General features: G+C 36.4%; 3 protein-coding genes across 3 annotated transcripts; 2 read left to right on the top strand and 1 right to left on the bottom strand.

Moving 5' to 3' along the window:
* Positions 1-30,058: 30,058 nt before the first annotated feature.
* LOC104210219 (phosphoethanolamine N-methyltransferase 1-like) lies at positions 30,059-38,385 on the top strand. The gene is made up of 12 exons (XM_009759061.2): positions 30,059-30,453; positions 30,525-30,640; positions 33,624-33,761; positions 33,973-34,110; positions 34,773-34,916; positions 35,461-35,571; positions 35,661-35,802; positions 36,337-36,617; positions 37,467-37,628; positions 37,721-37,774; positions 37,861-37,935; positions 38,049-38,385. The coding sequence occupies exons 1-12, from the start codon at positions 30,438-30,440 to the stop codon at positions 38,145-38,147; spliced, it is 1,476 nt and encodes a 491-aa protein (XP_009757363.1). The 5' UTR covers positions 30,059-30,437; the 3' UTR covers positions 38,148-38,385.
* Positions 38,386-39,519: 1,134 nt separating this feature from the next.
* On the bottom strand, positions 39,520-42,129 carry LOC104210220 (tubulin beta-5 chain-like). The gene is made up of 3 exons (XM_009759062.2): positions 41,683-42,129; positions 40,617-40,886; positions 39,520-40,269 (listed from the first exon to the last, which is right to left on the bottom strand). The coding sequence occupies exons 1-3, from the start codon at positions 42,074-42,076 to the stop codon at positions 39,602-39,604; spliced, it is 1,332 nt and encodes a 443-aa protein (XP_009757364.1). The 5' UTR covers positions 42,077-42,129; the 3' UTR covers positions 39,520-39,601.
* A 12,314-nt stretch (positions 42,130-54,443) lies between these two features.
* STF1 (WUSCHEL-related homeobox 1) lies at positions 54,444-57,884 on the top strand. The gene is made up of 4 exons (XM_009805862.2): positions 54,444-55,258; positions 55,467-55,817; positions 56,410-56,486; positions 57,157-57,884. The coding sequence occupies exons 1-4, from the start codon at positions 55,075-55,077 to the stop codon at positions 57,742-57,744; spliced, it is 1,200 nt and encodes a 399-aa protein (XP_009804164.1). The 5' UTR covers positions 54,444-55,074; the 3' UTR covers positions 57,745-57,884.
* Positions 57,885-72,089: the final 14,205 nt, after the last annotated feature.

Genomic DNA, 72,089 nt, shown 5'->3' with positions numbered 1-72,089 from the left:
AGTCTGCACACCCGCAGTGAGCGCGAGTACCCATTGTTCTAAGTGATTGATGCTATGCCCGAGGGGCTGATATGAGTGATTGTGAGGTAGCCTGAGGGGCTGATACTATTCTGAGAGTGAGCCCGATGGGCTGATACTGTTCTGAGTGATTGATATTGAGCCCGAGGGGCTGATACTGTACTGAGAGTGAGCCCGAGGGGCTGATACTATGCTGAGCGATTGATACTGTGCCCGAGGGGTGGATTTCTACTTGTTATTTACCGATTAAATTACCGGTTTTAATTTTTTTAAAAGGAATATCATTTTATTTCTTTACTGATTTACTGATTTACTGCTTTAAGTGATTTTACTACTTGATATGGAATTGCTTTGTGCCTTTACGTGTTTTCATACTTTCAGCCATTATTTATAATTATTACTCACTGAGTCGGAGTACTCACATTACTCCCTGCACCTTATGTGCAGATTCAGGTATGTTTTGGCTGATCGGAGGCAGAGTTATCAGAGTTTAGCAAGGTAGCTGCCGACATTTGCAGCACTGCTTTTCTCTCTCCTCATTTAATTAGTATGTATTTGTACTTCAGTTGTATTTATACCCTAGTAGATGCTCGTGACTTGTGACACCCTGATTAGGGCTGTATCGGGATGGTTCTTGCGGTTATTATTGTTAAATTCCTTAATTTATGAGTACTATATATGTTATTACTATTTATGATGATTAACTGTTTAAAGAAGGTGTTCCGTTTGGTCTGGCTGACCTTGTCTTCACGAGAGGTGCCGTCACGACCGGGTTCGGGGATTGGGTCGTGACAAGTTGGTATCAGAGCCTAGGTTACATAGGTCTCACGAGTCATGAGTAGGTTTAGTAGAGTCTCGTGGATTGGTATAGAGACGTCTGTATTTATCCTCGAGAGGCTGCAGAACCTTTAGGAAAACTTCATATTCTTGAATTTTTATCGTGCGTCCTTGATTCAGCTTGAAAAATAACTCTTGAAATTCCTTCCATGCATTCGTATGCGCGCATGAGCGCTTAGTATCAGATGTGCATCAATGGCTTGTGATTCCTTGATCGAGGGGCAAGGTATGATCTCTCTGAGTTTGATGTTGGGCCAGTCTAGAGGACTTGAGGCCGGATCTTTGCCTATGGCTTGAGCACTGAGGTGATGATTGTGTGAGCAAGTGTTTTGAACTTATATGTGCGGTATTGACCCTATTAGTCGAAGTGTGGCTGACAACTATGTGATGAGTATGTTGGTACTGCGAGAGGTATCTATATGACTTGGAAGTGACGAGGAAGGTCTGATGGTATATAGATGAACTATTAAGTATTTGATTTCCATTGTGGTTGGATGTGTAGCCTCGAGTTATGGGCGCATGAAGAATCTTTTCATGTCTCCTAATTGGAGTGAAGTAAATTTCATGTTGCAGTATGAGTTCAGACTCAGGAAAATTAAGTGACTGTGTAATGTGTATGACGGTGGAAGGTATACAGAAATGTTATATTGAGGCGAAGCAGGCGGGTTGTCTCCTACAGTGTTTTGAAATTGTGTGATCCTTATGCTGTCTGTTAGAAGATCTCATTCACAAGTGAAACATATGTGTTGAAATTTAAATTTGGGTCACTTGATAGAGTGGGCTTAACTGTTACGAGAGTGAATGCGAGATTTACATAGAGTTAAAGTACCCGATGGTCGGTGTTTCAAGAGCTTATGAAGGACTGAGTCTAATCTCACTATGGTATTATGAAAGCAATAAAGTATATGCGTTATAAGTTATGGTGTGTGTTTTGATCTATGGCTTTGAGCCAAGTGGGGGAGTCCGCTATTGAATAGTTGATTGCACGGTTATATGCTCTAATGGTTCCAGTTTGAGGCGTATTTGTGAATCAGTTATGGCTCGAGTAAAGGAAATTTCAATAAAGGTTATGTTATGCCTTATGGGTGTACGAGAATCGGGGAATGACTTGAGTTGTGGTTGGTAAGGAATGCTCGGTGCATAGGTCAGGAAGTTGCTTGGATATATCGAAATGAGGTCACATTCTGCAGTGTTGGAGCGCAAATGAAGCACAGGTTGTTCGGTTTGTTTAATCAATCTAACTACGGTTTAAGTAGAGTGGATGCCTCTAGATAATAGTCCTATTGTGTTCAAAATTTTGCATGTAACAATTGGATATTTTCAAGTTGTATGTGTGGTTAGGAACTGAGTTTTCCTTGGAAGACGTCAAGACTTGTGGTGTTTTCTATATTAATTGTGGGATTCTATGTACTAATATTAGGAGGTAACGGATTTAGATCCGCAGGAAGTTCTTCAGAGCGAAGTATTTTGAATGTAGTGCTTTTGAGAATATTTAAGAGAGAATATCAAGTTGAAAATGAATCAGAAGGAAATTTAGATAGATGGGGTAGCTTGATAGTAGGCTGGATCAGTATGGCAAGGATATGATTAGTTCCTTGGGTGTGTACGGGGTAATGAGTTCCTACAGGTATTTCGCGGCAATGCTCTCAGGTTTTGATGGCTTGCGTAGCTTGGTCGAGTTAGAAGATTTAGTCCTAACAGGTCTGGTTTGTGCAAGGGGAACTCGGAGAGTCCTTGATGGTTTCTACCTTGGTTGGAGATGTATATTTTCTATGGGCATGAGGAGCATGGAATGTATAGTGGTTCTTTGCTAGATGGGATCAATGGAAAGTTCTTGGCTATTGGAATGCATAGTGGCTTGCGGTTCGGAAGGGATATGAAGTTCTCATGGGTATCCTAGAATGGTATGGGTTATGCAGTATGTTATAAATGATTGGGAAGTGTGTGCGTGAGGTTGCGGTTCAGTTTTGAACGGAAAGTCATATAATTCTTAGGCAGCACGGGCAGTTTCAGATAATTAGAGGAATGAGTTTCAGATAATTAGAGGAACGAGCTTCAGATAATTAGAGGAAGGGTTTTCGGATGATTAAGGAAATGGTATTGCTAATTTGGGGTGATTTGACGAGGGCATATTTTTCAGAAAGGGCAATATGATTAAGTTGGTGATACATCGGTAGTATTGCGGCATTTTCTGGTTAGAACGACTGCTGATACACGTGTTTTCTTGGTGGCACAGGGGAATTCTAGATAATCTCTCGTGGAATGATTGAGTATTCGAGGTGTGGTATGCATTCAGACGGCGGAATTGGAACCAGATATATGGATTCATGGGCCATATGGAGTTAGAGACGGGAAGTTCTCATATTCAGGCTATGTGTAGGTTGTGAGTCGTGTGTATCGGCACTGTTTAGTGACTATCGGGATTTGGAGACCGAGCGGATCTTTTGTTGCTTGGTATGTTAGATTTTGGATGTGATATTGGGTTCAGACTGGTTGTCTCCGTATTGTGTCATTCTGGACTATTGCACTAAGGCGACATTGTTGGCTATGCCGGAAATTCCACGGATTGAGTGGCGAGGTCCGTAGGATTATGCCCTAGTGGAGTGGTTTTATATTTCGACGGCCCAGCAGATGGCTGGGAAAGATTGTCTTCCTTATTTGGGCTTTCATGACGGATGTTAGTGTAGAGTCTCCTACCATTGATTTAGTTCCAGTGGTGAGGGACTTTTCGGATATGTTTCTTGTGGCCGGGAATGTCGTCGGGCAAGGTTGTTGATTTCGGTATTGATTTGATGTCGGGCACTATATCGTATGGCACCGGCAGAGTTAAAGGAGTTGAAGAGCAACTCCAGGATTTTTGTGATAAGGATCTCGTTGCAGGTCAATGTGGGTGCGGGTTTTAATTTGAGTCGGCTTGGTTGGCTCTGAATTGTACTATTGAGGGGTGTATTGATTCGATTGTTATTGAGCTTATTAGTAATCTGGGGAGATCCATGAGTTACCTTTCTGTGTTGTGAGATGTTATGATTTGTTGGTTATAGGTATATGTGGTGCGGTTCTATTGGGGTCTCGTAGTGAAAGTTGAGCAGGAAGAGTAATTGGGTGTTGCTCGGTGAATGGCGTATCGGTTATGTCCTTTCGGGTTTGCATGGTGTATGTTATTTACTTCACCATGAGTATGATGAATTGTTTTGGTTCCAGATATCAAATTGTGCGTGGTTGTCGATTTCGAGCTAGTGACTTAAGGTGGTTCATGTGGGGCAGTATTGGATAGGATCGCACATTGTAGCAAAGTTATGTGGAGGTATGACCTTGCGGGTTAGACTCGTGTGTTTTGTTCCTATGATGTGAGACGGGTTCTCAGCCTTGTGTTGTGGTGCTACCGGCGAGCTTGAGATACAACTCTTTCATTTGAGTCATTTTCATGATTTGAGTATGTTCGGACTGTTGCGTATTGATGCGTGTCTTGTGCAAGTTGTGGCTTAGGCCTGTATGGATGTGTCATGTCACCAGAGAATGTGTTGGATTAGAGGAGATCGTTGGGGATCATTAATAAATACGCACGGATGTGATTTCAGCAGGTTGGAAGGATAGTATCGAGCTTCGGTTCGGAAATTTGTTGTGGTATTTGCCAAGGAAGAAGTGGCTTCATGAATGGTTGATCTGGAAAATGGTTATGGCTTACCGCGTGTCTTAGTGATCATTGGCAGTATATGAAAGTGTTGGGATGAGACTCTAGTTGATAAGAATTTTTCTATCGGTATGCAGATGTTTTGTGCAGCTGCTGTGGTTAGAAGTTATCACTACAAGTGTTGAGTTATGTGGTATATCATGTGATTGCACTGGAGATAGCATATATGGTTTGTTACCGCTTGTTCGGACTTATTCAAAGTATAAATGTGAAATTCTGATCGTGTCGATAATTTTAGAAGAGGAAATGTGGTTCCATAGTTCATGGACTAGGATGGATTGTGAAATTTCCGTTATATTATGTTATCGAACCTATGCGAGATAGGGTGACATGGGATCACCCCCGGGCATGTGCATGGTGAAGTTATTCAGCAATTGGTTGGCTTTTGGAACAGCTCTTGGCACATTCACGGATGGACGCATGTTTAAGTGGGGGAGGATGTAACGACCCGACCGGTCGCTTTGAGCTATTGCATTTTGCCCGCCAGTTCTCGGGTATGACTTGCCCCGTGTGGTGTATTATGACTTATGTAAATCGTTGGTGTTGGGTTTCAGGTTAATCAGAATGAATTTGGAAGAATAGACCCAGTTGAAAGCTTAAAATTTGAAAGGTTTGACCAAAATTTGACTTATGTGTATTTAATCTCGGATGAGAATTTTTATGATTTGGTTTGCTCCGTTAGGTGATTTGGGACTTAGGAGCATGATCGGAACGCATTTTGGAAATCCGTGGAAGGTTTAGGCTTGGATTGGCGAAATTGAGATTTCGGCGCTTTCCGGTCGATAGGTGATATTTTGATATAGGGGTTAGAATGGAATTCCGAGAGTGCCAGTAGTTTCGTTGTGTCATTTGGGATGTGCGTGAAAAATTCCAGGTCATTCGGACGAGATTTGATAGACTTTTTGATCGAAAGCATAATTTAAGAGTTCTTGGAGATCTTAGGCTTGAATCCGAAGTTGATTTTGTGTTTTGATGTTGTTCAGAGTGATTCAAAAACTCGACTAGGTGTTAATGATGTTATGGGAGGTGTTTATGTGTTTGGGTTAAGATCTGATGGCTCCGAGTGTGTTTCGGGTGAGTTTTGAGCGAGTACGGACATTTCGGAACTTAGAAAATGGATGGGGGCAGAATTTTTAGTGCTGGCCGCGGTAGAATTAGCGCTGGGCGCGCTGGCTTAGTGCTGGGCGCGTAAAAGTGACCGCGGCCGCGGTCATGAAGATCTGCAGATCGTCGGTCCGACTTAGGAAGCTCATATCGTTTAATCTACAAGGAATTTTGAGATGCTTCAAAAACGAAAGTTGTAGCCCTTCGTGTCTAGTTTCCAGAAAGGTAAATATATCGCAATTTGGACATCTGTAGCAAACGTTATGGCCAAAAACTAAAGCCTGTCACTGCAGAGGAAGGCCTGTGCGGCTGCGGTTGTGTTTGCGCGGACCGCACTGGCTTGCGCGGACAGCGGTTGATTTGGTGCGGCCCCCGGAGGCTGAAACCTGAGGGGTACCCTATAAATACGAGGTTTTGGATTTTATTTAATATTTTGACCTAGAGAGCTCGGATTTTGGCGATTTTTCGAAGGTTTTTCAAGAAATTCATCGGGGTAAGTGATTTTAACTCAGATTTGGCTAGAATACATGAATCTATCACTGAATTCATCATTTAATTCGTGATTTGAGATGGAATTTGGGAAGAAAATTGTGAAACCTTTCAAAAATATAAAATGATGATTTGAAGGACCAAATGGTATCAGAATTGGATAATTTTGGTATGGTTAGACTTGTGGGGGTATGAGGATTCTGAAAATGTAAATTTTACCCGATTCCGAGATGTGGGCCTAGGGCTCGGGATTTGCTAATTTCGGGATTTTTGATATTTTCGAATGTTTTTGCTTGGGCTTTGTTCCCTTAGCATATTGTGACATATTTGTTCTGATTTTGGATAGATTCGACACGCGTGGAGGCTAATTCGAGGGTTAAAGGCGTCGCGAGCTAAAGAATTAGCCAGTTCAAGGTGAGTAATGGTTGTAAATGATGTCCTGAGGATTTGAAACCCCGGATTGCACATCGTAGTGTTATATTGAGGCAAGATACGAGCTGGATGATGAGCGTGGGGTCTTTCACTACTGGGGATTGTGACTTGGTCCATCCCGATTGATGATTTTACCGAATATTTAACTAAAATTCATTTGTTATCATCATGATTGGGCTGATTGCTATATTTGGGCTTCGTGTCAACTATTTGAACCTTTCGGGGATTTTTATCACTGTTTGCTCACTACTTGACTTATTATTTGAACTCAGTCCTGTTGATATCTACTGTTTTACAAGCTCAGCCACTTTTACTCAGATTTGAAACTAAAATGATATTTCTACATCATGTTTTGGGCTAAGAACTACTATTTTACTAATGCCCAAGGGGCTTATGATGATTTCCGGACTGAGTGAGGCCGAGGGCCATAGGTGAGGATATGCTGAGTGATATGAGGCAGAGGGCCTGAGTTACTATTTATGCCACGCGATGGTTTGAGTGATGTGAGGCTGAGTGATATGAAGCCGAAGGGCTGAGATACTTTGTATGCCACGCGGTGGCTTGAGTGATGTGAGGATATGCGGAGTGATGATGCCACGAGGTGGCTTGATATAGCGCTTGGGCCGTAAGGGCCCCTCCGGAGTCTGCACACCCGCAGTGAGCGCGAGTACCCATTGTTCTAAGTGATTGATGCTATGTCCGAGGGGCTGATATGAGTGATTGTGAGGTAGCCCGAGGGGCTGATACTATTCTGAGAGTGAGCCCGAGGGGCTGATACTGTTCTGAGTGATTGATACTGAGCCTGAGGGGCTGATACTGTACTGAGAGTGAGCCCGAGGGGCTGATACTATGCTGAGCGATTGACACTGTGCCCGAGGGGCGGATTTCTACTTGTTATTTACCTATTAAATTACCTGTTTTAATTGTTTTAAAAGGAATATCATTTGATTTCTTCACTGATTTACTGTTTTAAGTGATTTTATTGCTTGATATGGAATTGCTTTGTGCATTTACGTGTTTTCATACTTTCAGCCATTATTTATAATTATTACTCACTGAATCGGAGTACTCACATTACTCCCTGCACCTTGTGTGCAGATTCAGGTATGTTTTGGCTGATCGGAGGCAGAGTCATCAGAGTTTAGCAAGGTAGCTGACGGCGTTCGCAGCACTGCTTTTCTCTCTCCTCATTTAATTAGTCTGTATTTGTACACTCCAGGCTTTCAGTTGTATTTATATCCTAGTAGATGCTCGTGACTTGTGACACCCCAGTTAGGGTTGTGTCGGGATGGTTCTTGCGATTATTATCGTTAAATTCCGCAATTTATGAGTATTATATTATATGTTATTACTGTTTATGATGATTAACTGTTTAAAGAAGGTGTTCCGTTTTGGTCTGGCTGGCCTTGTCTTCACGAGAGGTGTCGTCACGACCGGGTTCGGAGATTGGGTCGTGACATCGGGCTCGTGGGTGAATGGGTTATCGAGTTTTCGTCTGAACCTCATGTTTTGACCAAGTGGGCCCGGGTCCATTTTTTGGATTTTTGGGAATAATGATTGGAAAGTTATAATTAGGCATTGGAATTAGATTGTTTAGCATTTATTGATGTTATGAAGTCGAATATGTCTAGATACCGTTGATTTGGGGCCGAATTTAAAAGGAAAGGCGGTGTTTGAGGCTTGAGTTGGTCGTGGAAGTTCGAGGTAAGTGTTTGGTCTAACCTTAGCTTGAGGGGTTAGGATTTGTGTCCTATTTGCTAATTACTTCTTGTTGAGTACGATGTATAGGCATGGTGACGAGTATCTATACGTTAGAGTCGAACATGACCGTGAGTCTTAAATTGATATTTGTTATGTTCTTAAATGATTCTACGGACGTTTTGATTGGTGATTCTCGATGATTAGCAAGGCTGTAATTTATTTATGTGGAAATTAATTAAGGTTGAGTATTGGTGTTGGCTGAGACGAGTAGGGATTGAGTTGAGATCGGTTATAGCTGATTCTCCCTTGCCGGGACGTATATACTTTACTGTTGAATTCCCTTGCTGGGATAGTGTAGTTTATTATTGATCCCTTGCCGAAACCCGTGGTACGATTGAGTTTAAGGTATATAAATATATTGGATCGAGTTGCATGCCGCAACAATGTTATATATATTGGATCGGGTTGCACGCCTCAACAATGTTATATATATTGGATTGGGTTGCACGCCGCAACAATGTTATATATATTGGATCGGGTTGCACGCCGCAATAATGTTATATATATTGGATCGGCTTGCACGCCGCAACTATGTTAGATATATATTGTATCGGGTTGCGCGCCGCAATAGTGTTATTATTACTTATTGTAGATTTTGAGTTGTTTCTCTCATATTTCTTGTTATTTCTGCTGGATTTGATATGTTCCCGGAAGCATGTACCCCCTCCCATTTAAACTGCTTATTCCTGTTTATTTTCCGTCGTATATTATGTAATTGCACAGGTTTATCTAGAGTCTAGTCCTAGCCTCGTCACTACCTCGCCGGGGTTAGGCCAGGCACTTACCAACACATGGGGTCGGTTGTGCTGATACTACACTCTGCACTCTATGAAAATACCGGAGAAGCACTGGGACAGTAGCACTTGAGGAGCCAGCCTTCAGTCCACAGAGACCCCGAGGTAGTCCTGCAGGCGTCCGCAGGCCCGGCGCCTCTTCTATCTACTTATATGTTCTGTTTTCATTTATATCCGAGACAGACTGTATTTCTTTTCTTCAGACATCTGTATGTAGTATTAATAGACAATCCGTGAATATTGTGACACTGGTTTCTGGGTAGAGACGTATGTTGGTATTTTCGTACTGATTCTGGTATTATATTAGTCTAAGTCTTCCGCATATTTTCGTCTTCCGCTATTACTTAAATGTTGATCATATGTTATTACAAATTGTTAAAAAGGACTAAAATGAAGGATTTAAGATTTCTAAATTTCGTGGCTTGCCTAGCTTGTACGAGTAGGCACCATTACGACTCCCGAGGGTGGAAAATTCGGGTCGTGACAAGTTGGTATCAGAGTTTTAGGTTACATAGGTCTCACAATTCACGGACAAGCTTAGTAGATTCTGAGGGATAGGTAGGGAGACGTCTGTATTTATCCTCTAGAGGATACAGAGTTAGGAAAAACTTCACATTTGTTCTTTCTCGTTGTGCGGTTCTGTTTCTCAATGCTAATTGAATTTCTACTCTGTTCTTTAGTAGATGGCGAGAACACATGCTTCCTCATCCACTGCTCAGCAGCCCGAGCCCCTAGCAGTAGCTCCTACGAGGGGCAGAAGGCGAGGTCGAGGCTGTGCTAGAGGCCGAGGTAGGGGTAGAGCTCAGCCCCGAGTAGAAGCACCAGTGGCGGAGCCTCAGGTTGAATTTGATGATGAGGTTCCAGCCCCAGCAGTTCCGGTGGGCCCAGCTCAGGTCCCATTGGGGTTTATTGCCACCCCAGTTCTTCAGGATGTTCTGGTCCGACTAGTGGGCCTTATGGAGAGTGTCACCTGGGCACACTTGCTTCCTGCATCACCAGCCGTCTCTCAAGCTAGAGGAGGAACCCAGACTCCTACTACTCACACTCCGGAGCAGGTAGCTCCCCAGATTCAAACTCCAACGGTTCAGCCATTTAGAGTAGTTCAGTCGGGTGTGGTGTCTCAGACCGGTGATGGAGAAGCTATGTCTGTCGATGCTTTGTGGAGGCTGGATAGGTTCACCAATCTCTTCACTACTACTTTTAGTGGTGCATCTACTGAGGATCCCCAGGATTATCTAGACAGCTGCCACGAGGTTCTCAAGAATATGGGTATTGTTGAGACCAATGGGGTTGATTTTGCTACATTTCGCTTGGTGGAGAGATTATTACTTGTCTAGACCAGCCGGATCACCAGCCTTAACTTGGGAGCAGTTTGCACAGCTATTTCTGGAGAAGTTTCTCCCCATTACTTAGAGAGAGGCCTATCGGAGGCAGTTTGAGCGTCTCCAGCAGGGTTCCATGACTGTTACCCAGTATGAGACCAGATTCATCGACTTGGCTTGCCATGCTCTTGTCATACTTCCTACCGAAAGAGAAGGTGAGGAGGTTTATTGATGGTCTTATTCAGCCGGTTCGTCTTCAGATAACTAGGTAGGCTGGGAGTGAGATTACTTTTTAGGAGGCGGACAATGTGTCCTGCAGAGTTGAGATGGTTCTGTCACAGGAAGATGGTCATGGGTCGGACAAGAGGCCCCGTCATTCAGGTAGATTCAGTAGTACCTCGTCTGAAGATAGATATTCATATGGTAGAGGCCTTTCCAATCAGCACTTCAGGTCTCTCACGGTGCTTCAAGTAGTCGTGGTCCTCAGGTGCAGTATTCTGATCAGTAGTCCTACAGTGCACCACCAGCTCCTATCAGTGCACCGCCGCTCCAGAATTTTCGGGGTGGTCATTCAGGTTGCCAGGGTCAGTCTCAGTTTTCTCAGCCGCAGCACTCAGGTGGATGCTATGAGTGTGGTGAGTATGGTCATATCAGGAGGGCTGGTCCGGGATTGGTGGGTACTCGATCATAGTAACAGGGTCCCCGTGCTATGGTTCAGGTACCAGGTGTTCCACAGCCCGCCCAGCTAGCTAGAGGTGGGGGTAGAGGTGCTAGAGGTGGAGGTAGAGGATTTAGAGGTGGAGCTCAGATCACTAGAGGTGGAGGTCAGCCAGCTGCAGGTCATCCCAGAGATGTAGTCGAGGGTGGTGGGGCCCAGCCCTGATGTTATGCCCTTCCATCCAGGCCCGAGGCTGAGGCTTCAAATGCGGTTATCACAGGTACTGTTCTGGTTTGTGATAGAGATGCTTCAGTGTTATTTGATCCAGGGTCTACATACTCATACGTGTCATCTTATTTTGTACCGTATCTGGTCATGCCTAGTGATTCATTGAGTGTTCTTGTTTATGTGTCTACACCGATGGGTGATTCTATTATGGTAGATCGAGTCCATTGCTCTTGTGTAGTTGTGATTAGGGGTCTTGAGACTCGAGTAGATTTACTGCTTCTGGACATAGTCGATTTCGATGTTATATTGGGGATGGACTGGTTATCACCTTACCATGCTATCTTGGTTGTGACCTTATCTTTACCAGGTTTGCCTCATTTAGAGTGGAGAGGGACTCCTAGTCATTCTACCCGTAGTGTTATCGCTTATGTGATGGCTCGACGCATGGTCGAGAAGGGGTGTTTGGCCTATTTTGCACATGTACGTAATTCTAGTGCTGAGGTTCCTTCTATTGATTTTGTGCCTATTATTTGTGAGTTTTCTGAGGTATTCCCTTCAGAGATGCCGGGTATTCCACCCGACAGGGATATTGACTTTTGCATTGATTTGGCTCGGGGCACTCAACCCATTTCTATTCCGCCGTATCGTATGGCCCCACCTGAGTTGAAAGAGTTAAAGGAACAGTTGCAAATTTGCTTGAGAAGGGTTTCATTAGACCCAGTGTTTTGCCTTGGGGTGCGCCAGTGTTGTTTGTTAAGAAAAAGGATGGGTCGATGAGAATGTGTATTGATTACAGGAAGTTGAACAAGGTTACAATCAAGAATAAGTATCCATTGCCGAGGATTGATGATTTGTTCGATCAACTTAAGGGTGCAAAGGTATTTCAAAGATTGACTTGAGTCTGGTTACCATCAGTTGAGGATTAGGGCGTCTGATGTCGCTAAGACAGCTTTCCGCACTTGGTACAGGCATTATGAGTTCTTGGTTATGTCATTCGGGTTGACCAATGCCCCAACAGCTTTTATAGATTTGATGAACCGAGTGTTCAAGCCTTATTTGGATTTGTTCGTGATAGTCTTCATTGATGATATTTTGATATATTCCCGCAGCTGGGAGGAGCATGAGCAACATCTCAGGGTGGTTCTTCAGACTCTGAGAGATAGTCAGTTATATGTTAAGTTTTCGAAGTGTGAGTTCTGGTTGAGTTCAGTTGCATTCCTGGGTCATGTTGTATCAGCAGAGGGTATTCAGGTTGATCCGAAGAAGATTGAGGCAGTCAAGAACTGGCCTAGACCAGCATCAGCTACAGAGATTAGGAGTTTCTTGGGATTGGCAGGATACTATCGCCGGTTTGTATAGGGGTTCTCGTCTATCGCAGCCCCAATGACCAGATTGACCCAGAAGGGTACCCAGTTCAGATGGTCGAATGAGTGTGAGGTGAGCTTTTAGAAGCTCGAGACAGTGTTGCTTTGGATGTTCAGGCTTGGTGCAGTGTTGATGCAGGATGGCAAGGTCATTGCCTATGCTTCACGGCAGTTGAAGATTCATGAGAAGAACTATCCGGTTCATGATTTGGAGTTGGCAGCCATTGTTCACGCGTTGAAGATTTTGAGGCATTATCTATATGGCGTGGCATGTGAGGTGTTCACGGATCATAAGAGTCTTCAGTATCTGATCAAACAAAAGGAGTTGAATTTGAGGCAGAGAATGTGGTTAGAGTTGTTGAAAGATTATGATATCACTATCTTATACCATCCGGGAAAGGCCAATGTGGTGGCCGATGCTTTGAGTAGAAAGTCAGTCAGTATGGGAAGTCTTGTATATATTCCGGTCGGTGAGAGACCGCTTGCTTTGGATGTTCAGGCTTTGGCCAATCAGCTCATGAGGTTGGATGTTTCTGAGCCTAGTCGTGTGTTGGCTTGCATGGTAGCTCATTCTTCATTATTGGAGCATATCCGTGATCGGCAGTATGATGATCCCTATTTATGTGTCCTTAGAGACAAGGTGCAGCGCGGCGGTGCCAAGCAGGTTACCTTAGATGATGATGGAGCTTTGAGATTGCAGGGTCGAGTTTGTGTTCCTAATGTGGATGGGCTTCGGGAGTTGATTTTAGAAGAGGCCCATAGCTCCCGGTACTCTATTCATCCGGGCACCACGAAGATGTATCAGGATTTGCGGCAACATTATTGGTGGTGGAGAATGAAGAAGGATATCGTTGCATATGTGGCTCTGTGTTTGAATTGTCAGCGGGTTAAGTACGAGCATTAGAGGCCTGGTGGTTTATTTCAGAGGATTGAGCTTCCCGAGTGGAAGTAGAAGCGGATCACTATGGATTTCGTTGTTGGACTCCCGCAGACTCGGAGGAAGTTCGACACAGTATGGGTTATTTTTGATAGGCTGACCAAGTCAGCGTATTTCATTCCTGTGGCAGTCTCCTATTCATCCGAGAGGTTAGCTGAGATCTATATCCGGGAGATTGTTCGTCTTCATGGTATGCCCGTGTCTATCATTTCGGACCGAGGTACGCAGTTTACCTCCCGTTTCTAGAGAGCAGTTCAGCGAGAGTTGGGCACACAGGTTGAGTTGAGCACAACATTTCATCCTCAGACGGACGGGCAGTCCGAGCGGACTATTCAGATTTTGGAGGATATGCTCCGAGCTTTTGTCATTGACTTTGGAGGCTCGTGGGATCAGTTTTTGCCAGAGTTTGCCTACAACAACAACTACCAGTCGAGTATCCAGATGGCTCCTTATGAGGCTTTATATGGTAGGTGGTGTCGGTCTCCGGTTGGATGGTTTGGGCCGGGAGAGGCTCGATTTTTAGGTACAGATCTGGTTCAGGAGGCCTTGAACAAGGTCAATATTATTCAAAATAGGCTTCATACAGCTCAGTCCAGGCAAAAGAGTTATGCTGATTGCAAGGTTCGAGATTTGTCTTTCATGGTCGGTGAACGGGTTTTGCTTAGAGTGTCGCCTATGAAGGGCATGATGAGATTTGGGAAAAAGGGCAAGCTTAGCCCTAGGTTCGTAGGTCTATTTGAGATTCTTGATCGAGCGGGAGAGGTGGCTTAGAGACTTGCATTGTTGCCGAGCTTATTAGCTGTGCATCCAGTGTTTCATGTGTCCATGCTCCGAAAATATCATGGCGATCCATCCCACGTGTTAGATTTCAGCACTGTCTAGTTGGACAAGGACTTGTCTTATGAGGAGGAGCTAGTAGCTATTCTAGACCGGCAGGTTCGTCAGTTGAGATCAAAGAGTTTTCCTTCTGTTCGTGTTTAGTGGAGAGGTCAGCCTCCTAAGGCATCGACCTGGGAGTCCGAGCCCGGTATGCGGAGCAGTTATCCCCATCTTTTCCCCGACTCAGGTACTTCCTTCTTATGTCCGTTCGAAGACGAACGATTGTTTTAGAGGTGGAGAATGTGATGATCCAAAAGGTCATCACTTGCTTTTAAATTAAATTATGTGTTTCCGAGGCCTTGAAAACCTCTTTTAGCATCACCTCAATTTGCGTGCGCAATCCGGGCGCATAGCTGGAAAGCTTAAATATGAAAATTTGAGAAAAATGATAAAATTGGGCTATAAAATGGGTTAATTTGACTTCGGTCAATGTTTTGGGTAAACGGACCCGTACCCAAGATTTAATGGTCCCGGAGGGTCCGTAGGAAAATATGGGACTTTAGCATGTGCCCAGAATCGGATTCCGAGGTCCCAAGCCCGAGAAATGAATTTTTAAAGAAAAATATTTTTTGAAACTGTTTAAAGAAAATTGAAATGAAATTTGATTAAAACATGATGGTATCAGGCCTGTATTTTGGTTCCGGCGTCTGGTACAAGTTTTATATATGATTTAAGATGTTTCTATGGAATTTGGTGAAAAACGGATGTCATTTGACGTGATTCGGACCTAAATTGCCAAAGTTGATGTTTTAAGAAGTTTGAGAAAAATTCTTTGATTTTGAGGTTTAATTCGTTGTTATTGAGGTTATTTTGGCGATTTGATCGTAAGGATAAGTTCGTATGATGTTATTGAGTTAGTATGTATGTTTGGTTAGGAGCCCCGAGGGCTCGGGTGTGTTTCGGATGTGTTTCAGAAAGTTTGGACTTAAGAAAAGTTGCAGAAAACAGCTGATCTGGTGTACTGATGCTGTCTTCTTCGCGTTCGCGGGATGGCCCGCGCGAACGCGATGTTATAATTATGCTGAAGGAATTTCCTTCTACGCAAACGCGTAAACCAGGTCGCGTAGCATCGGGGGTCTTCCCTTCGCGAACACGGGCATGGTATCGCGAACGCGAAGGCTTACAGCCTGGGCTGGGGAGGGTCACCACTTTATGCATCGCGAACGCGGCCATTGGCCCGCGAACGCGATGGGCTTGAGGAGCCAAAGCTCCGCGAACGCGAGCCGTATTCCGCAAACACGAAGGCTTGTCTAACCTAACTCATCGCGAACGCGATGGGCTTATTGCGAACGCGATGAACAAATCCGCCCAGTTATTTTTAAGTCTCAAAAACAGAACACTTACGGGATTTTCATAAATTTTCACAAACTTCATCTTCTCCACACCTCTTGGGCGATTTTTGAAGAACTCCTTTACCATAACCTCTTGGGTAATTAATCTTTAACTTGTTTCCTTCCATTTTTGTCAACACCCACTATATTTCTAAGCCTAAAACATGAGATCAAGGGTAGAAAATTAGGAATTTCGGTAGAGTTAGGGATTTTTGATTATTTGGGGAATTTGACCTCGTTTTGGAGTCGGATTTCAAAACAAATTATATATTAGGGCTCGTGGGTGAATGAGTGATCGGGTTTTGGTCCGAACCTCGTGTTTTGACCAAGTGGGCCCGGAGTCGATTTTTTGGATTTTTGGGAAGAATGATTGGAAAGCTATAATTAGGCATTGGAATTGGATTGTTTAGCATTTATTGATGTTATGAAGTCAAATATGTCTAGATACCGTTGATTTGGAGCCAAATTCGAAAAGAAAGGTGGTGTTTGAGGCTTGAGTTGGCAGTGGAAGTTCGAGGTAAGTGTTTGGTCTAACCTTAGCTTGAGGGGTTAGGATTTGTGTCCTATTTGCTAATTACTTCTTGTTGAGTACGATGTATAGGCATGGTGACGAGTATCTATACGTTGGAGTCGAGCATGACAGTGAGTCTTAAATTGATATTTGTTATGTTCTTAAATGATTCTACGGATGTTCTGATTGGTGATTCTCGATGTTGAGCAAGGCTGTAGTTTATTTACGTAAAAATTAATTAAGCTTGAGTATTGGTGTTAGCTGAGATGAGTAGGGATCAAGTTGAAATTAGTTATAGCCGATTCTCCCTTGCCGAGACGTATATACTTTACTATTGAATTCCCTTGCCGGGATAGTGTAGTTTATTGTTGATCCCTTGCCAGGACTCGTGGTACGATTGAGTTTAAGGTATATAAATATATTGGATCGGGTTGTACGCCGCAATAATGTTATACTCCCTCCGTTTCAATTTATGTGAACCTATTTCCTTTTTAGTCCGTGCCAAAAAGAATGACTCATTTCCTTATTTAGAAATAATTTACCTTTATACAATGATTTATAGCCACACAAAATATATGTGCTTCATTTTACACCACAAGATCAAAAGTCTTCTCTCTTTTCTTAAACTCTGTGCCCAGTCAAATGGGTTCATATAAATTGAAACGGAGGGAGTATATATTGGATCGGGTGCATGCCGCAACAATGTTATATATATTAGATCGGGTTGCACGCCGCAACAATGTTATATATATTGGATCGGGTTGCACACCGCAACAATATTATATATATTGGATCGGGTTGCACGCCGCAACAATGTTATATATATTAGATCGGGTTGCGCGCCGCAACTATGTTAGATATATATTGGATCGGGTTGCGCGCCGCAACAGTGTTATTATTACTTGTTGTAGATTTTGAGTTGTTTCTCTCATATTTCTCGTTATTTCTGCTGGATTTGATATGTTCCCCGAAGCATTTACCCCCTCCCATTTAAACTGCTTATTCTTGTTTATTTTCTGCCGTATATTATGTAATTGCACAAGTTTATCTGGAGTCTGGTCCTAGCCTCGTCACTACCTCGCCAGGGTTAGGCCAGGCGCTTACCAGCACATGGGGTCGGTTGTGCTGATATTACACTATGCACTATGTGCAGATACCGGAGCAGCACTGGGACAGTGTCACTTGGGAGCCAGCCTTCAGTCCACAGAGACCCCGAGGTAGTCCTGCAGGCGTCCGCAGGCCCGACGCCTCTTCTATCTTCTTATATGTTCTGTTTTCATTTGTATCCGAGACAGACTATATTTCTTTTCTTCAGACATCTGTATGTAGTATTCATAGACAGTCCGTGAATATTGTGACACCGGTTTCTGGGTAGAGACGTATGTTGATATTTTTGTACTGATTCTGGTATTATATTAGTCTAAGTCTTCCGCATATTTTTGTCTTCCGCTATTATTTAAATGTTGATCACCTGTTATTAGAAATTGGTAAAAAGGACTAAAATTAAGAAGTCAAGATTTCTAAATTGCGTGGCTTGCCTAGCTTCTACGAGTAGGCGCCATCACGATTCCCGAGGGTGGAAAATCTGGGTCATGACATAATATGATTTATTGTGCTCAAACAAGATAGTTCACTACGTTATATGTTTAATATTCTTTAATATTGTCCGTAAAATAAAATACAAAGTACCAAAATCAAGGGGTTGGATCATTACGGTATAGAAAAAAATAATATGTTATCCATTACGAGATCTGAAAAATGATTTCATGTCTGCTTCTTAATTAATATCTAATAATTGTTTATAATTTCTATATAGAAGGTTTAATTTTAAGGTTATTTGCACATAATTCAAATTATTCAAATCATAATTTGATGTTGTTTATGTCTGCGCATCGCGCGGGTATTAATACTAGTTTACTTACTACTAAAGTATACAACAATATAAATAATCGAATCAGTTGTTAAAATAACAGAGCAACAACATTAAAAAAGATGTACCACTAAAACTCTTATTACTATTTGGTATAAGTTAATGTATTTAGGATTTAAATCTTATTGGATATTCTCTAAAATTATGTTAAAGCACGATAAGATATTAGCTTTTCCTTATGATAAACATAATAAGAAAAGTCAAACACTTACTAATAAGATTATTCTAGATGTTAAGATGTATTACGGAAACCTACATCTATTACAATTCTAACAAACAAAAATTGATGTCACTGACGTATAGGTGACAAAAAAGAAATGATAAAAACACAATTACAGGGAGCATGATCGAGTTTCCATATTCAAGATGTGTGCACCTTTATTGTAAACTTAGTTTGATTACAAATTTTATCGTAATACTTATTATTTTTATGAAACCTAATTTCTTAGGCACTCAGGGTGATTTCCAGTGTACTGATGGCAGTCTTGAAAAAAGAAATATTTCATTTGTGATTTTAGATTGGATAAGAAGAGAATTATATGTGGTTGGTAAAAAATTTACTATTAGATTAATTGGACGTTGCAAGCACATGAGATAAAAATATATAGGTGCAATTGTCTTCAAAAATATCGAGATCAAGTATATACTTTTCCTAGCCAAATATAAAATAAATAATGCATAAAAATTTAAAAAATAAAAACTAATTTATTAAAATGAAGAGTTGTCGAGATGTCAATGTACATTTTAGAATTTGAAATATTAGAGCGATACATGCTCATTCTTATAGTTGCTAAAAGAGATAACAAGTACATTTTACTCGGATTGCTTTAGAAGCTTTTCATAATGATTTTGTAAATAAGGGTTTTTTTCCAAATTTTGTAACATGAACCTGCCATTGCTTGAATTCAAAAGATAAATTAGGATTATATGTGAAATATAACACAAGAACTATCCTTTTTTTTTTGGAAAGAGGGGGAGAGGGATTAATGTGGGAAGAACAAACTCCAGCTTAATTAAAATAAATATGATATAAATAAAGCTAACAAAGAATCGAACTAAAGAACTTGCAAATGTTGGATCTGTGTTAGCACGCCTTTATACAATTAGAGTATACGGGCTCATACTGTTGGTGAATATACACTTTGATGTAAAGCAAGTAACTTTTGCATTGATATTACCTATGACTCACATCCACTTATGATTCCTCATCCCCGTATAAAAATCTTTCCCAAATATGCTCATTCTATATAGACTTTTAGTTAATAATTTTGCTACTCATTCTAATAATTTCGATAGAGATAAAAATATCCGTTACATATGCCAATATGTGAGTGTTTCTTTTGGTACACAAAAGTGATATAGTCGGAAAAAAGCTTCATTGTAGCGTTAGTTATCAAAAGGATTAGGTTATGCTTTGTTTGGTTATTTGCATTTACTTTGGTAGCGTGAAAATAATATGTTTCATATAATTACAAGGAAAATTCAACATTCGTGTATCTCTTGTCTAATTACATCCTTTTCTATTTAATATTGATACCTTTAGTACAAATTTACCTAAGTGCTTGCATTATTTTCTTCAATCATTTGCATTAAAGTAGTGCTTTCATTAGCAAACCAGCTAGAGAAAATAAAGTATTTGTGATTTACAAATATGAAATATCTTATTTTCTCAATTTATTACACTTGCAGTGTGTATACTAAGTTTAATTCTTCGATCTTGATGTAACTTCTTTTAAATCTATCTACACAAACTATCTGAATCGACCTTATATCATATCTCTCTCAATTGCAAAATATTATGTATTATAATACTATTGCAAGACTCCACAACTCAATTTCTTGGCCGGATAACTTTGGAGAAAAATTACTTCTCCCACTACAGTCGAATCGTTTATAACCTGGTACATATCAATTGTGTTATACAAAAATATTGTAGAGATTTACGCTCTAATTTACCGAGAAAAATGCCCAACCTGCAACAAATAGCCTTCGAGGATGTAAATTTATCACCATCTACATAACCAACGCGGCAAATTTAAATTCAAGAGTGAGTGACATCTAAAAATAATAGTATTAACAACAATATCAGATAGTTCGATGTTGGACCCGAGCTATGCCCGGGCACATTCTCACTAGTACATAATTACATACTAAGAAACTTTTTTGTCTAATAATTTTTGCTATTGCATTTTGGCTTTCTTTTTACTTTTCTTTCGTAATAACATTATTTTGGTTTTATTATTTTCTCTGCCGCTTTATGTGACTGCCAAATTGGAAAAACTTCGCCTGATAGAATTGAACCTCGTACCTCTTGATGGCCGCGTTTTCAAAAATGACCAGAGTGCAACTATGGTGTAAAGTTGGTCATTTTAGTCCACATTAGCTGCTACTTTAGTTACCTTTTCTTTTTTGGTTAAATACTTTTCTGGTATTTGAGATTTGAGATAATCAAGTAAATAGCGAGAGATGAGAAGATAAAGGCAGAAGGGCTTTTATCTTCCTATTACTCGGTCCGGTCCACAATAAAAAATCAATTTACTTTTGGCACACCTATTAAGAAAATACTAAATTTTAGATAAAAATAGTTACTATGACTAAACTATCCTTAATTAAATGCTGCAGTATAGTTAATGTGAGGAGTACAAGTTTGTTTAGGGATACGTACATGATGGTAATATTAGAAAAATAAATTGAATTATTTTTTGTTTATATAAATAGACACTTATTTTGGATCAAAATAAAAGAGTAAATTGGTCACTTATTGTGGACCGGATGGAATAATTAGGTAAGCAAAACTCTTGACACATAATTCATCACATAAAATTTGATATATATATATTAATTATTCTGATGTATATAAGCAATTACCTCTCGAAAATAACAAGCGCTTTTCATTATTGAAAGAAAAATATAGCAGCATCCATTGTAAAAGATTTGATCAGGTGAGACGACTTGTAACTATGAACTACGACAGTGCAAAAATTTGAAGAAAATAATGTGGGCTGCAAAGCATTAAATACATGGAATTAATAAGAATTACTATGGGCCTATGAAAATATGGAAAGTGAAGTAGGCACGCACTTGTATGCAGGATATTTCTTTTTATTTTTTTTATCTGTAAGAAAAATACCCCCAAGTGGCTGGTTGGATATCGATCTACCTATAATAAAGAGATTTCACGTTATTATATTTTGCCGATCTAATTTTTTTCCACTTATCTGATTAAAAGAATAAACTTTATACCAAACTCAATCTCAAAAGTCTGTTTAAGAAATAAAGATTGTCCAAAATTATTTAAAATTATCAAATGCCCATTAATCCACCAATATGGGACTCAACAGTATAATGATTCAATTTTTATAATAAGTAATTAATTTTTATTTTTCAGATTAGATAGTACAAATTTATTTTTTATGAATGATCGCGTAAAATATCATTTTAGATGACTCGATATATTATAAATATTTTACATATTGCTAATGCGTATATATCCAACTCATAAAAAGAAATTGGTTAGAGTCCATATATAAAGCCAAAGGAAACATCAAAGAAATGACAATGTCAAGACAGGCGACGACATCAGTCTTGTCCTTATCGCATTGGTTTCCATCAGAAATTTCAGAGATTTTAAGCAAACAAATTAAAAGAGGGAGAAAACTTAGACGATAAATGGAATTGAACAAATAGATAATAGTACAGAAAAAGAAAGAAAGAAAATTAAAGGGAGATTTCTTTATGTCTCCCACTAACTTTTGTTGGGTCGGCCTTTCCCAAGACAAACCTTTGTGCGTTTGTCCTGTCGATATTGTATCAATTTATTATATATTGCGTGCATGCGTGTTTTTGTTTTCTACCATCTTTATTTATTATTTATAGACATGGACGGATCTAGGATTTGAAGATGGCATCTATCATAATTTCTTTTAATGTATATCTTATAATGACTAATATGAAATTTATTAGGAATATTTATTCGATTTTTTAAATAAGGAACCATACCTTAATTATAACAACACAAGTAAATTCAACATGTTCACTAGGAAATTACATCTTTTTTTATATATTAAAATAAATTTACACAAGATAACATCTTGAAGGATAGAATTACATCAAGCAGAATAGGAAATTTTTTTAAAATATCTTCAATAGATAAATTATATCTCACAAGTATAGAATTAAATTAACTAGAAGTTCTCAAAAATTAAAATCATAAATTTCATATTTTTAAGCAATGCTTAGAAATTTTTTGTTATAATGTAATAGTAAAGAGATTTAAATTATATTTAATAACTATAGAATAACACAAATATTTATGATATAATTAAAAAAAAGATGAAAAAAATTTGATCTCAATCGAAAATTCCCATTAAGACTCAAATTTCTCGGATATGAAAGAAGCAAACTCATAAATTTGAGATTAAGATAAATTCTTATTTTATAAAATTTTATAATATTGGAGTCTTTTTTTTGAGTGTTCTTGTTAGAGACCACACATAAATAATAGAATAAAGAAAAGAAAAATACAAAAAATAATGAAACGGTAAATAGAAAATTGGGAGGGAGCCAAGAAGGAAAATGATTGGGAAAAAAAGAAATAAAAAGCATACGAAAAGGGAAAGTCGGATAAGGTTCAAGATAATTTTCAAACTTGAATTTTTCACACGAGAAAAGCTTTCAAAAAGATCTATCAGTCATGGCATCTTTGTCTAATTTACAGCTGCGAGCGGTAGAATTAGATATTTAACCTAATTTAAGAAAATTTCAACACTGGTATATAAATTTTTTATCATCTTAGCATGTGTTATGCCACCCTGTTGTAAAGGGGTGGATCCGCCCCTGTTTATAGAGTTTTGGAGCAACGATAAATTTTTTTTTTTTTTGTAATTTATAAGTTATGTGTTCAAGCCATCAAAGTAGCTTTTTCAAATCGTTTATTAGTTTAGACTGTTTATGTCACACAATCTTTTCTAAACCTTGTGTAAGAGCAAAATACTTTATAAACCAACGTGCTCTTTTTTATTTATATAGTTTTTGATTCCCATCGACACTCTTTTTGAAAATATGCTTTTATGTAGGAAAAAAAGATTAAAATATCCTTCTCCCTGTGGTTAATTTTGCAGCCTTTCTCTTCTGAGATTCTCTAAAGTTCCTTGTACTCTTGCTTCTCGACTCCTTTTTCCCAACCAAGATAGAATTTTATAGGATGATAAAAAATAGAAAAAGGAAAGTGCTTGCACGTGAGGAGTGAATTGAAAATTGCAAATAATCGGATTTTATTTCCAAATACATGGACCTCTCATAGCTGTAAATATTAATAGTATGTTTTTATTACAGAAATAGTTTATTATATTCATACAGGAAGTAGATGATGACATGGCCCTATTTTAGCCAAGATTATGTTTGGCTGTCATGCCCTCACTTTCAATTTGTTTTTATATATACGGATATACTGTAGCTCGAGAATTGTGCGATGCGAATTTCCCATGCACAGAGATATATGGCTCTACTATACAACTTTAGAGAACATTATCAGTTTCTTTTTAATTTTTTATTATTACATTATAGGTGGGGAAAGGAAAGAAAAACAAGATGCTACTTTATTACACAAATAGCTATATTAATTATACATAGTTATATATATATATATATATATATATTATCCATCATCAATTTTTAGTTTAAAAAATTAGGTAGACGGCTATTTGAATTAATTCTTTTAATAAAAATGAGATGTGTATAGTGGAGCGTTACATTTTTTTATCCTTTTTCCATGGAAAAAAAAACAAGGGGTTGGGGTGGGGGGCAAAGGTTAAGGTTGCAAAATGCTAGGAGTCCAAATAGTTGTATGGGAAAGAACAAATGTGGATCTCAAGTAACTTTTTTGCAAACAATAACATGTTTGACCAGTTATTATAAATGTTACACACCGTTAATGAAAAAGAAATTCAATTTTAAACGGAGCGGGACCATCACCGTTTTATATTTTATTCCCTACCTTTTTTATTTGCTTAGTTTTACGTAATTATTTAAAATCTTGTTTACCTCAAATTCAGACAACGGCAGTGCAGTTAATAACAAAATTAATTCTTGTCGTTTAGAGTTTTAAACCATATATGAACAGTTAACTAGACGTGGTGTATGAATATAGCGATATATTATGGACCAATCTAAGAAGACCGTACATGTATGAACTTAGAGATGCAGAAAACTCAATTACGTATTAATTAAGGTAAAAATACATGTTAACAACCGACTTTAAATGCTAAAATGAATATCAAAATCATGTCATGTTATAAACTTGTCATTACAAAATAAACCAGTTTGCAAAGTCATAACTCAGAAAGGCAAATAGCATTTAAAACCTAGCAGAAGCTCCCAAATTTATGGTTACGTGATAATACTATCTAGATTTTATTTTATTTTTTTGGTGAAGGAATGTTTTAGTTTAAAGAGCACGGTTTCATTTTCAATTAATCTGGTTATAGAACTATCCGTAGAATATATTTATCATAAAACAGCAATTCCTGGGCAAAAAATCTTTTTAATGAATTAATACCTACTACAATTAATAACGGAAGAAATTCAAAAATAGCCAGATTTATAACTGGTCGTTCAAAAATAGCCCAGTTTCAAAAGTAATCGAAATTTAGCCACTTTTCATGTAAAGATAAATCTGAGCGAAAACACTGTTCAAAACCCGGAAAATACGCCAGTATATTATACTGGAGTTCCAGCATAAATATGCTTGAACTCCAGCATATTATATTGGAGTTCCAGGATAAGTATGCTAGAACTCCAGCATAATATGATGGAGTTCCAGCATAAATACACTAGAACTCCAGCATAATATACTGGAGTTCCAACATGTATAATTGTTCAGTATAATATACTGGAGTTTGGAGCACCGGTGCTCCAGCCTCCAGTATATTATCCTGGAGTCAGCAAAGTATACCGGTCCAGCATAATATGCTGGAGTTCATACACAGGTGCACCGAACTCCAGTATATTATGTTGGACCGGTCTCTGTTGCAGCAAAATAGTGGCTATTTTTCATTGACTTCGTAAACGCTAGCTATTTTTGAATGACCAGTCCGAAAACTGGCTATACCGTGCTTTTTTTGCATTAATAACAGCTCACGCACCATGCATTTACGGGTCGTGTAACCCAATGGCCCAGTAATTTCTTCTGTTGGGCCTAATTGACGGCTGTTGAGCTACTTTGGGCCGTTCCAGTCCTTACAGAAAGGTACTTCGTAACACCGTCCTGTTGGGCTACTTTTCCCCTCTTTAGTCTTTCCAACATCCAATTTTTAGGGCCATTGGTTATTTTTACTTATTTTATTGAAATTTTTTCACAAATCACTATTGTTTAGTAGTTACTAGCTAGTTGTAACTATCATTTACTATATTACTTTCTATAACTATGTTTCAGTTTTTTTAGAATGTATTCGATGTATTTAAACTACTGTATTCATGAATACAGTAACATTTCTAGGTGTGAAACATGGGATTACAGCTAGACAAATTTTTGTATTCGACTGTACTCGCGGTGTGAAACAGGGGATTACAGCTAGACAGATATTGTATTCGACTGTATTCACGACATGTAATTGTGAATACAATAACGTAAGTAGCGCAAATCGTGGCCTATTCAGTTGATTTTAAATGGAAAGTGAATCAATTAACACAATAGACTCCTAATATATTTCAATTACATCACCCATAATCTGTATTTGAGGCGAAATATGCTTAATACTTTTTCCAGCCGATAAATACAACAAAAACAAAGCAATTTGAATACATATATACATCTGAATACATAAATTATATTAATTAAAAAATATATGAATATATTCATGGAATACAACGAGACAATGAATACAATGAAATACATGAAATACAGCGAGATATATTGAAATATAATAGAAAAAAAGACAATGAATACAATGAAATACAACGAGATACATTGAAATATATTAACAGAATCTTCAAGAAAGCTTTCTGATTGCACAAGCTACCCAGATCGACTCTCTAATTCCGTTTTCTCCCCGGATTCTCATACAAACAGAAGATAGAAGATACGATGGAAACGGTGATGGCAGAGGATAGCAACTTCGAAGATGACTAGCTCTATGTTATGTCCACTGATGATATTATTAGGGCTTCTCGCCTTCTCAACAATGAAATTCGAATCATTAGGGTACCTATCGATCTGTCGGCGTTTATTTTCTATTTGTTGAATTCTTTTGTTTTTCCGTTTTCGATTGGTGCTTTTCTTTAAGTTATTCCTTCTTCAGATCTGAAGGTGATGGATTCACCATTTCTTTTTTATGGTCGTGACAGTACCAGTTAAAACGGAGGGGCTATAATGGTTAGGTTGAAAAGGTGAAGGTGGAAGATGATAGAGACAGAGGAAGAATATATATGGGGTAGAGGATACAAGAGATTTGAGGGATACGAGAAATTTGAAGGGAGAGAGAAAAATAATACAACGCTTATTTTATGGTTTAAGGGTAGGAGGTGATCATAAATAAATATTTGCTATAAGAAATTAAAAAGTAGCTATGGAATATAATTTTTAAAAGGGTATTTATTTAAAATAAATAAGGTATTAGCCTTTGCCATATGAGCTATAAATTCCTATCTTATTTAGGGAAAATGGCCATATTTACACTTCTACTCTCGGATATTGTCCACATTTAACATTTCTTATAATATTTGGTCAAATTTCCCCAACGTTTTTAAAATTACCTCAACCCTAGTGGATCCCCAACGGATTAATTAAAGAAATTTTCTTTTAATTAACCAATAATCCATAACCTACCATATAAATACAAGGACCCTATTTATTTTTATTCCCTAATCCGTTTGCATATCTCATATATATCAAATATGTATCCTTTCTGTATTCCTAATGTATCCATGTATATTGTATATGAGATACTTATTAGATAGATGTGTCACAGAACATTTTTAAATTCGATATCAGCTACATATTTTGATTCCAAATTACCTCTACTTAATTTTATATATTGCTTCATCTATGTGTTTTTAATAAGTTTCAAACATACCCATTGAAAAAAAATCTTTTATGCCTAAGTTTTTTGAACGATGTATAACATTATAACAAATTTTGACTCCAAATTACCTCTAAGTTCCCTCAAATTTTATGTATTGTCTCATCTATGTGTTTTTAGTGAATTGCAATCATAGCCGTTGAAGAAATCTTGTTTAACTAATTATTTTTAATGTTGTATATGAATGGAGTTCTTATAGCTATTTTTGATAGAATGAATTAATGGTTAATTATTGGTAACTAAACCCTATTTGTGACTCACTTAATTTTTTCGGGTCGGAGGATAGTTAAGCCAAATAGCTATCCACCTAAGTTTTAAAACTAAAATAGCCAGCTAATATATAATATATGTATATTTTATATACTTTATACATAATAAATGTATAAGTATGTATAATTAATATATGATCTATGTATACTGGCTAAAAAAATTAAATAATAAATTTGGCCGGTTATTTGTGTAACATTCCCAAATTGATTAAGAGGGAGCTTAAGATGCAGCGACCCTGGGCCTATAACAGGGAGAAATTCAAAGATAGCCAGATTTACAACTGGTCGTTCAAAAATAGTCCAGTTTCAAAAGCAATCGAAATTTAGCCACTTTTCATGTAAAGATAAATCTGAGCGAAAATACTGTTCAAAATCCGAAAAATACGCCAGTATATTATACTGGAGTTTCAGCATAAGTATGTTTGAACTCCAGCATATTATACTAGAGTTCTAGGATAAGTATGCTGGAACTCCAACATAATATGATGGAGTTCCAGCATAAGTACACTAGAACTCAAGCATAATATACTGGAGTTCCAGCAAGTATAATTGTTCGGTATAATATACTGGAGTTTGGAGCACCGGTGCTCCAGTCTCCAGTATATTATACTGGAGTCAGCAAAGTATATCGGTCCAGCATAATATGTTGGAGTTCATACACAAGTGCACCGAACTCCAGTATATTATGCTGGACCGGTCTCTGTTGCAGCAAAATAGTGGTTATTTTTCATTGACTTCGTAAATGCTAGCTATTTTTGAATGACCAGTCCGAAAACTGGCTATATCGTGCTATTTTTACCCAACAACAGGGTAGATCAGTCCAAATTAGCGTAACGGAGAATCTTCAGTAATTTCACGGTAAAAATTGCACAACCTATACCCATTATTTTAAATTTTTTTAACTTATACCCACTGTTTAAATAACTTCAGCCCCCTTTCTCCTCCTCCTTCTCCTTATTCATTTTCTTCTTCTTCTTTTTAAATTCCGTACTTTTAATGGAAATTTCTTCTTTCTCATTCCCATTATAACTTAGTAGGAGAGATTCCAATGGAGATTTCACATCTCTTATTTAACAACTTTAAATGGTTTATTCACTGTTCGTTTTCAAATGGTAACCATTCATCCTATTAACTAGGAACAGAATTAAATAACTGTGCAAAAATTGACAATAGAAACTAAAAAGAAAGTCCAGTAAAGACTGTTGGAACAGACGAGTCCAAGTTTTACCAACACTATGGATTTGCGATTCTTTGAATTGTTTTAATGCAGTGAAATTGACTATTGCAAAGTGATCCTTCACTCATTGATCCTCAGCTCTTTAAATTTCTACCAGTGAATTTGGCAAAACGAGGCTTTCAACATACATATAAAGTTCACGTCTAAAACATTCTGGAAGATGAATAATGGCCAAAAATCAAAATTACAAAATAAAAACTTCAGCTCTAGAGCTGAAGTTCGCGAGTTACAAAACAAAAACTTCAGCTCTAGAGTTGAACTTTAGGCCCGACTACTAGAATGCTGAAGTTTTGCGTGATTGTCTTTGCTACTTCAGCCCCGTATGCTGAATTTATGCGAAAAAGCGGGTACATTTGTAATTTTTTGCAAAGCGGGCACAAGTTAAAACGTGACACAAAAAGCGGGTATAGATGCAAATGCCCTAATTTCACGTGGCAAAGGCCCACTACCGGTGATATCATATTCATCTTCACCAAATATTGTGCTACTTTTAGGGGGCGTTTGGACATAAGAATTGTAAAATTTTAAAATAGGGGTAAAAAAAATTTCAAAGTGAAAATGATATTTGACTTTCAAACACAACTCTAAGGGGCCGTTTATCCATACAAATATTTTCATTTATTTTAACAAAAAAATTCATTTTTTTTAAATCAACGTTTGGCCATTGAAATTTTCAACTTTCACTTGAAGATAAAATTTGGAATTTTTTGAAAATTTGGAAAACTCTAAAAGGTTGTTTACAAAATTTTCGCTTCAAATCACTCGCACAAAAAACAACCCGAAATTATATTCATGTCCAAACACAACTCTAACTTTCAAATACCATTCACTTTAAAAAAAATTCACTTTTTTTCTACAATTTTACAATTCTTATGTCCAAACGCCCACTAAATTTCAAATACCATTTTCACTTGATTTTTTTTTCCATCCTTTTTTGGAATTTTACAATTCTTATGTCCAAACGCCCACTTAGAGTTGTGTTTGGATATGAATATATTTTTAGGTTATTTTTGAAGTTTTGTGAGTTATTTGAGTGAAAATTTTGAAAAATATCTTTTTGAATTTCAAATTTTCAAAATACATCTTCGAATAAAAATTAAAAATTTTATGAAATTTTTTTCTTAAAAAAGGAAAAAATTGTTATGTCCAAACGGCTCTTAAAACAAAAGTAACGTTTCTCTATCATCTCGCCGATTATCCCTTTTCGCCATTCACCTTCCTATAATTTCTAAAACCCTCTCTCTCTCTCTGGTACACATAAACCCAAAAATATCATCAGATATACGTTACTCTTTTTACCCATTTTCAATGCCATTTCGTTTCCTATAAATAGGCAAGTCAAGTCCATTGATAGCCATAACCCATCACAATTCACAAAACATTTTACGTCTAGCTGATGCAGCAGAAAGGTAGAAAGAATAACCGTAGATCCAGGAGCTTTTCTAGATCTCGCCTTGCCATTGAGGGTTTTTAGCAATTTTCTCCCACCCTAATACCCAATCCAGATCACCTACATTTTCTTCAACGATCCAACTCATCAGATCGGAATCATCTATCATCACGCAACAATGGCTGCTACTTCAGGTCTGTTACTTGATTTGTCACTTATTTTGACTGTTGTTAAGGTTTTGATTGTGAATGTGGTGTGTTTATAGGACAAGAGCGTGAGGTTCAAAAGAGTTATTGGATGGAGCACACTGCGGAACTTACTGTAGAGGCTATGATGCTCGACTCTAAAGCAGCAGATCTTGACAAAGAAGAGAGGCCTGAGGTATATATACTAACTTTCTGCTTCCTTAAATGATCTATTGATATCCAATTTTAATACTATGTCTTATCATACAGTTGGTCCGTTACTTTATTAGCTTTATCTTGGTTGGGTAAAAATTACTGTCGTAATTATTTGTAAAAGCTATGTTGATTAGGAAGTACTGATTCTATCATAGCTGCCGATCTCTATGATCCTGTAGAAACCCGTATCCTAAAGGCGTCTAACTATACGGGGATGCAGTGGGTGGTCCCTAATGAACTCCCACATATCGTCAATATGTCTGGGACAGACACTGTCCATCACAGATGTGTGAAGACCTATGGTTGCCCTGTAGCAACAGTAGCTCTCGAGATGCAGGTCAGTGATACACAGGGGAACCTCCATGACGATGTCTGTAAATTGAACAATATTAATTAAAGTGTTTTTCTGTTTAATTGTTTAACATCTTTAAATATATTGCATTATCTTTTATATTAATATTTAGTCGATATTGTTCTATATTATTATTTTATATGTTAGTTTATTACATTATTTTATATGTTTGTTTCTTACTCAGCTATTTTTGGGTATAGAATTAAATAATTAATTTTCATAACTATACATGATATAATTAATAAGTATTCATATAAAAATACTTAGTTTGACAAATTTTCTATATTGTTGTTTTTTATGTTATTTTCTTACATTTGTTCACTAAAATTCGAGAGGGTTTGTGTTTGAATTATCATCATTTTTTCAGATGTTTTTGGTGTTAACAGATAATTAAATGATTAATTTTAATAACTACAAAGATAATTTAGTAATTATTCATATAACAAATACTTAGGTTGATAAATTTTCTATATTAATATTTCATATGTTAGTTTCCAACATTTTTCTACTAAAATTCTACATGGTTTTGTTTGAACTATCATCTTTTTAAAGTTATTTTTGAATTATTATATATTACAATTTCATAAGTAATCAAGATATATTCAATAATTAATAATATAAAAAATACTACAAACTTAATAGTAAATAATATTGAATTTATTTCATTCGTAATGATTTGTTTGTTAACTTTCATATTTTGCCCAAATTTCCCGGCAAATGATTATTTTATGATACCTATTTAATATTTGATAATTATTTACGGATACATTAAATCCATAATTAGTACTCTATCCGAGTTTGTTAAGTAGATCATGTATTTATTCTACACAACAGAATCTTAAAAAGCACTAAAGTAATACTGTTTAAATGGCCATGAACAAAGTCAACTACCATAAGCTAAAATTTATTATCAGTTTTACTACGCTAAAGAGCACTACATAACAATTAAGGGCACAACATAACATTAAAGGGCACTAAGCAATAATGAAGTCACATATTAATATACGTACAACAATAAAATCACATATAACAATAGTTATTCATAAAATAACAATATATCTTTTTTACTAATTTTTTAGCACATAAATAATCTAATCTGGATAAAAAATAACAAATTAATTAAATCACAAAACGATCACAAAAAAACGTAGCCCACAGTAAAAAAAATAACTCATAAGTATTTTTTATACATGGGTTTTACTAAAAAGTAAGTCGGAATACCTCGATTTAAAGTTTTTTGAAATGTAAAAATTTGATGATTTGGTGGCTGAAACGAGCAATAGACGAGATCCACTACACGACAACTCCTTGAATCCGGTGTTAGCTTGCTACAATACGGAGAAGATCACTTTTTGTGGGATGGGTGAGCTCCAAATGAGTTTTTTTGCTTAAAAAATCGAGGAGGTGTATATAGAGATAGCACCCGGATATGGAATGAAAGGGGAGTCACATAAAGTATGCAGATTGAAGAAAGCCCTGTATGGATTGAAGCAATCCCCGAGGGCGTGGTTTGAGAAGTTCAGTAAGGCCATAGTTTAGTTTGGCTACAAAAGGTGTGCTTCTGATCACACACATTTCGTAATAAAGGGTGAGAAAGTGAGCCGGATCATAGTAAATGTTTATAATATTGTGGTCACTGGTGATGATGTTGATGAGATTGCAAGATTGAAGGCTTACCTGAGCCGCACCTTCGACATAAACTTGGCATGCTAAGGTACTTCTTGGACACAGAGGTTTTCGAGATCTATAAGAAGTAGAGCCATCTCTCAAAAGAAGTATGTCCTTGATTTGAAGAAAAAAAAGACCACACTTTGGTTCCGGACTCAATCATTTTCACTGATTTCCTTTTTGGAACATACCCTTTACATTTGCCAAAAGAAAAAAAAGTGGTATAGTGCTAATTTTGTTTTGGGATTTTATATTAGGATGTGTAATTGGTAATTAGTACCTATAACTTATTAGACGTTGTTTATCATGCCAGCAACAGTACCTTTGAAATTCCCTGCTTGTCATCTGAAATGACAAATATCCTTGAATATGGGAATTTCTATTTGATTCCCAAATGCTTTCTTACAGTCACAAAAAAGAATAATCATGATGAGTGATGTCATTGGTTCCTAGTGACTGATGAAGCTGGGACTGACTCATAGGATAACTTTTAAAAAAAATTATTGTTTCTTCCCCTGTACTTGTCTTCAACTAGTAATTGCCCAGCATTTCCCAGGTACATAATTGTCCTCAGTGAAGTCTATTCAGTATGCAATTTAATCGGTTTTGAACTTCAGTAACTAGGGGTAAGATTTTGACCTAATTCCTATTACATGGACAAAGGTTAATTGACGGGTTTTTGTTCATATTTTAAACTGATTCCATACAGCCTGGAGCTCTTTCGAGTTCCAACATCTTTGAGTTCATTGAGTTGTCTTTACCAGTGTAGCCTTATGAAGAAGGTTATTCTATTTCCTGCTTTGAGAGGAAACTAGCAAATTTTTTGTCCTCGAGTTTGTTTCAGAACCGCACATTCTATTTGGTTTGTTTGTGAGTGGATATGATTACGTGTATGACAATTTAAATATTTCCCCAAAATTGAAACTTTTGGCTGGTCATGTAGGTGGTGTCTCTCCTTCCGCCATATGAAGGGAAATCTGTGCTGGAATTGGGTGCTGGTATTGGCCGTTTCACCGGCGAATTAGCCAAGAAAGCTGGACAGCTTATAGCACTGGACTTCATTGAAGGTGCAATTAAGAAGGTTTGTGTCTGTTTGCCTTTCAGATATTTGCATTTTCTGTCTCTGTCAACAATGCGCTGTGCATCTGGAGGGTTATAAGATACTTCTCAGAATTAAGAGAAAATAAGAGTTGGTTTAGAAGATTTACTTGTCACTTCTTCATGCTTTTTAAGTGATGATATACTTAATAGGTTTATGTATATCCTGATCCTTCTAATTTGCTTCCTTGCAGAATGAAAGCATTAACGGGCACCATAAGAATGTCAAGTTCATGTGTGCTGATGTGACTTCTCCAGATTTGAACTTTTCACCTGAATCAGTGGACTTGATATTTTCTAACTGGCTATTGATGTATCTTTCTGATGGAGAGGTAAGTTTCTTTTCTATCTTTTGCCTTATCTTCCACATAGAAAATCACTGGAGTTACCTTTATATAAAAATGGATGAACAGTTAATTGCGTCAAATTACGCTGGACTGAAGGGTTGTGATTCAGTTAATAAAGATTAGCTAATATTCAACACACTGGTTGGTCACTCTTTAGCATTTAATGCTTTTTTTAATACTAAATATCCACCTTAATGGTGGTGTATGGAGATCATGGTTAGGCAAATGTTGAAGTATACAGGCACATTGTATGGAGGTCATGCTTAGGGAAATCTTGAAGTATACAGGCACATTGTTAGTTACACATATTTAAACTAATACTATGATTTTACAAAAAGAAGTCAATTCCAATCTCTCTGGGTCAGTATCTCTCTCCAACAAGTGACATGCCACGATCCTCAATAAAACGGAGTGTTTCTTTGCTAAACATGCTTTTATAGGGAAAATAGCTGAAAATAAGAATTTAATTCCATGCGTATTTAACCTTTATTTCCACCGACCGTTCCTTTAGAGAACTGGAAAATGGTTTTAGGTTGAAAGTATTGCATTCAGCGCTATGTGGCAATTCTACTACTACTTCTGACTTGATTTGCTGTTTAATTAGTTGCCGCTTTAACATTTGAAACTGTTTCTACCCTTGCTCGCAGGTTCAGGATCTCGTTGAGAGAATGGTTAAATGGTTGAAAGTTGGTGGTTACATATTTTTCAGAGAGTCATGCTTCCATCAGTCAGGAGACCACAAGCGAAAGAATAACCCTACCCACTATCGGGAACCTAGGTTTTACACAAAGGTCTTAGCTTTGCTTTCAACTGCTTTCTTGTCCAACATTATATTATGAGAAAAATGCATTGTTGTTTAAGAACATTTGTTATTTCCTTGGCATTCAACTCAACAAAGTGGCTGAAGTATGTTATTGCATTGACCAACCATTTGGCTCCATTTAGTAAATCTTTTTATCGTGCTTCTATGTGTATATCGTTGTCTTTTCTCTTCACCATTAAATGATCCTCTTTAGTAAATCCTAGATAAGGCATTTTCTTTTCTCCACATCTTTTCATTTTTTCCTGGAATTGCAGCTTTCTCATAAAGTGCTTTGAAGCTTTATTGTGGACACTAAATTACACTGTTTATATTAAATAATTTTACCCAAATCCTTACCTTTACACATAATGAAAGTCTAAAAGGCTTGAATTGATGCATTTGTCACTTTGAAAATAACTCTTTAGGTTTGCCTCTTCTTACTTACTCTACATGGATCTCATTTTCTGGTCCTCTCTTAATTGTTACGCGGAAAGCATAGTAAGAAGAGCTGAAAAAATAGCTGTCAAGCGCAGGTTTTCAAGGAATGCCATGTAAATGCTGGTAATGGAGAATCATTTGAACTTTCTCTCGTTGGTTGCAAGTGCATCGGAGCTTATGTGAGGAACAAAAAGAATCAAAATCAGGTAGAATCATGCTTTCCTTATTGACCCTTTTGTTAGTTAATGTTAACTCACAATCCAAGCAATGTTTTCTTGCTACTTGCACATTGCAGATTTGCTGGACATGGCAGAAGGTTAGTTGTGAGGATGACAGGGGATTTCAGCGGTTCTTGGACACTGTTCAGTACAAGTGTAGTGGTATTCTGCGCTATGAACATGTCTTTGGACAAGGTTTTGTGAGCACGGGAGGAATTGGTATGCCTCTCAGATTGCACGTCTTACTCTAGTCTTGTGTAATATAGAGGGATTATTAATATGAGTTTTCAGCCTTTGGGGTTACCAACTGATACAATACAAGTTGGTTATCTCATTCATCATAGATATATATTCATCAATAATACTAGAGACCAAATTTATGACTATAAGTCAACCATGCGTTTGGTACAGGGCAAACATTTGTTACCATAGATGCCCTTTGACATAACTACTCATACTGCAAAACACTTGTGTTGAATCAGAGAACCCAATAACCTCTTTAAGTGTTGTCCATTGGCTCCATGAATGTCTCTTCTTACAATGTGTAGGTTCTCCGATTACGTCCTCAGACCTAAAAAGTTTATAATGACTAAGTTTCTTTTGTTTGACATGTCATTGTGGTGAGGACTTGTACAAATGTGTACTTGGTTCTGCGCAGATATCTGCTTGCGAGTGTCTCTTCTGGCTTAATGTAATCCAATAATATTCTTTTCCAATTATTTAGTTTCTGATGCAGTACTTGTTCTTGAGCAGAAACTACAAAAGAATTTGTAGCCATGTTGAATCTTCAGCCTGGCCAAAAGGTCCTTGATGTTGGCTGTGGCATTGGAGGAGGTGACTTCTACATGGCTGACAAGTATGATGTTCACGTTGTTGGCATTGACCTGTCTATCAACATGATCTCTTTTGCTCTTGAGCGTGCTATTGGTCTCAAATGTGCTGTTGAATTTGAGGTTGCTGACTGCACTAAGAAAACATATCCTGATGGCGCATTTGATGTGATATACAGTCGGGATACTATCCTTCACATCCAGGTAAAATTTCACTTGTGTGGAGCTTCAAAATCTTTACAACAACAACAACAACAACGACCCAGTGTAATCCCACAAGTGGGGTCTGGGGAGGGTAATATGTACGCAGACCTTACCCCTACCCCGAAGGGTAGAGAGGCTGTTTCCAGGAGACCCTAAGAGATATGAAATATGAAATACAGGATACGAAATACTAAATACGAAATAGATGGCTGGTATAGTACCACTAGAAGGTAAAGCCCTGCATCAATAGATGACCAATGACATTCCTAGTCTAACTCCTAACTAGATAGTCTCCCTCTATTGTGCTGTAGAAATATTCACACTCTCCCCTAACCTACAACCTTAGTGCTCGACCTCCATAATTCCCTATCAAGGGTCATGTCCTCAGTAATCCTAAGTCGCGCCATGTCCTGTCTGATCACCTCTCCCCAATACTTTATTAACTAATATTCTTCATTTATATTTATCTTATCTTCCTTTTGGTTCCTTCGTCAATTGTTTTATCTGTAGTTAATTTTATTTTATGTAGTGACAGATGAGCGATAATTGATTAGCACCATACCCCCCTCCTGTCTCACTGCACCATACCCCCCTCCTGTCTCACTGCATATATATTCTTCTGTAGCAAACTTAGGAACACATCCATGTCATCTCATTTTCTCAGTCATTTTACAACTCTTAATTCAATGTATTTTGCTAATTTGTTTTTATCTTTAATGGTGAAGAGCCTTGCACCACCAAATTATCTGTCACTTTTGTCCTTTAATCATTCACTGTTGAAGTCAATTTATTTCTTATGCCTGATTTTCATGGTTTTATTTATTTGTTGTTTTAATGGTGTGGTGTCAGGACAAACCTGCATTGTTCAGATCTTTCTACAAGTGGCTGAAACCAGGAGGCAAAGTTCTCATAAGTGATTACTGCAAAAAAGCAGGAACAGCATCAGAAGAATTTGCAGGTTATATTAAACAAAGGGGTTATGATTTACATGATGTTGAAGCATATGGGCAGGTATAGATCCATTCCATGTAATTGTTCCCCTTCTATTATTTGCCTGTTTATCGTTTGACGCAACTTTTTTTTGGGGTGTGCTAACCATATAGATGCTCAGAGATGCGGGTTTTAATGAAGTTGTGGCCGAGGATCGTACTGAACAGGTATGTGTTTTACAAATCTTGTTTAAACTTGTGTGCCAGGCTAGGAAGATATTGAAACAACTTGTATGTCTGTACTTGCATTGCAGTTCATTGGAGTTCTGCAAAAGGAGTTAGATACTGTGGAGAAGGAAAGAGAGTCATTTATCCACGACTTCTCTGAAGTGAGTGCTTCATCATTTGATGCACTTTATCTCCTCTTTCTGTTTTGTGTCATTTAACTTTTGTTTCTTACAGAATAATTTCCTCACTTTTGTTTCTGATTTTAATATCACAGCAAGACTATAATGAAATAGTTGGAGGTTGGAAGGCCAAGCTAATCAGGAGTTCTTCAGGTGAGCAGAGGTGGGGTTTGTTCATTGCCAAGAAGAACTGAATTATCCAAATGTGTGGTGGATCCAGTCCCATTTTATGTACTCGAATATCAACATGCATGCCTTGCAGTAATTTTATGTTATGTTTAGTCTCCCAAGTAATAATCGGGTTGTTTGCCTGTGTTTAGGATATAAATTACTGTACTGGTTGGAATTTGTTCTTCATTCAGCTGCCATTCTACCCTATAATTTGATGCATATAGCATCCGTATTGAGTTCTATGTTTTGTTTTGTTGCTCACCCATGCATCTTTCGGCGCAAAGGAGTGTAATTGTGGTTTTGGAATTGGTAACTTTTTGTCTGTCTTCCTTGTTAACCTCTTCTTTGATTGAGCCGCTTGTGATTTTCATTTTTCAAATATCTCCATCATAATCTACTTTTTAGCGATCACCACGGATGAAAGCAAAATCTTATCTCGTGAAGTCATGAGCAGATCACCCTCATTTTCACTTTTTCTGCCGTATGTCAATGCACTGAATGCCTCAAATGATTGTACTATTAAGCTTCTCCTGAAATTTAAAGTTCAGAATCTTGCCAATAGATGCTACTCCTAGAGTAGTCATGTTCAATTTGTGCCTATAAGAGGATTCTAATTGGATGAGAAGAAGAGCGCACATTGTATAAGGGTACAACAACAACAAACCCAGCGTAATCCCATAAATGGGGTCTAGGGAGGGTAGTGTGTACGTATGCTTTACCCCTACCTTATAGAGATAGAGAGACATTGTATAAGGGTCTCTCCTGATAATTATAAAGGATCCTTCATAATGTGTACTAGGAAAATGGTGAAAGAATTAGCATACTGACTCGCCTTCCCCCTTCCCGTTTGGGTTAAACTATAATGGAATTTCGTTTTTAACCTAATTTAGCTAGATATTGCGTGTTTTGGGAAAATCCCATGGTCAGCCTCTGCAGTTATAATTTGGCTAAATATCCAAAATCGCCTACTGAAAGGAATGTACTTATCAACCTACAGGGTGAAGTTATGATGCTGAAAATTTGTAGTACTGAGTTACGAGGTAATTTTCTAAAAACCTACGTAATTTAATTTCAAACTTCAGGTAAATTTTGCTGAAAATGATCTTGCTATTGATTTTGATTAACATCCACGAGTTAGACTCATGACTCACAATCATAAGAAGTATCTTCAACATATATTAGGTAAATTTTCAAATTCTACTAACAGAATAGATTTTTTTTTTTTTTTTTTTTTTTTTTTTTTACAAAGTCAGGAAAATAGAAGATATTTATGCTCTTGCCGTTTAACCTTGTAAATGAGTAGTGATATACCTCAGGACATGATATAACATATTAGGCAGAGCATGACAAAGAAAATTTTGCAGAAAACAGTATGACATAAAAGATAAACGCAGTACAAATATGGCTGAGAAACATAAATCTAATGGAGTTTCATTGCAGCAAGGAACATACGTAACAGCAAATTTGTCGAACACCTTTAATCTTCTGCAGCTTCATCTTCGTAATCACTATTTTCTTCAACTGTTGCATCTTGGTACTGCTGATATTCTGCCACAAGATCATTCATATTGCTCTCTGCTTCAGTAAATTCCATTTCATCCATTCCTTCTCCAGTATACCAATGCAAGAAAGCCTTTCTCCTAAACATAGCAGTAAACTGCTCACTCACTCTCCTAAACATTTCTTGAATTGAAGTTGAATTCCCAACAAACGTCGAAGACATTGAAAGCCCTTTAGGTGGTATGTCACAAACACTCGACTTAACATTATTTGGAATCCATTCCACAAAATACGACGAGTTCTTGTTTTGCACATTCATCATTTGTTCATCTACTTCTTTTGTGCTCATTTTGCCTCTAAATAGTGCTGAGGCTGTGAGGTAACGACCGTGTCGTGGATCAGCAGCACACATCATGTTCTTTGAATCCCACATTTGTTGTGTCAGTTCAGGGACTGTAAGTGCTCGGTATTGCTGAGATCCTCTTGATGTTAGAGGCGCAAATCCCACCATGAAAAAGTGAAGTCGCGGGAAAGGAATTAAGTTCACAGCTAGTTTTCGAAGGTCAGAGTTCAACTGGCCAGGGAATCGCAGGCAACATGTCACACCACTCATTGTTGCTGAAATTAGATGATTCAGGTCTCCAACTGATCACAACAACAAAGCAGATATATTAGATCTTGAATCAAATTATGACTAAAGATTGATCACGTTTATAAACGAATTAGGCCATTAAACAGTTAGAGAGAGCAAACTTTTACTCTATTACTATGTCTCAATACACACCCTCACGTCTAGGCTTGATTCTTTTCATAGCGAAACTCGTGCCAAACACAAGAAAATACTTTTTGTTTTTTGGGTGGCGACAAAATTTTGAATCCAAGACCTCTGCCTGTTTTGATAAATGTAGAATTGTGATAACACCATCTAAAAACTTAAGCTATTAGAAAAAGAACAGTTATAATTACTTAATTATATTTTGTATAATACTTACAACTTGGAGTGGAGAGTTTGAGAGTCCTGAAGCAAATATCATAGAGAGCTTCATTGTCAAGAACCATACACTCATCAGCATTTTCCACCAGTTGATGAACTGAAAGTGTTGCATTGTAAGGCTCCACTACTGTGTCTGAAACTTTTGGAGATGGAAATACAGAGAAAGTAAGCATCATTCTATCTGGATATTCTTCCCTTATCTTTGATATCAGCAATGTCCCCATTCCTGATCCTGTCCCTCCTCCAAGAGAATGACACACCTGAAATCCTGTATTCACATATTTCGCTTTGAGATACAAATAACATATTCCTCTAAAATAGCTACCTTCTTTTCTTATTAACAAAGCTTAATAAATAATTTATCCGTCCAAAAGGCCAAAAAAGGGCAGCCCGTGCACAAAGTATTATGCATTCACGCAGGGTCCGACAAAGGGTCGCATCCTCAAGGGGTATGATATAGATGTAAGAATTTGTGGATATCTCAAAAGGAAATGTCCCTTATTTTTATCTACTTTGAAATAAACTAGCCGTTGGAAATTAGTCGTTGGAACTAGCAGCTAATTAGCTGTTGGAGCAACACCTATATAAACATGGTCTTTGGAAAGCTAAAAACACAATTTTCTGAATCTTCTTCTTCCTCCTATATGCTGGGTTTCTTTGTTAAATTTTCTGCTAGTTCTGTTCCGAGTTTAATAACGGGAAGAGCTTGTTGAATCCTGAGGGATACGCCTAATTTATTCTTTATTGTGTAGGCAAAATATTCTTAAGGACAGTGTTCTTGACATGCCTCAAGCTTTGATAAATCCTATTCTCCATAACCAAATTTTTCCAACGCTAGATAGTCTAACCTAATGCAAACATTAGTAGCTGGTTCCATGGACTTTATCCGTCCAACTTGCATGAAAATTAGTCCAACACACTTTTTCTTTTCAGGCTAAAAAATAGTTCTAGGCGTTTTACAGACAATCAGGTCATCTATAAGATAGTAATTACAAGTAAATCTCAATGATAAGCATTAATTACTAACCATATATCACATGTTAAAATACACTAATATTACTAACCTTGTAAGCAGTCTGAGTTTTCAACTTCTTTTCGGACAACATCAAGAACAGAGTCAATAAGTTCAGCACCCTCAGTGTAATGGCCTTTAGCCCAATTATTTCCAGCACCAGACTGTCCGAAAACATAGTTATCGGGGCGAAAAATCTGACCATAAGGACCAGTTTTGATGCTGTCCATAGTACCAGGTTCAAGGTCCATAAGCACTGCCCGTGGCACATAACGCCCATTTCCAGTTTCATTATAATATACATTCACTCTTTCAAGCTGTAAATCAGAATCCCCACAGTATTTTCCAATGGGATCAATCCCATGTTCATCACATACTACTTCCCAAAATTTTGATCCAATTTGATTCCCACATTGTCCTGCTTGAATATGAAGAATCTCACGCATTTTTTTTTGGCAAGGAAATGTTTACTACAAGTTGTTTTTCAACTTTTTCTAGTAACTCTCCCAAGGGGTTGAGTTTAATGCTGAGGATTTGTAAGGTTTATATAGAAGTAGTGATGATGCGAAATAGTACTAGGCTGGAGTTATACAAAGAGTTTAAGTTACATACACTGTCAGGCGTCAGTGCAAGAATTTTTTACACTATCAGGACCAAAAGATATCTACAGGTAAACCTCTTTTGAATATGCGCTTTGTTATTCTTGAAAATAAGAAAACTACTTTCTATAATAAGTAAATGCGACATGATGGTGTAAAACTTCTTTATATTGACGGTGTATATAACTTAAACTGAAAAATAAAGAGTGAGGATTAAGTTTCCATAGGTTGATCCAACGGTTTAAAAGTGTCCGTCGTGTTGAAATATAGCTATGGATATTTTGTGGGTTGGCCTCTCGTGAGCAAAGTTTGCCAATTGTGACTCTTTCTCTTAAAGATGTGCCGTCCTAGCGTAATGTTAAATTTAGTCAACTTACCTATATTTCTGAAATGAAGCTTTAATTATTGTTTATTTGTTTTGGGTGATTTAATTATGTCAAATATTAGGTAAAGTTGATATGCAGCTTCATTCTTTTATCATTAATTGAAACTGACTCTTTAACTCTATTCTTGGAACCCTATTTAGGTAATATTCTTTGTCATCGTCAACCAAAAAAAAAAAAAAAAAAATCCATTGCTCAATGAATGAGCCAGTTGATCCATGAGGGTATTATTGCAGCAGCAAAGCAAGGCTTTTTGCTTAACTAATTAGTTACTTGGGTAATTTGGTTTTACTGACCTGTGAGTTCCTTTATTAATTTTTTGTCGGAGAAATCTTTTCCTCATTTATTTCTGTATCTTATAGAAAATGATGCGAAGCTTTTTTTCTTTTCTCAATTGAAAATGATTCTAACTAACAAGTCTATATGACGACAAAGTTATCATGTATTATCTTCATCTGGAAACATTTTATTTTGGAGTAATACGATAAATGAAGAATGTGGAATAAGAATACTCAAATTAACGAGGGAATTTATGCGCGCAGGATAGAATGTGGAATACAAACACATATATTAGCAGGACAAAAATGTCTTTACATCAAGTAATTCATACATAACAATCACTTTATTATTTAATTATTACATAACGATCCCGTTATTATTAATCACCACAAAAACTACTCTTGCTTGTAAGTGAATGAAACGACCCCTTAAAGGCACATTTTGGAGAATTAACCCAATTAGACGCCTAGCCAACCACTTAATTTAAATATAGGAAGAAGATATATAATATATATAATTCAAGTATAATTTGTATATAATTGTGTATAAACTATGCATACCAACTAAGAAAAATAAATATTGAATCTTGCGGACTATTTGTGTAAAGATCCCAAAGCATTTTCCTTTAGGCCTAAGAGTTTGCAGGCCCAACTTAAAGGACTATGGAATATCCGTACGGATAACCTGGGATCGAATCCCCCCTCAATGCCTTCTGGGTTGAGTCTGTCGCACAGGGCTTGTCTAGTGCGGTTTACATTCCATGTGTGGTATGCAGGCTATAAACCAAGCCAAACCAATGGTGTCGGGTTTTTAAATTTATAAACCAAGCCAAACCAATAAAGTCGGGGTTTTCAATCTCGATTTTTCTCGGGTTTTTCAATTTTTCTCGGGTTTTCGGGTTTTTTCTCGATAAAGTTTTAATAGCACAAAATATGTAACTTGTTGATAATAAGCTATATTTATGTAGTTTAGCGATCATTTATGTCCCAACTTAGCTATACTTTATTGCTATATGAAGATTAAATGACAACAAATGGCTCTAATTATGAATTTTGTGCTTTGCAGGAGCAATTCCTAACTATGAGGACATTAAACAGTGTTTGGAGTTAATTTGGAGCAAGGAAGTCCAATCGGAGGTGAGTGCGCACGAAAGAAGAAAAAAATAGAAGACAACTGAGCTCTAGGAGCGCGGGCAAACCGCGACCACGCTCAATAGGCAGAAAAGAATGCATTATACGCGTTCCAACAGCAGCCGCGCTCGTCACTCCGAGAAATTTTATTTCAGGGGTAAATTCGTAAGTTTGGGGGCGACTCTCCTTCACCTATAAGAAGCCCAGCTCATCCAAAAAGAGGGTATCAAAGTTTTTAAAGGATTGTTGAAGGCAAGAACATGCAAAAGGCAAGGCGGAAGAGTCGACATAGAGTTTTATCTTTCTTTCTCTTGTTTCTAGCACTGATGATGAATTCGATTGTTATGATAGTGAAAACGATTATGCGTAGCTAAACTCCTAATCTAGGATTTTGATAGAACCTCTTGGATGATGAATTTCTTGATATGCTAATATAAGTTTGCCCTAATATTTTCTCTGTTTGTTCAACTATATTGTGATTGTTGTTGATTGAAGGGCCCTCAATCGGCTGTGCCTATTTAGTATGCACTACTCGGGAGAGAGTGCATATTTAGGTAGTTGTTGAACAACACTACTCCTAACGTATATGATGGATCAATACGAAGGGTTTAAAGGTGGGATTAGGGATAACGAAACCTTGAGTGCGATCTAATTGAGCTGTAACTAAGGCCACCTAGCGTAATTCGGGAGAATATGTCTAGTATATTGTTGTAATTACTCGGGAGAGAGTTACGACAGTCAGAGTGCTCATGATCGATTGAGGAAACTTAGGCAAATTTATAGCAAACATAGCTGAAAGGATTCCGACAAGAGGGGAAATCAGAACCTTAGACCATCCTCATTCTTGCTTATAAATAGTTCTTGGCTAGTTCTTAATTACTGCATTTTTATTACATAATATTTTTTGTTAATAAACACCAACTTTGTTATTCATATATCTCTGAAGATTGAATACGTGAATTTCTGTGAGTCCAATAGCTGTGATTGATAGATTAATTCCCTGTGATTCGACTCCGGACTTGTTAACCAGAATATTTGCAGCGACCGCTTTGTCATTGTTATAAGGCATAATTGGGCGGGATAACTTGTGCTCCAAAGATTTATTTTAATCCTAGTAGGATACAACTATATGATGTATTTTCCAAAAAAATAAAATAATAATATGAGATGAGTCATAACATTGTACTAAAATATTCAATAACATAGATAATAAAATTGCACAAAGAAAATATTACTAATTAATACACCATAATAAAACTAACATAATCTAAAAATATTATATAGGTCGTGCTAAAATAAGTACAACTAATAAGTACTATTAATTATATAACTAAGCATAAAAAAAAGAAGATAAACTAGGTTATACATTTTCATTATAAATCAATGCAAAACTAAAAAATAGATATCTAATACTATTGTCATTCCTAGTGTTGAATCAAATTTCCTTTATTAACATTAGTATTGATTTGAACTTTATTTGACTTACTACCTTTATAAGCTATAAAATTTATTGGACCATTCAAGAATGTTAAGTCCAAATTTTAAATAAATCTTTTAAAGATAAAACTATGAGCAAGTTTAAGAAATATTTATAAATTATATTACAATAAATATTTATATGCATAAAATATTTTTTTAAATTGTATAAATGTAAAGTCGGGTTGGTTTGGTTTCGGTTTGACTTTTTTAGTTAAAACCAAACCAAACCAAACCAATTATGGTCGGATTTTTTTTTCAACACCAAACCACAATCGGACTTTTTTCTCGATTTGACTCGTATTATCAGGTTGGTGCGATTTATCGGTTTTCTTTGTATACCCCTAGCCTTAAGTGTAGAAATTTTTTTGTTGCACTTGAGACCTTTTGGCCTTAACTATATCTGAAGTGTAATTTTTCATTCACATTTATTGACACTAAGTGCATGAAACTATTGGTTGCACTTCAAACCTATTTGGCCTTAAGTGCGTCTGAAGTGTAATTTTTCACTTCACACTTATTGCCCTTAGTGTAGGAAAATATTTGTTGCACTTCAAACCTTTTGGCATTAAGTGCATTGGCCTTAAGTGCATGAAATCATTGGTTGCACTTCGAACCTATTTGGACTTAAGTGCATCTGAAGTGCAATTTTTTCACTTTAGACTAATTTTTTTTTTAACTTCAGACCCGATAAATTTGAAGTTAATCGTAAAATGGGAGAGCTTGCAATTTTTTTTTGTAAAGTGAGTATATGTTCAATTGTGACCCTAAAATCAAGTACAAATGTAAAAGCCTCGGATCTGCAAAGGCCTTCTTTGTTGTGTTCCCTGTGCAAAATGATGAAGCATCTATCTAGCTGGTAAGTATCTGGGCTAAGGCTGTATTGTGGTCCGGGCCCAGGCCAAACGGTCCCAATGTGTGGAACCGTCCCATGGTGTTCCTAAGCCCATATGGTCACGGGCTAAATGGGCCGGGCCCGCGGCCCTAAACGTGCCTAACGGGCTTTTTTCGTTCCGAGCTATTTTTTTTTAATTTTTTTTAATCTAAGGCACTTTCTTATAAACTATATATGTATATACTAGTATAAATTGCTTATATATAGCTATATAAATATATATAGTATATATAGTATGTATATATAAGGGTGTATTATGTGTATATATAATTATATATTGCCTTATGTAATATATATTGCCTTATATATTGTATGTATATATATATATATATAGTTTATATGTATTAGAGATATATATAGTGTCTTATATATATGTGTATGTATATATATATATATATATATATATATAGGCTATTTTTTTTATTTTTTTTATCTAAGGCACTTCCTTGTAAACTATATATGTATATACTAGTATAAATTACTTATATATAGCTATATAAATATATGTAGTATATATAGTATGTATAGTATGTATTGCCTTATATATATGTATGTGTATATATATCTCAAATTTAAATACAAAATAAATTGCAAAGAAATATTCAAGGGAATGTCTTATATATTTTACTATTACGACATTAACAAAGAATGATAATATCTTTCTTAGTCTTCCTCCCCCAATGGAATGAGCACAACAAGGTACTAATACCACCATTAAAAGGAAAAAAACTAAGGAAGATGTGCCAAAATACAAGTTACATGTTAGTCTATGTATTATCTCTAACAAATCTCATAAATCCTTCAAGGTCCAGAGGAATTTTCGTTGGTGGTGGTGGAAAAGAAGCTTGTTCATCACCGCTTCCGGGCGAAGCAACATCCTGTGCAAGTTCCGCTAGCATTTCTTCATAAGCTTCATCTATCTCCGGTTGTGATTATGCAAGTCCAAAATTTCTTCTTTCCAAACGGATCCAATCTCTGAAGAGTACTGATTTTTTCAAGCTCTCCCTCATAAACGCTCTATGATCACCGATTTGAAGTCTCGCTTGACTGAATGCGCTCTCCGATGTCACCGTTGAAGCTTGAACACTTAAAATATCTCGAGCCATCCTTGAAAGGACCAGATAGTATTTTTGTTTGTCCTTTCACCATTCCAAAACATCGAAGGAGCCGTCGGGATTCTCTGATTCAAGTCCCTGCGACAAATAAACTTGAAGCTCATTTAGTTGTGAAATATCACCAAAATTATCACCTTGAGAACCCCTGAACTCCATCCAAGAACTAAGGGCTTTTAGGCCCGCAGTTCTTTTAGATGCTTGCGAACTAGACGAAGTAAGAGTTGGAACATTTGGTCTAGCTTGATCTAAGACAAGTTGATAAGCATTATAAATTGTTTGAGCAGTTATTTTAATGAGGCTTTTGCATCTCCAAGTGTAGCAAATTCCTCAGCTGAAAATGATAAAGCGTTATAAATTTTTGAATACCAAAAGTGAGGACCTCCTAATTTCATTGTAGGATTTAACAATGCAGCAACACCAAAAATAGGGGGGATAGAGAAAATATTTTTTAAACTTAGCTTTCATAGAATTAATAGCTTCTTGATAAATTACTCCACCCTCTGAAAATTGAGTAAATAAATCTACAAGTGCTGCAATATAAACTAAACAGTTATAAATAGTAGGATAATATTGGCCAGATAATTCATTTGTAGCAATATGAAATTGTTCTAAAAAATCTACAAGCATTTTAACATTACTCCAATCTTGATTTGTAAGGTGCTCATCATCGTCATCATCACCATCACCACACGAGCATTATATGTTGGGATTATTGGGTTCCTATATTCATATGCAACAACTAAACTTTCATACATGTAATTCCATCTAGTTGGACAAGCTTTAGGAACCTTTCTTTCTCTAAGGCCAAATTCATCACATTTTTTAAAATAGTCTCTAAGTCTACTTCTACGGTTTGAATAAAAAAGCCAATTAAGAGCCATTTTAACCTTTTTAATTTCTACATTTAAAATTTTCATACCAGCACCGACGATTAAATGGTAAATATGATTACATCTAACATGAAAAATATTACTAAATGCAGGATTTAGTGTAGTTGTAACCAAGCCTATAGCGTTAGTGTTACTAGAAGCATTATCCATTGAAACCGACATAATTTTATCTCTAATGCAAAAATATCTACAAATATCTGCAATTGTGCTAGCAATAAACTTACCTGTGTGGCGTGAATTAATTATTCTATAAGCAATAATGCGCTTTTGCATTATCCACTCCTCATCTATCGAATGACTTGTAACAGTTAGATAATCACAGTCATTACCACTTCTACCAATATCAGTAGTAATAGTAATGCGACAATCTATATGAGTAAATAAATATCGCAAATATTGTTCATATTCATGTTTATATTTATAAATATCGCTCTTTACGGTTGCGTGAGACCATCCTTTATAAGTAGGATTAAAAACTCTTCTAATATAATGCACAAAATGAGGGTTAGAAGGAAAACTATAGGGTAAGCACATAACAGTAATCATTTTTGCCAATTCTTCACGATCTTTATTTGGATCATAATATAAAATGCCACCGATAACAGTGTTAATTCCCGGTTGAACTAGATTTGAACCTGTTCTAGGGTTAACCGTAGTATCTACACTTGTCCCCTCTTGCGCAACTTTCATTTGTAAAAATCTAGCTTTATCTCTATGGTGTGTCTTTATGTGTCTAGTCAAACTACCCGTACCGCTACGGTCTCCAGTAAATTTATGAACTAGTTGAGACCCACAAGTTTTACACTTAGCCTTATTTTGTTCTCATAGTTGAGTAAAAAAGTGCCAAACAAGAGATGTTTCAGGCCGTTTAGCAGGTTGTCTATTAAAAGTAGGGGTTACTACAGGAGGGTCAGGCGGAGCATCATTTGGGTTATTAACAGGACTAGTAGGTGTATCATCTAAATCCGGTTGCGTTTCATCTAAATCATCATTTTCCTCATCATTTTCAAAGATAGTTTCATTAGGATAAAGAGCATTCATAACTTCTTCATTTAATTGTTGACGTGGTGCAACATTATGGCAAGATTGACTATCGGAAAATTGAAAACAAGGGTTATCACTATCAAGAATAATAGGTAGAGGAGGACGGGTAACAGTCTGGGTCGGGGAGTCGGGGGAAGAGTAGTAGCTTGGCTACTAGATTTACCAATTTTAGATTTTCCCTTACCCTTACCACCAAAAAAATTTTTCAAAGAAAATGCCATATTAATTATAATTATACTAAATAAAACTAACAAAACTATAATATTAAAACTTAAGAGTTGGAACGAGTTTACCGAATTGACGAACAACTTCTTGAAAATTGAATATCGTTGAAGACTTGAAGACTTGAATACTTCAATTCACCAACTTCACAATTTTTCACGAAATTGCAATAATAAAGTAAGCAATTATAGAAGAAAATTAGAGAGAGATTGATGAATTTGTGAGTAAAAATGAAAAAATGGGGGGTATTTATAGTTGAGAATTGGGAAAAGTGTAATTATAAAAAGTTTGGGTTAAAATAAAGTTTGGGGGGCTAAATGACTATTTTTTAAAGTGCCAAACGGTTGAATTTTGATGGCCAACGGCTAGATTTTAAAAATCTGACCGTTGGTCATTTTTATTTTTATTTTTTTTAAAAAATAGCCGTTAGGGCCCGGTTGAACCGGCCCAGGTCCGCCTGCCGGTCCCGGGCTATTTGGGTTGGACCGGCCCGCTACGTGCTTATGCACCACTAGAGACCGGGTCCGCTTGAACCGACCCATTTGGCCCGTTTGGCTCACGGTCCTGGGCCGGTCCCGGGCTGGGCCCGGACCACAATACAGCCTTAATCTGGGCTAGTTGGGGTCTTCCGCACTTTGGACTGGGCCATCCGTACAATTCACAAAAATTGGAATAATGCAGGATATTTATACAAATAATCAGTCATATTCATTATTTATTTTTTTAGTCGGTGTATATGGATTATACTATTTATATACAATTATATATATATTATATCTGAATTATTTATATATTACATATTCCTAGGTTATTTTAAATTTAAGCGATTAGATGGACGGCTATTTAAGTTAATTCTTCTTAACTTTGCTGTTTCAGCCTATCTTTAAACCAAACTCTCTTAGCAGTGATTTTTGGGATCTTTACAATATAGCTGTAACAATTCACCATTTATTTTTGTTAGCTGATATAGTACAAGATTATATATAATTATACATATATTATTACATAAATCATACATATATTATATATTTGCCTATATTTTTCTAGTCTAAGATATTTTGTAAGCTATTTAGATTAATTCTTTTATTTTTTTGGTTAATAAACATGACATTCCCTCTACTTTTAAAGGTCCATCTCCCATATAATGACATTTTAACCCGACTTTATTTTAGATTGAGATTGAAGCATTTCCCGTTGGAATCGCAAATATCTCAAGATAAAACGTTAACTTGTTGGATAAATTTGTTCGTTATTGTTCAGTATTTTTTTTGGTAAACCTGAACACCATCTCATTAATCATATAGAGCAAAACAAAGCGCAGCTTATCCAACTCAGACAAAGAACACAGGAAAAACTGTACTTCCACCTATATCCCGGCTATCTTATTGCACCATATTTCCTAAATTAAAACTTTGAATCGTTATAGATTGGTAATTCCAAATTATTATTTTTTCCGGAGATTTTATAGTAATATCAAAACTTTTTTCTTATTATTATTTTGGATTTTTGTTTCTAAAAATTATTGTTATTCTTTCCAAGTAGGAAATTTTAATTTTTAATCAGGTATGTATATATTTGAAACTTCAGTAAAACATTTTAGGACAAAATATAGCCGGTCGGCACAAACTAATTGCATTCACTAGCCAAAAAGTATATAAAATATGTAAATCATGTATATAACACATATGTAAAAACAAAAAATTATCTGCTATTATTTTTGGGAGCGGCTAAAAATATACATTTCTCAAACTTTTTTAGTGTAGTATTCATTGAAAATTTGTAAGTTTTCACATATATATCAAACACTCCGTTGAAAATGGTGGTTCCGATGAACCCATAGCCTAAGAGCTGCATAAAAAACTGGTTAATTCCTACTTTCCTATTTTACCCTTAGGAACTTGCACTTAAGACTACAAGATTCAAAACATATTAAATTTTGATATGTTATTCACACGTTTAACTAAAATCATAATATTCGAAAGTTTTCTCTACATTCTTAAATATTATGTTCAATCAAATTAATTATTGCATATGATGATTCTTTTTTTATCCGTTGGAATATAATGTAGTACCACCACATATCTACTCCGTGCATAATTTATAGTAAAACATATCAATGGAATCGGCAAACAGTAGGTTCCATCACCATCGAATTTTATACTGGGACCATAACCAGTAGCTGCAACCTGGATCCCTGAGGCGTTTATAGTCTTCACACAGTTCCAAGAGTCCCTTCTTTGTCTTGTCCCAACTTGTGTTTAAATCAACTATCCAATCTCCTTCCTCTTTTTTTACATGGCTAGTTCAAGGACAATGAAACCGTTGCAGCAAAAATTACACATCTAGTTACCCTAAAAAAAAAAAAGAAAAAAAAAAAAGAGAAACTCTACTAGCCTATAGGGAAGCAGTGAATATATATGGGGATTGGTTTGTGCGTTGGGAAAGGGGAAGAAAAAGTAGCTAGAGACATATATTGTAAAGCCTATTACTGTAACTGTAAGCTTTAACCTATATATATACATGAAATATAGAGGTTGACCCATTTTGGCATGCAAAAATTCGATGGATAAGCAAATTCTGAAACAGTAGCGTTGATACTGATTTTTCATGACGACACTAAACTCAAGAATACTGTTCACCATTAGTATACCTGCAGGCTGCCACAATATATCAGATTTATTTAAAAATACATTATTAATACTGTATATAGGAGGATATGATATATCATTCCATAATAATGAGGATTCAGATGGCTCAGTATTGGAGTCAAGTGGGCTGTATAGTAATTAGTAGAGATGGAATTGAGATACAGACATACACGCACAGGGACACACCTACAAGAGAGCTATATAGGGAGTATAGACAAGATTCCGTTTTGAGGACAGTCATTTTCATTGCACCTAAAACATGCATGTTAACCTACCCCCTGCTTTAGTTACACCCTATTCTGGACGTGTATTAAGAATTAAGTAGGCGTTTTGATATAAAAATTATAATTTTTTAAAAAATTTAGTATTCGAAGTTCAATTGAAAAATGGTATTTGAAATTTGAATTATATTTGGACATGCATTTTACTTTAAGAAAAATGTTACAGTTTTGTTAGTGGGAAAGAATTTGATTTTTTGTTGAAAAACTCATTTTTGAATTTTTTTCTTTTAAAGAAACTTGAAAAATTTCATGGACAAACAATTTTTTTTTTGTATGAACAAATGAGTCCTAAGATCTCATGCAAAAACACCATTTATTCCCCCGGAGAAGAGAAGAATTCAGGATTTAAATAATATTATGGTTTTGGCGACTTAATTATGTGCGCAATCACTAGTACCAAGACAAGAAGAGGTTGCTCCGATGGTCAGCGATTCCCTTCGAGTCACCAAAGGAGTAATAGCTCCAATAAAGAAGATCAAAGGGAATCAAAAAAGAAAAAAAACTCACGAGTACCAAAATTTCTTGTTTGCGAATAGTCTTTTATTGTTTTTTTTTTTTTTATCTTTCCAAGTATTCTCAATCAAATTTCATATATACGCGTGTTCAGATAAATATGAATAAATCACATGTTTACAAGCTCTTCGTACTGATGCACATTGTTATTTTCTTGTAACATGATAGACCAACTTCCTTACACCCAACCCAAGATGAGAAATATTGTACAGTAATAGCAAATTGATAGGACTGAAACTATATTTATATACACCAGATGCGGATCTAGGATTTAAACTCTATGGGTTCAATCTTTAATGTCTTTAGCATTGAACCCATAGTATATTTAAAGTTATGGGTTCATATCCACTGAGTTCAGTTGAACCCGGCACTCGATTGTTGCATCCGCCCCTGTATACACCGTCCTCATTCCAGAGATTTCCTTATAACTTTCTAATATAAAGCTCTGGTTATATACGGTTCAACTCTCAAGGAAGCTAAGGATTATAATTAAAATAAACTCAATGTAAAATACTCGAATGAATTCTACGAATTTAGAAAAGAAAAAAAAAAGTGATACGCGCCCGGTAAACAAAGAGAAAAAAGAAAAAAGGTTATGAAGGAAAAAGAAAGATATGGATATAAGAAGAGGTGTTTAATTTTTGATTTTTAAGTTATGAAGAAGGTGGTATATAAAAAGTAGAGGAGTACTCAAGAGTGGGGGTAATATATTAAAAGTTTACACACACTTAATATTTATATCAATCCAATAAATAAATATTACTCCCTTCATTCACTTTTACTTGTCAACTATACTAAAAATACATTTTCACTTTTACTTGTCCACTATACTAAATCAAGAGAAAGATAATATTTTTTTTATGTTTTACCCCTATCATTAACCATTCATTCCTCAAATCATTTTCCAAGACTTTTGAAAATGTGATCATTATTATGGGTACAATTGTAAAATACATACTTTATTTATTTTTCCGAAGAGAATACAAAGTTAAAAGTGAACGATTAAAAGTAAACGGATGAAGTAACTGTCTCGATCATATATCCGTAGTCAATTAATGCACACTCATACCTTAATCTATAATTTAAATATGATATTATTTATATAATTAAAAGTAGATAGCGAATGATTTTGTTATTTATTTACCATAATTAAAGAGGGAACTATGGAGATAGAGGGGGCAGTTCGGATTGAGAATAAGTGTGAAAGGGAGAGGACAAGGAAAGAACAATAAATGAGCTAGGGGTGGTGATGAGGCTTATGATAACCCTCATGATCGTCACGTCGTTTTTCCTTCACATTTATCGATATCTCTCTTCTCTCCCAGAATTCCACGCCTTCTTCTTTCTTTCTTTTTGTTTCATTTCATTCTCTCTTCTTAATTCCCCTTTTCCTTTCCTTCCTTATTCCATTTTGCTTTCTCTCACCAGGCCAGTCTTTCCTTTTCTCTCTGTCTAATTTGTCTCCTCTCTCACGCCTTGAGAATTGAGATATCAGTGTAGTCCTACATACTACTAAGCTACATGTCAAAACAATTTTATTTGTAAAATTCAAGCCTAGTCAACCTCATGTTTTGATCACTTTGTTTCAATTTAAACCAACACCATTCTATCTTCTTTCTTTGTCTCTCTCCTTCTCTCTTTCTTTCTGTCTCTATTGTTCCATCTCTTTCTCCTGAATCTTGCCAAATTCCTTGTCTTCAGCTCCCTCTCCCCACCCTTAAAAGTCACCCATTTTAGTTATTCTCCCCCTATTTCTTTCTCTCTTTTACTTTTACCATTACAATATATACCTTTTCTTACTTTGAAACTCGATTGACCACTTATAGTTAATTCTTGTAACTTAAAAGATCACCTCCATTCTCTTTAAACTTCCTTCTTTCTCTTTTCATAAACTCAAAAACATCCACCGCTTGAACTAATTAAGCCCCATCTCTTAATTAATTAGAAGCTAAGCCCTAGTTTTAAAAAAATGTGGATGATGGGTTACAACGACGGGGGAGATTTCAACATGCAGGATTCATTCAATGGAAGAAAGCTTCGTCCACTAATGCCAAGAGTACCTCATCTTCCCACTGCTAATATTTCTACTAATCCAACTTGTTTAAGAAGTATTCATGGCGAAAATTTTGTTGCACTTAATCACCATCAGCTTGGTAAGTAATTAACTGCTAGAGATTATATATACTATATAGAGTTGTCTTTCTACTTTTCTCTTTTTACCCTTTCCGTTCCTTTTTTTGCATGCGTGACATTGATACTTTGTCTTCCTTCGTATATAAAAAAAGTCATATATCAACAGATCTAACGAATAGCCATATTATTTAATTTAATGGTTGCAATTTTTTTTTCTTTTTCACGCAGCTATGAGTGAGCAAAATAAGAGAGATTTTAATACACAACAATTAGTTGTGAGCTCACGTTGGAATCCAACTCCAGAACAACTTCAAACCCTAGAGGAGTTGTATCGACGTGGCACGAGAACCCCTTCAGCTGAACAGATTCAGCATATTACTGCTCAACTTCGACGCTATGGGAAAATTGAAGGCAAGAATGTTTTTTACTGGTTTCAAAATCACAAGGCTAGGGAACGCCAAAAACGACGCCGTCAACTTGAATCCGCTGCTGGTGGAGGTGCTGCAAATGCTGCTGGTGGTGGAGATGATCAGTCTCGTAGTAATTGTAACCCTGAAAACACCGAAAGGAAAGAATCAGGTATACGTTAATCCATCTGCTTGTGTATAGTTTATGCCGGATTAAAGTCAGAAATTTATCAAAAGATTTATAGTAACCATTTATAAATATTTGTATTTAGAAGATTCAACAATTTATATATATACACATAAAAGAATTTTCAGTACAATTTTCCGGCAAAGGAAATCTAATTGAAGTGTTGAACCCCTTCAATGAACATGGCTCCTCCACATGATGAGTTTATTGAACTCACAAATATTTATTTAAACTCTATATATAAATATACATGTGAAAATCTTGAAAATTAGAACAAGTAATATGTTATAAATCTTGAAGGGGGTGGAGCACAACATGCAACTTAACAAAAAGACATGCAATGAGAATGATACATGAAAGAGAGAAATTTGTTTGATAGCGTGTGATGATACACTAAATATTCTTTTATTCTTTTCCAATCCATCCACACTCGTATTTTGTTGTTATTTAAAATGTAAAGTTGCATTCGTGTTTGGATTTTGAGAGATATGCTTTTTCTTCTTCCATTCCGATTGTTGCTTGAGATATAAAAATTTTCTTTACTCTTTTGTTTTTGTGTTTGTCGTCGATATCGCAGGGGCAAATAGGACAGGATTTGAAATTGAACAGACCAAGAACTGGCCATCCCCAACAAACTGCAGTACTCTTGCAGAGGTCCTTCCCTATATATTTTTTCATTTGCCTTTTTCTTTTCTCTCTCCTTAGACTCTGAATTCTCTTTTTCACAACCAAATTAAAAAGCAATTAAAATTCCTTAAACAGGTCATTATGTTGTTATGATTAGAAGATCATAGAAAAAGTATAGATATTGTTTTGTTTCAGTAAAAAAAAAACAGCCCAAGGTGAAAAAGGAAGATCTATTTATTGATCACGCCGTAGCTAGGCAGTAAATTAACAAAAGCAATATTTCTTGGGAAATATAAAAGGGTCCAAAAGCTGTGATTCTTCCTTTCTGTTGGGGCTGCCAATTCTATACGTACGTAGCTAGTTGAATGAATAGCTAAATAGCTAGGGTTTTGGGATTTTGTGCTTTTACATTTCATTAGACAAGTGATATGGGCACCCATGATCCATCCTATCAAGAAAAGACATTTCCCAACCCTCTTCTGTGATATTTGACTTTCCATATAGCATAGGTATAATGCTCTATCAAATCAAGAACTAATGAAATATACGGATAAAGAAACTAAACATTTTGCTATGCCTATGAACATTGGTCAAACTAGGGTTGTTACTTTTCACTAGAGAAAGATAATAAACGTTGCATGAAATAGTTGTAACAAGTAAATTGATGATTTTTTTTTGCATTGCAATAAATTTACAGAAAACTGTGGCAACAACAAAAGCAGCAGCAGCAGGAGGAGTGGCAGAATGTAGAGTAGCAGCAGAAAGATGGATACCATTCGATGAAGGAGAACAAAGAAGGAGCCTATTACTAGCTGATCAAAGGAATGCCACGTGGCAGATGATGCATTTGTCTTGTTCACCACCCACCTCCACCACCCCCCATCATCATCTCATGAACATCAACTCATCTACTGCAGCAATTAGTAATACTATATCTGGAACTACTTCTCCAATAATATGCAGTAGTAATACTCCATCAACACCAAGAACGACAATGGAGCCAAAGCAACTCTTCAAAACCAAAGATCATCTCAATATATTTATAGCACCCTTTAGAACAGATAATCGTAAACACGAAAATATGGAAAACATTGTTGGAGACGAAGGACAGGAAGAATCTCAGACCCTTGAATTGTTTCCTCTCCGCAGCAGCAATGATAACAACGACGATAATAATTTTTCGGAGAAGGATGAAGTAGAGATATCAGGGGCCGATGCTAACTCGAACAGTAACTTTAGTGGTAGTCATTACCAGTTTTTTGAGTTTCTTCCACTTAAAAACTAAGGGATCTAGAGACAGGGTGCTTTAATTTCTTAGTCTCTTCCTATTTATGTAACTTAAAATTAATGATGGGATTTTTTCCCTATTATTAGTAATGTTGTGGTTCAATGATATATGTATCCTTTCGGGAAATCGAAGATTGCCGTAAATGCATTTGTATCATGTGTATGCAACGCTTTTACTACTTATTTTTGGGGGTAATTATGTTGTAGCTATCGTAGAAATTCTGATGTTGAGAGCAGTTGGCCTCTTGTTTAGCCGAAAATGTCATTGCTCCTAAAAATTAATCTGACTCTTATAAAGTTGATATATATATATATACACTTTTTTTGTGCGTAGGCTGGGGCGAAGATAATTTTTTTTTTGGGGGTGGGGGGGTGGGGGGTGGGGGGTGGGGTGGGGGACAGAAGTGGATGATGAAAATTGAAATATGGATTTGAACAGTTTATATGTTGATGTGATTCGGATATTAGTAACAGTTTTACACTCCTCTCCTTTACTAAGTTTGACACATATAGGATAGGATAAGTTGATGAGCCTACATTCTATTAAAAAATTAAAAAGAAATAAACGACTGCATGCTTCGGTTTGAAAAGCAAATGTGAGCTAGATTTAGTATATTGCTAGATTAAGCTGGCGGTGGGGCCAGTGGAACCAATTAAACAGAAGATGCAAGCCTAATATTCTAACACATTTAGATTATGATTAATTATTTGATGAGCAACGATAGTTTGTTATTATATCTTCTTATGTAATTTTGATCATTCCTAATTTCATGAGTTAGCTTTTGGATTGATATATGTGTATGGTTCATCTTCTTAATTAATATGATATAAGAGTCAAACCCCGTTATATTTCTTGATTTACTCCATGTTAGATTCCCCATATTATACTATCTACACTTCATACGTCGTCTAGTCCGTGAGAAGTCTCACAATGACAAAAGAATATTCCCTAATTATATAGCTTTGAGCAATCCTTATCTTATAGTATGAGATAAGTTTTGAAGTTGAGTTGCACAAAAAATTCATTTTATATGAAGAGAAGTTGCTTTCTATTTACCCTTTGAGAGCGCATGGAAGAGCCATAGTTTCCAATAAATAGGTGCAGTTGCTTTCTATGCAAAGTTAGAATTATAATAAGAAGAAGTATTGACACGTCGATACTGAGCCATGTACATGCAGAGTCTGTATAAAAGAAATTCAGAAGGGAAGGGCCATTAGACTTTGACAAAAAGAATTTATAATCAGAATGAGAGGATAACTTTAGAATTAACTCAAACTGAACATGTAGAAAGAAAGAAAGAAAAAGTTGAAATTTAAAGCCTGCAGGTTTTGTTTCCAGCTGCAATAGCTAGGGTTTTTTGCGGTCCTCGTTTTTCTTTATCGTACAATTTTATCTTTGGCATGGCAGTGGTTAGTACCTTTTGTTGTGTTAGACAATTCGTGAATCTCCTTAGGCTCTTTCACAGACAAACACTGGGTTTTCTAACCTACACTGAATTATTGCTTCCTCCTTCTTTTGATTTTTTGTATGGTATAACTTTTTTGACTATTTCTTCGTGGTTTTCTGAGTGTTTCTTTGTAGCTCATCAACTCTTTGTACTAACATGTATTACACAATACCATGCATTCATATTTCACACTATGCATGTCCTTTATTGAGTTCAGCATCATGATCAATTCTTTCGTTTTCTTTTCTCTCCTTTTCTTTTTTTCTATCTTGATGGGTGAGAGTTTGAAATCGCACTTACATCTTGTTTCATATAGTCTTAACGAAGATAAAATTGCATTTGCATAGGTTGCTATATTAATTTCTTTCCATAGATTATAGTCCATCTTAGGCCGCCAATGATTGTCAAAGATTTGTTTCAAAGATTTGTCAAACAAATTTCAAAAGTGTTCTTGTTTCTATTGAGCCAAACAGTGCAAAATTTGTTGGGGTAACAACACATCCTAGCTTATGGTTTTTAAATCATTGATGGTTCTTTTGTAAGCATAAGTTTTTGAGCCAGTCAAGAATTTCATAATTGTGCTAGCTAGGAATTCTTCCTACTTTGTGTGTGAATCTGACCAGTCAACAATTTAAAAGCTATTTTACGGACTAGACTCGTCATTATTTTTTTCTTTTTTGAAGGCTAAACTCATTATTTCTTAAACTTTAGAATCGAGAAATTTATTAAGGTTGTATTGGGTTTAAATCGGTTTAGTATTCGATGTCTAGTATATACATTTGCATACACAAATGCTATTTTGCACTTGTGAATTGATTTTGAGATGAAACTCATTGCATATGTTCAAATTACTCTAACATATTCAGTAAAATTCAAATTGTATGACCAACAAATTTTATTATGTGATTTACAAATTAGTATATGGAGTTCCCAACAGGGGCGGAGCTACTATATATATTATCTAGAGGGTTCGAACAAACTTAGTAGCTAGTTTTTTTCTTATATGCTATATTTGTAGTAGAAATTTTATTAGTTAAATATGTAAAAATATTTGAACGTGAACCCAGTAATTAAAACGAAATATGAGTTCGATTGCAAGTTCAGAATCTGTAAACCTCAAATGGAGGATTTAAAAAGTATTGAGGAATATGCTAAGGTTTAAATGCATCCTAATTCCTAATTAAAGATCTAAAAAGTATTGAGGAACATGCTATGGTTTCAAAGATGCTCTTTATCGTGGTTTCGTAAGCTTTTAGAGATTTGATTCTTTGATGGAGTTATAAGTTTATATAAGAGGGATTGCATTCGTCACTATATAGGATTTTACGAGACACTGTTCTGATTTCTTCTCTCACTTTTTTACTTCTTTATTTGTACTAAATTTTAGGAGACTTGATTCATCAAATCTGCATGCTAATCATAATTCAGGAAAAGGAACAGATCTGTTAGACAAGGACGAATAAGAAGAAATATAATTACGTACAAACTGAAAAATAAAAATAAAAGGAGATAAAAGAACTGTAGAGTGGGGGTGGTGATTGAGAATCTTCACCATGCCAAAGTGTACTTTTTGCCTCCTTCTTACCCTAACTTTTACCTTGACTTAGACAAAAGGGATCTATCTTTTCTTCAAAAGGTGACTTCCAAATCATTTTTTAAAACAAATTGTATAGTTTCTCCATTATTTTCCACTCTTATTGTCAGAATACGAAACAAACATGCGTATTATAACCTACTTCTTTTGCTTTAATTTATTTGAATCAATATGTGACGAATCCTTCTCCTGTTAATTTGGTTAATTAGCCACGATTATTTTGGAGGATATATATTTCAAATTCTTTCCCAATTAATGTTCAATTTCCTAGGTCAAGCATTACATGCCACAACCCTAAATATTATTATAAATTACTTGAGCACAACCCAACTAGATGCTTTGAATGTTCTTGATATTAAATATATTAAAGATCATCTATAGGAAAAAAGCGTTGGGTCTACTTGACAGTTATTTCTGGCATCGTAACAGTTTTCTTGACTTAGTGCACAATAAAATGAGCTTATCTTCTATATTTTTAAACATTTTTTTTCCAATTAAATCTTTCATATGGTGGCACAGAGACCTTATATTGATCAAAGGAGTTAAAAATGATAATCACGTTGCTGCAAAAGATCATATTGCACTATATCATGAGATCTAAATGGCAACTTAAAGCTTACTTAATAAAAAGTGGAATTAACAACTCAAAAATTTACATGAAATTCCTTGCTAAAACAAGATATAATACGTAAATAAGATACTTCTTATAACATTCGTGTATATAAGGTAAATCAGTAAAACTATGCTTCGTTTGATATTTATTTTTAAGTAGCAGTATAATTGATAATTTGAAGGGGAGTCTTACACCTTGTTTGAATGGTTGTTACGTGTCGTTTCATAATGTATCGTATTGTATTGTACTGTATCGTTTGATAAATACAATGTTTGGATAGATTGTATCGTTTGCCGTTGTTTCATGATATCACACACCAGTAATATGAAGAATAAAACTGCAATATTATAAAGAAAAATTATGATAGGAGGTAAAATTATAATATAAAAAGGAGGGTAAATGATAAAATAAAATTATTTAATAATAAATGAGAGAAAAAGACAAGGTAACGACGCGACTACACCAAATGAGTCGTTACATAAAGTAACACATTTCGTTGTTACGTAACGACAAATTTAACGATACGATACAAAAAAATTTAAGTAACAATTAAAACAAATATCGTACTTAAAGTAACAATACTATACAATAGGTAACAACCATCCAAACAAGCTGTTAAAGTAACAGTAAAATTGTTTGTGTGTGACCCATAAGTCATGGGTTCGAACCGAAGAAGTAGATACTACTACTTATATTAGGAATAAATTATCTATATCACATCTCTTGAGTTGGACCTTTCCCTAAACCCTACTTGAATACGGGATGGAGCATTTCTTAATAAAAAATAGGACAAAAGAAGAAGAATGTAGGGAATAGAATTGAAGAAAATAAGAAAGTAGTAGCGGAAACAAAAAGGGGGGAGAGGAGCAATAAATGGAGGGAAGGAAACAAAACAGGGAAAGAGAGGGACAATACAGAGAGGCAACTGGCAAAGGCATAAATAAGCAAGCAAAGAAATGCAGAAGTTTCTCTATTGTAGTTAAAACAACTGATCAAAATTCACGTCTTGTCTTTCTTTTAGTGGGGGCCATTTATCATGAGGTCATCATGTGAGCACTCATTCTATGTCTCAAAATTCTAAAAGGAAAACCCTAGAAGCGCAGCTGTATGTAAGAATGTTAAATGAAAGAATGCCACACCAGATATCTGATAACGATAGACCACTGCCAACCCTTGTTTTTATTGTACACCTGATTCGTCTTGGACCATTCACCTCACCCTTTTTATTTCTTCTTTCCTTTTTTTACTTGTCCAAGTTGTATCGAAAATAGTTTGTTTACTTTTAGAGTATAGAGGTAAGGTCTACGTATACACTATCTTAATATTCTGTTTGATTACCATCTTAATATTCTGTTTGGTTAGCAAACCAGGTATAAGTTATCCCGGTGTTAATTTTAATATCCGGTGTTAATTTTAACACCGGGATAACTTATACCTTATAGAAGGTGGGGTAATTAGCACCGGTATAACTTATACCTTCTTCTTAGAAATTATGCAATGGTCATTCTTAATACAACATACCAAACAATGAATAAACAACAATCCCAACATAACTAATCCCAGTATAACTTATTCCAATATAACTTATACCGGCATAACTTATACAGGTATAAATCGTATTCCAACCAAACGTTATAGAACTAATTATATTGGGTATGTCGTAATTATAGTTGTATTTTTCACTTCTAGAGTCCCTATTTTATTTTATATAAGAACGTTCGACTGTTAAATAAAAGACTTTTGGATATAATTGAAGTATTTTAAACTAGTATTCTAAATGTGTCATAATTTATTTGCCTATAAGCGCACAATGTTAAGAGAACAGAAAAGAAAGTTTAAAGTTAAAATTTTCAAATTTTTAAATATGTTAACTCTTTTTTAAATAAACTCAAACGAAAAATATATCGTATAAAATGAAAAAGATGAGGTTATAGAAACAACGTGTAACAAGTTAGGAATGTAGATGATAGAAAAGAGAATGAAACTAGCTAGAATCCTAGACCTAGATCAATAGTATTGGTAGATACACAGTGGCGAAATGAAAAGATAAATTCTATGGATCATAGAAATCCTTTACAAGAGGACATTTTACATGTATCTCAATTTAAAGGTAGGAAAGCGTGAAACACATTGTTTGTCATGCTAGAGTTCAATCATAGGAAAACAAATTTGGGTAGACCGTAGAAATCCTTTATAGGAGGACCAAAAGCATATAATATAAACATATAATGCTCATGCGCAAAGCGAAACATTTGATTGATCAATTGCAGAAGTAGAAGTTTAATGGAGTCCAATAACATAAAAGGGAAACTATCAGCTATGTCCATCTATAAGTAGCTCATTACAAAAATTGGTCAATTCACAAAATATTATTAATATTAGCCAAATATTACTAATATTAGCCAATTAGCTATTTGTAACAAAAAAATGTCAAATTTTTGCTTTCTTTTGAGTGGTTGTTATTAGAATAGATTGGGTACATCTTAAGAGGAGCTTGAATCTCAATTTTGGGATGATTTGATATCACGACCCAATTTAGGATCGTGACCGGCCCTTATGAGCAAGTGCTCCCAAGTAAGCCTCATCGATATTTTACAGAAAATCGGACAGAGTTTCCCCCGTTTTTGGACTATCCCAAAAATTTTCCCTGTCTCAAATTAGCAACCAAACATCCTAATAGCAATTCAATTGACAACGACTTTATCAATTAACCAAAATAAATATCTACCTTTAATAGTCCACCCACTAACAACTAGAAATACTACTTTATCTCCAAATTTGATAAGAATGAGTGATACTCAACATAAGTCTATAACAACGAAGAAATACTCAAGACACTAAAAGAATGACCATGGAGCAACTCTAAGAGTTCAATAAAAAGACCATAACAATAAATAAAATCTCTGCCCACGCGAATAAATGCGAGGCTCACCGAGAAATATCAACTTGTGCGCTCTAATTAACGAAATCCTCGCCTGCGTCAACTGCTGTCTCTGTAAAAAAAAAAAAATTAGCGGGGAATGAGTCGCTAGCTCAGTGAGTAATAACACTTAACCACAACCGTTTTTATTGGAGACAAGTCAGAAAACATGCTAGTATATGAAACAAAAAATAAAATAAAAATGCCCTTTCAGAAACAATAAATAATTTTCTGTCTCGTCATGCTTTTCTTGTAGTATAATACAATTAACAATTCGGTAATAAGCTCGGTAACCACTGTCTTATATCAATATTCACATTTGGGAGGTTTCAATGAACGGATCATGTAATCAGTATAACTGTGGACCTCTTTGCAAGAAGTCAAATATAATGGTAGTCCGTACTCGAGGAAAATCGGTAACGGTATACTAGTTCTACCTTCCCACTAGCGAGGGCTATAACGGTAATCTGTAGTTACAAGGTGCACCAGGTCTAACGAACCCACCATTAGCTACGAGATCCTTCAATGTCTACTCCCATTTATACTTGTCTTTGTAATCCGTATATACTCATAGAAAATCCTTTAAATCTATATAGGGCATTTCAGTTCTTATCAAATCATATAATTTCATTTCGATAACAGTAAATTCAAGTAACAGTAAAACATATCTAGTGACAACGGAAATATTTAAAACCACGGTAACCATATCAAATAACTATTTTGGTATCATATCGAGTAAAAGACTTGTCCCACATGCAACTCAAAATAATCGGTAACATATTCATATTAAAAAATATCATGTGTAAATCATGTAAGTTATGAAAACACAAATTACGGTAAGATTATTACTCACAATACTCGTGCCGAAATACCAACTGCTTCACCTCAAACAACTCGTACAAATTCCTCCAATCAATCTATAATTACATAATATCGATCTCATGTTAATTTCTTTATTTAGGCTAATTCATAGCTATTTTAGAATACCCAATCATTGGTGTTCATGTTTGGATCTTAATTTGTGGATTAATATTTACCCCTATACGAGTAATTACTAATTTATCAACTCTAACCTATTCATATAATTTATTACTCCAAATTTCATAGAGTTCGAATTCTATTGGTTCTTTAGGAAGAAAATTCTCAATTGTGTGAATGAACTAGTGTAATTTCTATTAATCTGTAGAATCTTCTAATCAAGAGAATTGAAATTAAAATCTACCAGAAGAAAAAATTCAAGTAATACCCGTAAGAGGCAATTAGTGCTTAAGATTCCTCAACAGTTATAGCTATGGCTCCAACGCACTGCACCCACTTCTTCCTCCTTTTCTCTTTTCCTTCTTTCTTTCTCTGCTCCTTTTTTTCTTCGTTTTGCTGAAGCTTTTGCTTCTTTCCCCTGACCCTTGTTTTGTTCTTTTTTTTGTTCAGAGAGTGGGCTTCGGCCCTTTTGTAATTGGATCCCTTCCCCCCCTTTTTGTTTTGTTTTGTTTTATTTGTTAGTTCCTTTTTATTTTTTTGGGATTTAAATTATTTTCTAAATGTCCAATATGTTCTCACTTAAAATATTGGGGTATTACATTTGGTGAAGTTTTGAGGTGGTTTGAACTGATAATTCAAAGTAAAAACTGAACATGAAAAAAAAAATGATATGTGTATCACACTGTGTATTATTTATGTATCTAATCTCACCCAAACTCACACCACAAATAGGTAGTGAAGCGGTCGAAGCAATAATAAACCCAACACGGGTCGAGGTCGAATCCACAGGAAGTTAGAGTTTGGATTAAGTATATAACTAGAGCTAATGTATGACGTGCCTTAGATTGGATTTCCACATATTCATTGATTGTTTTCTAGTTCTACTTTTAGCTAAGGATGCAAATAATAACTAGAAAATAGTGATTTTGGTTTTGAGTGTTTTCCAAATGATAAAGGAATCTAGGGTCGTGACTTCCACCTAGGTAGCTATCTAACGGATTGTAAACTATAGGGCTGGTTTGATTTATCGGGTTCGTAATATAGCAAAGACACACAATTGCTCACTCTATACCTCTCGGTAGTTTGAGTGATTTTGCCCGATTTGGCTTTCTCAAGACCAAATGAGTATTTGTACAAATCAAGTGATATATGCTCAAGTTGGATCTTATTATCTCTATATTTGATCATTTAATTAGGCTATCAATTTCTTGAATTCACCCCAATTCCTTGCTAGCCAAGTTTTCCTAAACCTAGTCTCTCTTTCTCAAGCAAAGACTAGGTCAAAAATGCATGAATCAATGTTTACAACCATTTATTCTAGAATTTAAGCATAAATACGGCTAGATATCACTAACACAATAACAAACAAGCCCTAAATTAAATACCCATTAAGTATCCACACTAGGGTTGAGCCACAACCCTAACTAAAAATTTAGCTACTCATAAAAAATAAAGAAATACAAGAATAAATTAAGGTAGAATGCATAATCATAGATTAAACAAAGAAAAACTAATGTTAAGAAGTCAATCTAATATAAATTTACTCAAAGAAGTAAAGAAAAACGTTCATGTGCACCTCTGCAAACTAAAACTTAACCTAAAAATGACAAAAAAATGTATTTATACTAAACTGAAAATATCTAACAAAAATGCCCCTACGGAGGTTATGCGGCCACATAATTCTGATGTGGACCGCAAAATGGCCTTATGCGGCTGCACAATTCTGGTGTTGTCCGCACACTTGGGAACTTGGGACTGGAACTTGAGGTCTTCTACGGTCCGCATAAAAATGGTTGCAACTGCACTTAGTGTGATGACTCGAAAGGTCATCACTTGTTTTAGAAATAAATCATGTGTTCTGAGGCCTTAAAACCTCATTTTTACCGTACCTCAATTTTCGTGCATGGTCTGGACGTATATCCGGAAGGCTTTTATGTGAAAATATGAGAAATAGAAATTCCTAGAGTTAAAAATTTAATTATGGTTGACTTTAGTTAATATTTTGAGCAAACGGACCCGGATCCGTGTTCCGATGATCCCGGAAGGTCCGCAGTAAAATATAAGACTTGGGCGTATGCCCAGAAATGAATTCCGAGGTCCCAAGCCTTAGAAATTAATTTTTGAAAGAAATTATTTTGCTGAGTTATTTATGAAATAAAGAAAAGAATTAATGATTGAAACTATTGGTATCGGGCCCGTATTTTGGTTCGGAGCCGGATACAAACTTGTTATAGTATTTAAATGAAAACTGTAAAATTTGGTGAAAAATGGAGTTTATGTGACGTGATTTGGACCTCCGGTCAAAGAGTTATGAACTTTAAAGTGTTCTTGATGAAAATGATGAGTTTTGAGGTTTAATTCATAATTTTACATGTTATTTTCATGATTTGGTTGCACGAGCAAGTCTGTATGATGTTTATAGGTTGGTGTGCATGTTTGATTTGGAGCCCCGAGGGTTCGGGTGAGTTTTGGATAGGCCACAGAGTGGAATTTAACTTAGGATGTTGCAAGTTTTTAGCTAGTATGTTACAGGTCTGCAGGCTTTGCATTTGCGAAGCCTGGCTCGCAAATGCGAGAGAAGGCCTGGGCAGGCATGATCGCAAATGCGATCACATCTTCGCAAATGCGAAGAGGCCCAGAAATTCCCCTCCTCGCAAATGCGACAACCCCCATCGCAAAAGCGACTTCGCAATTGCGATCATTAGTCGCAAATGTGACAATAGCTGTAATTGCGACATCTGCGACCTGCAAATTCATAACTTAGCCGAAAATCTTTCATTTTTCAAACCCTTTCAAAACCAAAACGCTCTTGGGCAATTTTTCAAAGACAAGTACTCTTCCAAATCGATTGTAAGTCATTTCTAACTTGTTTTTATTAATCTTTAACATCTTTTCTCATGATTTCAACTCTAAATCAAAGATTTTCATGGGGGAAATTGAGTGTTTTGTGTAGAACCTAGGTTTTACAAATTTTGGGGATTTGGACCTCGATTTGAGGTCCGATTTCAAAACAAATTATATATTTGGGTTCGTAGGGGAATGGGTAATCGGGTTTTGGTTCGAACCTCGGGTTTTGACCATGTGGGCCCGGGGGCGATTTTTGACTTTTTGGGAAAAACTTTAGAAAACCTATTTCCATGCATTGGAATTGATTCATTTAGCATTTATTGATATAGTTAAGTAACTTGTGGCTAGATACGAGCGAATTGGTGGTGGAATCAAGAGGTAAAACGATAGTTGAGACTTGAATTGTGTTCGTGACATCGAGGTAAGTGTTTGGTCTAACCTTAGCTTGAGGTATTATGAGTTGTGTCCTATTTGATATGTGTTATTTGTTGAGTACGACGTATAGGCACGGTGACGAGTATCTATACGTTGGTGTCAAGCATGCCCATGAGTCTTATATTATGACTATTATGACTCCTTTGTATTTTTCATGCCTTATGTGATGATTTCTATTGTTGAGCAAAACTTGTGGAAGAAATAGTGGTATTTGAATATTGAAGAGCGTTGGATCAAGTTGTATAATGAATTATGGAAGTATAATTGGCAATTGAATCTTATAAAGCATTGGCTCAAGTTGTGAAGTAAATGTGAAAAATAGAAGGGGATTATTATATTGTCTCCCTTGCCGGGATGTTGTGGTTCTTAATGCTATTTCCCTTGCCGGGATGTTTTATGCCTTTGATATTGTTCCCTTGTCGGGATTTGGTTGTCGAGCTATTGTTCCCTTACCGGAATTTTATTGTGATTTTATTTATTTCCTTGACCTTATTGTTTGTGATTATTGTTTGGGTGAGGAAGAGTGTTAAAGCACGAAGGGTGATGACATGCATTGTTTTGGTGAGAGAGTGTTAAAGCACAAAGGGTGATGTCGTGTATGATTTTGTGAGGAAGAGTATAAAAGCATGAAGGGTGATGCCATGCCGCACGATGTACAATTCCATGCTGATTATATTGATTTTATGGTGAGGACGAGAGTAAAAGCATGAAGGGTGATACCGTGAAGTTTATATTGATTCTTATGGTGAGGACGAGAGTAAAAACACGAAGGGTGATGTCGTGCACTTGTTTGATTTCTGATTCTTGTTGATAATTGAGATATAGTGTTCCTCATATTTACTTGCTGTCTTTCTACTTTTAATTGATGTTTCCCCGCAACATGTTTCCCCCTCCCATTCCTAATTGTACATTCCTGCTTTTATTTTCCGCCGTATATGATTTAACTGCACATGTTTATTTGGTAGTCTGGTCCTAGCCTCGTCACTACTTCGCCGAGGTTAGGCTAGGCACTTACCAGCACATGGGGTCGATTGTGCTGATACTACACTCTACACTGTGTGAAGATCCTGGCACAACAACTTTTGGACCTTAGCTTGGGGTGGCTGCCTTCAGTCCATTCGGAGATCTAAGGTAGTCCTGCATGCGTCCGCAGGCCCTGGAATCTCCCTCTATCCTTTCATCCTGTTTCATTTAAGTATTTTAGAAACAGTGTCGCATTTTATTTTTCGGACCTTGTTTGTAGTATTCCTAGACCGTTTGTGAAGTTGTGACACCAGTTCTGGATAGTCTTTGTTTAAGAATCTGCATTGGAAATATTTAAATGGTTTTTATTTGTTTCTTCCGCTCGTTTAAATTCCACTATTTATAAACTGTTGGTTCATAATTGTTAAAAGATTAAAATGGGAAAAAGGTAATTTGTTCAAATGGTTGGCTTGCCTAGCTTTCACTATTAGGTGCCATCACGACTCCCGAGGGCGGAAAATCTGGGTCGTCACAAGTTGGTATCAGAGCCCTAGGTTACATAGGTCTCACAACTCACGGATAAGCTTAGCAGAGTGTGAGGGATCGATACGGAGACATCTGTATTCATCCCCCATAGGCTATAGAGTTAGGAAAAACTTCACATTTATTCTTTCCTGTCGTGCGGTTTGGTTTCTCAATGCTAACTGAATTTATACTCTATTCTTTCGCAGATGGCGAGAACACGTGCTTCCTCATCCACTGATCAGTAGCCCGAGCCCCCAGCAGCATCTTCCACGAAGGGCAGAGGGCGAGGCCGAGGCCGTGCTAGAGGCCGATGTAGGGGCAAAGCTCAGCCCAGAGCAGCAGCACCAGCGGCGGAGCCTCAGGTTGAGTTTGATGATGAGGTTCTGGCCTAGGCAGTTCCGGTGAGCCCAGCTCAGGTCCCAGAGGGGTTCATTGCTACCCCAGTACTCTAGGATGCTCTGGTTCGTCTAGTAGGCCTTATGGAGAGTGTCACCCGAGCAGGCTTGCTTCATGTAACACTAGCCGTATCTCAGGCTGGAAAAGGAGCCTAGACTCCTACTACTCTCACTCCGGAGCAGATGGCTCCCCAGTTTCAAACCCTAGCAGCTCAGCTAGTTGGAGTAGTTCAGCCAGGTGTGGTAGCTCAGACCGGTGATGGAGCAGCTATGTCTGCCGATGCCTTATGGAGATTGGACAGGTTCACCAAGCTCTTCACTACCACTTTCAGCGGTGCATCTTCTGAGGATCCTTAGGATTATTTATACAGCTGTTATAAGGTTATCAGGAACATGGGGATAGTGGAGACCAATGGGGTCGACTTTGCTACTTTTCGCTTATCTGGATCCGCCAAGACCTGGTGGAGGGATTATTGTTTGGATAGACCAGTTGGGTCACCAGCTTTGACTTGGGAGCAGTTTTCTCAGCTATTTCTGGAGAAGTTTCTTCCTGTCACTCAAATAGAGGTCTATCGGAGGCAGTTTGAGCGTCTCCAACAGGGTTCTATGACTGTTACTCAGTACGAGACAATGTTTATCGATTTAGCCCATCATGCTCTACTTATACTCCCCACTAAGAGAGAGAGAGAGAAACAAAGAGAGAGAGAGAGAGAGAGAGGAGGTTCATTGAGGGGCTCATCCAGCCTATTCGACTTCAGATGGCTAAGGAGACGGGGAGTGAGATTATTTTTCAGGAGGCAGCCAATGTGGCTAGGAGAGTTGAGATGGTTCTATCGTAGGGAGGTGATCATGGGTCTGACAAGAGGTTTTGCCATTCATACAGATTGAGTGGTACCTTGTTTAGAGGCAGGGATTCGTATGGTAGAGGACATCATCCTATGCCTTTTCAGTCCGCACTTCAGGTTTCTCACGGTGCTTCAGGTGGCAGTGGTTCTCACATGCAGCATTCAGATCAGTAGTGTCACACCTCCTTTTTGTGCGCCCGGCCCCGAAGGGTTACATGCGCGGGTGGAGTTTTTCCAATTTAAGTGACAATATTCGAAATGGGATTATTTATTTAATTCAGAGTCGCCACTTGGGAAAGGTTTGGCTTTTGGTGTCCCAAGTCACCGGTTTATCTCGAATCCCAAATCGAGGAAATTTTCGACTTTTCCAAATGAAGTCTGCGAACCAGAAATTCTAAGTAAGGAATTCTGTTGACCCGAGGGAAGGTGTTAGGCACCCTCGAATCCCGTGGTTCTAGCACGGTCGCTTAAATTGTTATAATGGCTAAATATCTGATTTAAATACATGTTGTGACTTATGTGCTTTTATTAAGTTTAAACCGCTTTTATTATTATCATTTATTTTTATAGAATTGCAACGTCGTGAAAATGCATCTCGAACCACGTCACAATCAATGCACCCGTGGTTGTCAACACATTTCGACTCCGTTGAGATTTGGATTCGGGTCGCATCAATGCGCACCCGAATTTAAGAATATAATTTACTTAAAGTCGCGCCTAAAGAATCTAACGCGTTATTCTCTTTGGGGAGGGCAGTGGAATTCACTAAACAGTCCATCC

Source organism: Nicotiana sylvestris, chromosome 3 (genome assembly GCF_000393655.2).
Source record: "Nicotiana sylvestris chromosome 3, ASM39365v2, whole genome shotgun sequence".
NCBI classification, from domain to species: domain Eukaryota; kingdom Viridiplantae; phylum Streptophyta; class Magnoliopsida; order Solanales; family Solanaceae; genus Nicotiana; species Nicotiana sylvestris.
The sequence above is the reverse complement of the archived record's forward strand: the minus strand, read 5'-3'. Positions and strand labels throughout refer to the sequence as shown.

What these genes read in the sequence shown, in the direction of transcription:
- LOC104210219 (XM_009759061.2), top strand. An exon ending in AACCTAGGTTTTACACAAAG is followed by an intron (nt 34,917 to 35,460) that starts GTCTTAGCTTTG and finishes TGTCAAGCGCAG; the next exon opens with GTTTTCAAGGAATGCCATGT. An exon ending in TTATCCACGACTTCTCTGAA is followed by an intron (nt 37,936 to 38,048) that starts GTGAGTGCTTCA and finishes TTAATATCACAG; the next exon opens with CAAGACTATAATGAAATAGT.
- LOC104210220 (XM_009759062.2), bottom strand. Translation starts at nt 42,076, where the DNA reads ATGCGTGAGATTCTTCATATTCAAGCAGGACAATGTGGGAATCAAATT. An exon ending in AAACTCAGACTGCTTACAAG is followed by an intron (nt 40,887 to 41,682) that starts GTTAGTAATATT and finishes ATGTGAATACAG; the next exon opens with GATTTCAGGTGTGTCATTCT. An exon ending in CAAACTCTCCACTCCAAGTT is followed by an intron (nt 40,270 to 40,616) that starts GTAAGTATTATA and finishes TGTTGTGATCAG; the next exon opens with TTGGAGACCTGAATCATCTA.
- STF1 (XM_009805862.2), top strand. Translation starts at nt 55,075, where the DNA reads ATGTGGATGATGGGTTACAACGACGGGGGAGATTTCAACATGCAGGAT. An exon ending in ACTTAATCACCATCAGCTTG is followed by an intron (nt 55,259 to 55,466) that starts GTAAGTAATTAA and finishes TTTTTCACGCAG; the next exon opens with CTATGAGTGAGCAAAATAAG. An exon ending in CACCGAAAGGAAAGAATCAG is followed by an intron (nt 55,818 to 56,409) that starts GTATACGTTAAT and finishes TCGATATCGCAG; the next exon opens with GGGCAAATAGGACAGGATTT.